At 38.6% G+C, this 72089-nt stretch overlaps 2 protein-coding genes across 2 annotated transcripts; both read left to right on the top strand.

Moving 5' to 3' along the window:
• Nucleotides 1-33449: 33449 nt before the first annotated feature.
• On the top strand, nucleotides 33450-35322 carry LOC131158047 (hydroquinone glucosyltransferase-like). Its single transcript, XM_058112604.1, has one exon. It carries the CDS (start codon nucleotides 33731-33733, stop codon nucleotides 35162-35164), a length of 1434 nt encoding a protein of 477 aa, XP_057968587.1. The 5' UTR covers nucleotides 33450-33730; the 3' UTR covers nucleotides 35165-35322.
• An 8890-nt stretch (nucleotides 35323-44212) lies between these two features.
• On the top strand, nucleotides 44213-46247 carry LOC131158046 (hydroquinone glucosyltransferase-like). The gene has a single exon (XM_058112603.1). It carries the CDS (start codon nucleotides 44393-44395, stop codon nucleotides 45983-45985), a length of 1593 nt encoding a protein of 530 aa, XP_057968586.1. The 5' UTR covers nucleotides 44213-44392; the 3' UTR covers nucleotides 45986-46247.
• The last annotated feature ends 25842 nt before the right edge of the window (nucleotides 46248-72089 follow it).

Genomic DNA, 72089 nt, shown 5'->3' with positions numbered 1-72089 from the left:
AAGAAAAATTGTCACTACCACATTTGAATCTTTCTCCTGATTTTGTGGAGAACCATCCGCAGGTGAGTAATGGAAATTCAACTACCACCTGAATAATTCCCACCTTGATTCCTGCTTTAGTTAGGGCATGGACCTATCAATTCTCCCTTTCCATACCCATCAAAGGAGAATGTATGCAATCATTCTTCAATCGGTATCCATCTTGATTGTGTCTCTACATAGCTCAAACTTCTCACGAGTCACTACTTTTGTTAATATGTCTGCATGGTTTTTGTCTGTGTAAATCTTCACTAGCTTTAACAGCTGTTGTTCCATCACTTCGCATATCCAATGATAGCGAATGTCGATATGCTTCATTCAGGAATGATACATTGAATTCTTGCTCAAGTCCAACGCACTCTGACTATCACAATGTACTTTGTACTCTTTCTGTGTGACACCTAGTTCTTGGATAAACCGCTTCAACCACAACATTTTTTTACCAGCTTCCGTTACAGTAATGTACTTTACCTTTGTTGTAGATAAAGCAACACACTTATGCAACTTGGATTACCATGAGACTACTCCCCCTGCAAAAGTGAAAAGAAATCCTGAGTTAGATTTCCTACTATCAAGATCACCTACCATCTCAAAATCAGTATATACTTCCAAGACTAGTTCAGCTCCCCTAAAACACAAGCATATCTTTGATGTATACTTCAAATACCTAAAAATCCACTTAACTACTTCCTAATGGTCTTTGCTTGGATTTGAAAGAAACTTGCTCACAACACCTACCGTGTGGGCAATATCCGGCCTTGTACAAACCATTGCATACATCAAACTAGCAACTGCTGACGAGTATGTGATTGCTTCCATTTCTTCCAATTATTTCCTCGAAGAAGGACACGATCTTTTACTCAAATTGAAGTGATTTTCCAATGGAGTAGTGACTAGCTTTGCATTCTTCATGTTGAACTTTTCAAGCACCCATTCAACATAATTTTCCTGTGACAACCACAATTTCTTGGCTTTCCTGTCACAAACAACTTTCATGCTCAATATCTACTGAGCTAAGCCTAGGTCCTTCATGTCAAAGAACTTGGACAGTTCTTGCTTTAGTTTTGTAATGATACCTACATCCTGTCCAACAATCAACATGTCATCAACATAAAGCGTCAATATGAGGAAATTACCATCAGGGAATTTTTGAATGTAGACGCATTGATCCGCTACAGTTCTCTTGTAACCATGACCCACGATGAAAGAGTCAAACTTTTTATACCACTGTATCGGCACTTGCTTGAGGCCATATAGACTCTTTTCTAACTTGCAAACTGTTTAAAAAATATTTTATTTATTTATTTATTGTGGCTTTTATTTCAACCGTTGGATCTTCTCTAAATCCAACGGTTGTGTGGTGTCATATATATGTTTGAAAGCCATGGGAAAAAGAGTGTATTGCTTGTCATTTTGTGCAAGGAGAGTTAGAGGGGGCATTCTCTCTACGAAGATTTTTTCTTCACTGGTTGGAAATGGTGAACGGGTGTACAAGGGATCTAAGATCGAGGAGAGTTTGATCAAATCTTGTATTTTCATCGTTTCATAGTGGATTTTTCTCCAGGTGCATACTCCGTGGAGGTAGGCAATCTTGCTAAACCACGTAAAATCTATCGTCTACATTTTTTCTATGAATGTTCTTTGTTCTATTTATTTTGTTGATCGGGAGATTAAAATTGCTGCGCGTTAACAAGTGGTATTAGAGAATCGTTTCGATTGGGTGCAGATCTGATAGATCATATCAGACCAAAAGAAATTTTTTGGATAGTTTTTCCGCGGAAGTGCTCAAGATCAGAGCGATTCGTTCATATCGAATTAAGGTACGCAAATTCAGATCAAGTGCCGAAAAATTATTCCATAATTTTTTCAATTGGAGTAGGATCATTTTTCAATTGAAGGTGTGAAAAAAAAAATCAGAAAGAAAAAAAAAATTTCGCAAATAAAGAACATGATGAATAATGCCAAAATTGGGTGACAGACCCGGATTTAGAATCGGGTTGGGTACGGAACGTAACGGGTTGACATGCGGGTCAAGAGGTTGGGTTGCGGGTCGGATGCAAGCGGAACCCGCCAGGTCAAGGCGCATGTCAACATCCGGGTTTGCTAGAACACGTGCGGGTCACACGTGCAGTGGAGCGGGGATCCGAGTCGAGCGGAACGGGTCAAGTCGAGGCGCAGATCCTCCCCATGAAGCTCTAACGTCATAAGAAAGAGAAAAAAAACTTTAAATGGCGATTACTTCAACGGCCAAGTTTAAGGTGGAGCCCTTTAATGGATAAAATAATTTCAGTTTGTGGCAGAGCACTGTGAAGGATGTGTTGGTCCAACAGGGACTTATTAAGGCACTGTATAGGAAAGACAAGAAGCTAGAGACCATGTGTAATGACCGGAAAAATAATGGTATTTAAATAATAAAAATAAAGGGGAAATGGAAACAAGAACAAAAGGAGGCAGTCAACGACGTTACATTTTGGATGGGATAATCCCAAGAAATTTTTCAGGCCTCGTCGACGAACACAGGGGTTTCGTTGACGAGGGTTCTTCAGGATCTCGTTGATGAAATTTAGTCTCGTCAATGATAAAATACCAAGAGAGGATTTTTGGAAGCATGAAATTCATCGACGAGGGTTGAGGTTCGTTGATAAAGTTTCTACAGGACTCGTCGACAAGGTGACGTGGCTCGTCGACGAATCCTGCTGTATAAATAGGGCTAAGCGTGATTTTTTAGTTCATTTTCTGCGCAGAACCTCTCTCTCTCTCTCTCTTATCCTTGGGACCCCACCCTTCTCTCTAAGATCTCAGGCCGACTTTTTGTCGATTCGACAATTTGAAGCCACCACGACACTCCTGGGAAAGTTCTCTACAAGTCTGTCGGAGCGGATCGTCGGTGGGGCTAAGTTGGAAACCATCCCAAATCCAGAATAAGGTTTTCTACTCAGTATTTGCCTATTTGACAGTTGTAGAAAGTGTAATATGATTAGAAATACTGAACTTTAGTTCTGGGAATTGCCGTTTTCAAGGTGTTGAACAGGAAACCCTACGGGTGCAGAAATGTTTGATTTAGGGGCTTTTCAGGACACAGGTAAGGGGATAAACTAAGCTCGCATTTTATGAAAAGTATGTATAATATTATAGCATTTTATTTCAAAGAAATAAATATATTTATATATGATTTATATTTGGGAAATACTTCTAAAAATGATGGTATGTTAGATATATGAAAAACCTATTTTGTGTGGCATGAGTAGGAATTACAATGAAAAACTGTTTTCTGGAAATGTGTTAATGATACAGATTTTTATAAACGAAAACCGGCGTATGGGCCGAGGTTTTGATATATTTGCCGATGTATGAGCCGAGCTATGTGTATAATTTGCCAGCATACAGGCTGAGCTACGGATATGATTTGCCGGCGTACAGGCCGTGCCATGATTATGATTTTCTGGCGTACGGGCCAAACTATGGATGTGATTTGCCAGCGTACGGGCTGAGTTTTGGATATGATGTGCCAGCGTAAGGGCCGAGCTATGGTAAAATGTAAAAGACCAGCGTATAAGCCGATGATTTTCATGATATATGTATATATGCAAAATGATATGATTGATTTGATAATTAATGATATAAAATATCCATGCATCACAGTTTCAGTATATGTTATATGATATCAGAACCTGGTTGGCTTGCTCTAGGCTAGCACTTGCACGGTACCATTGCTATACGTCCATGGTCATCATGATCATGATATTTGTGTTAAAGCTGCTGTACAGAGTGGTGTGAGATTGGATGGTCGATGTGATTTTTAAGAAGTGTGTGAGCGCCCCTGGTGTACGGACCAAGTCTAGCAAACCCATCAGACTTACAGATTGTACTTTTGACTTGGCAGTGGTCGGCCAACCATTATCAGGTCCCGCCTTCGGGCCACACAACCCAGTCATGTGGGGGTAATACATGACAATATCCAGTTAACCTACCAAGATTGTTTTCGTATTATTATTTATATGAGATGAATTATGCTATGGAAACCATTATATTCTGCCATGTTGATTATACATGTTTTCCCAAAAATGATGTATATATAGTTTTACTGGTTATGTTTTATGATTATATGTATATCACATAAATGCTCATGTTGCCACATACTAGTGTTAGTTTATTTCCCTTACTGAGAGGTGTCTCACCCCAAAATTTTATAAACATTTCAGGATCCCCTGCTAGGAGAGCGGATAAAGCCCCATTGATCTAGTACTATCGATCTGCCCTTCTAGAAGGGTAAGTGTTTTGATAAGGTCGGATGTATTTTGTGGGATGGCCTTAAGATATCTTTTGGAATGTGAGCTGTGTGTATATAAATACAGTGGTTGTAGTAACTCTGGTATTGTGATGGATGATTTTGTATTTATGTATATGATTTATGTTTTCCTACTGCTTAGGCTTTTGTACTGTACTTTTGTTATATCCCTGGAACCCATAGGTCCAAGTGGATTATGATTTGCTGGGTTTTATTGTATTGCAAAAAAAAAAAATATGAAAATTAAGCAGGTCATCACACCATGTCAAATGATCAGTGAGAGGATTTGGAAATGAAAGCGGTAAGTACCATTCGCTTAAGTTTAGCTCCAGAAATTAAATACAGTGTGTTGAATGAAACATCACCAACAGAGCTTTGGAAAAATTGGAGATTATTAATATGTTCAAGTCCTTTATTAATAGATTGTATTTAAAAAAACAGTTGTATCAGTTAAGGATGACCGAGGGCACAACAGTCAGAGACCACCTCAATTATTTCAATAAAATAATCATGCAGTTGCTGAGTATTGAGGTAAAAATTGAGGAGGAAGATAAAGCACTGATTATGTTGTATTCGCTTCCCAACTCACTTGATACTTTGAAAACCACACTACTACTAGGTAAGGAGACTCTTAGATGAGGTTACTACTGCCATTCTGGAGAGTGAGAATTTTTACAAACTAGATTATCTAGGACATGGGGAAGGGTTGGTGGCTAAGGGTGAGCCTAGCCAACAATGGGGCAGGAGTTCTAGCAAGGGTAATTGGAATCGAGGGAAATATCGATCCAAGTCCAGGGGTAAGAATGGGAACTAGAGGAGTGGTTGTTTTTATTGTGGATAAGAAGGGCATATGAAAAAGGACTATCTAAGGAGGAAAAGAGATTTAAAGGAAAAGAATAGGAAGAATATTGAGCAGGCAATTGTAGTGGAGAGCAGTTCATCAGTTTTTGATGGGGATCTTTTGGTTGTTACTACATGTTCCAGTTACTTAGTCGATACTTGGACTTTTGATTCGGCGTGCTCATATCATATGTGTCCATACAGGGACTGGTTTGACTCCTATGAACCAATCTCTAGAGGGACGATGTTGATGGGTAATGATGCTTCCTATGGTATTCTTGGTATTGGAACGGTCAGAATCACGATGTTTGATGGTGTGGTTAGATCCACCAGGGATGTGAGACATGTTCCAAATCTTAAAAAGAATCTGATTTCCTAGGGCTCTTTGGACAGTAATGGTTTCTCTTTTTTAGCTAGTGATGTTGTGCTAAAAGCGGCTAAAGGTTCACTGATAGTAATGAAGAGTCATCTGAGAAACAATTTGCACACTTTGGTGGGTAGCACAATGACAGGTGGAGCTGCAGCTAGTATCTCTTCAGATAAAAATATAGATGATACTACTTTGTGGCATATGAGGTTGGATCATATGAGTAAGCGTGGTTTGCAGGAGCTGCACAGATGGGACTTACTAGGAGGTAATTCTTGTTGTAAGCTTAAGTTCTGCAACTTTCTAATTATTTGGTAAACAACAAAGGGTGAGTTTCAGAATAGGAAAGCATACGAGCAAGGAGGTGTTGGAGTACATTCATTCAGATGTATGGGGTCCAGTACAGGTACAGTCTCACAGTGGTGCTATTTATTTTGTCTCATTTATTGATGAATTTTTCAAGAAATCCAGGGTGTATTTTTTTAAGCACAGGAGTAAGGTATTTAGTAAGTTCATGGAATGGAAAACTCAGGTAGAGAAACAAACAGGGAAACAAGTGAAGTTTCTGAGATCTGACAATGGAATGGAGTACAAAAATAGCCAATTAAATTACTTCTACAAGGAAAAGGGGATCACTAGGCACTATACAGTTCCACATGGGCCACAACAGAATGGGGTGGCTAAAAGGATGAACAGAACATTACTAGAAAGGGCAAGATGTATGAGGATTCAAGCTAATCTGCCTAAGTCATTATGGGTAGAAGCAGTGAGTATGGCATGCTACCTGGTAAACAGGTCTCCTTCTGCAACTATTGACGCAAAGATTCTTGAGGAGGCATGGATAGGTAAGCCAGTAGATTACTCTATGTTGAGAATATTTGGTTGTCCATCGTATGTGCATGTGCAGGAACATGCAAGATCCAAGTTGGACTCTAAGTCCAAACCGTGCATATTTCTATGTTTCCAAGAAGGAGTGAAGGGATACCGGTTATGGGACCTTATGACGCGGAAGGTGGTCATTAGCAAAGATGTGGTCTTCGATGAGGAACCCATGTTGAAGGAGAATGCTGATAAAAAGGTGGAGTCTGATTCAGCGGGAGTACCTATTTAGGTGGAGCTGGATAGTATTCAGAATTCAGGTATGGGTAGTACTCAAACTATTGTTGTTGATTCTGTTGCACAAGTAAGACAGGCTACAGTTCCTTAGAAAATTTCTCAGACAGGTGATAGACATAAGCCTACAAGGCTAAACATCGGCAGAGAAAGGAGGAATGTTAAGCCTCCAGTCAGGTATGGGTTTGAGGACTTAGTTGCATTTGATATGATTACTAGTAGTGATTCTAATTTTCAGGAAGTTGTTCAGAGTTCTGAAGGATATAGTTGGTGTAACAACCTGGGATTCTTACACAGGGTCTAGTCGACAAACACAGGGAATCTGTCGACGAGCGCATAAGGGGACCTCGTCGACGAAACCACGCCTTGTCAATGAGAAGATACCGAGAAGGGTTTTTGAGACAGTCTAAAATTCATCAACGAGGGAGGAAGTTCATCGACGAAATTATTGAAGGACTCATTGACGAGATGACGTGTCTCGTCAACGAATCTAGCACTATAAATAGCTGAAACTCAGATTTTTTATCAAATTCCAACGCAAAACCCTTCTCTCTCTCTCTCTCTCTCTCTCTCTCTCTCTCTCTCTCTCTCTCTCTCTCTCTCACTCCCCTACGACCCCCTCCCCTTCTCTCTTCAATCTTGGCCCCATTTCTCGTCGGATTGAAGATCCGAGGCCACCACGACGCTCCCGGCGAAATTCTCTGCAAGTCTGCCGGAGTAGATCGTGGGGAAAGTTGATTTGAAATTCATCCCAAATCCATGGCAAGGTATTTTATTCAAATTATGTCTTTCTTGTAGTTATGAGAAATGTTGTAGGTAAAGAAATATTGATATTTTGTTCTGGGGGATATTGTTTTCAGGATGTTGAGCCAGGAACCCTGCAGGTATAGGGCCAGAATTTAATAAGGGCTTTTCAGAGTTAAGGTAAGGGAAATATGCTATGCTAGCAATTTTTATTATGTATACAAAAGATTATGAATGAGTGTTTCAAGCATGTATATCAGATTATTTTTCCAGAGAATTATGAATATTATTTTTATAGTAGAAATTATAGAAATTGAGCATGAGACTACGTTTATTCAAATGTGTGGCATGAGTTATTACAATACCCTACATATATAGATTTTACAGTATTTCAGATATACAGATATTCAGATACTTCATAATATTAGAAATGAATGAGACTTACAGTATTTTCAGAGAAAAACATGATTTTTAGACCATAACACTCAGACAGATTATATAGTGATAGCATCAAGATGCTACAGCAGATATACATAGTATACAGATATTATATACAGAGCACACAGATATTATATACAAAGTATACAGATATTATATACAGAGCACACAGATATTATATACAGAGCATGCAGATAATATAGCTTAGAAATATAGTGTTATGGTTGTTTTTGAAATCATGTTAAAAGCAGCAAGATGAGTATATATTTATATATATGTATACAGTATTACACGATATTAGATCCCTATGGAAATTACAGAGAGATATAATCACAGCAGAGCAAGGTACCGTTGCTAGTTTTAGACACGTACAACCACATGACTCAGATAGCATGTGGATTCCGTCTAACCATGCTAGGAGAGATTTACAGTCTCCCCAGCATGCTGAGTTGAGGTAGCTGGTTAGACGATGATAGAGGTTTGAGATAGCCCAGAGTGATTGTAGTGTGCCAAGATCTACATAGATCATTACAGATTGGTGGATGATAGAGATTGACTTACTTGGAGGGCCGAACAGAGTAAGTCCAGCCTACGGGCCGCACAACCCTATCATGAGGGGATATATCATGATGTACAGATCCCAGGGTATAGCAGAAGTTCCTATGTATAGATATATCACATAGCAGCAATTTATATTATTATACTAGCAGTACCTTCAGATAATAAACTCAGATACACAGCCATATTTTAAAGATTACATAATTAATAAATATATTCTATACAGTTTATCAGTTTCCTCAGATTATAGTATTATTTCAATATTTTAATTATTTAACTCGCCACACACTAGTAATAGCATATTTCCACTTCCTGAGCGTTGTCTCATCCTAGTGACTTACCATTTTTCAGGAGATCCATCTAGGCGAGCAGATCAGGCTCGTGAGTAAAGATTGACTTGAGTTGCCTTGTAGGAAGGGTAGGTATTCTTTAGATAACCGTGTTATGGGATAGTTATCAGATTTTAGTGACGTCACTGGATATTTTGTATTGTAAATATATTGTAGAGCAGTATAGTTTTCTAGTATATTGTATTGTATTTAGCAGTTCCCAGTTTTATGTACCGCTGCTTAGTTATATATGACAGACAGAGTTTCCTCAACGCTCTTTGGGCCTAAGATGTTATTATCAGTATTCAGACAGATGACATTTATTATATTCAAAAAAAAAATATTGAATAAATAGCTGGTCGTTACAGTTTTGTATCAGAGCCTAGGTTGCTAGGTTCTGTAGACTCCAAAATGCAGCGGATACAATACCAGAATATAGGAAAAGAATTTGAGGTTGTGTTCCGTGGTCTGAATACAGGATAATCATGGTAGTTGCTGTGTTTTTCAAAGGGTGACAATTTCAGGAAAATTATAGTAAACTATCAACGAGTCGTGTGTTTGGGTTGCAAGATTGAATTTTTGGGGTAGGAACAAGGGAAATAGTTCACAGTAAATTTGAGGTTTTAGTTGGATGGAATAAAGTAGATCCGTATAGGATTTTAAAATAGTGTTTTGTGTATTTTCAGGGATAGATCCAGGTAGCAGTGGTACAGATGCTGGAGGTGACAAACCAGGACTTTCCAGTATGGGAGGTGGAGATACAGATGTCGTACTGCGCAGCGTCACTCAGCAGGTGGTGGCTGAGATAGCCAGGAGTGGAGGAGTGCGTGGTTGTACGATCGAGCAGTTTATGTGGATGAGACCTCCTTCTTTTGCTGGAGGACCTGACCCGATTGTGGCTGAGAATTGGGTTTAGGATGTCGAGGATATTTTAACAGTACTGGCATGTATAGACGAGTAGAAAGTGACATTTGCGACATTTAAATTGATAGGAGAGGCAAAGCGCTGGTGGAGATCAGCGCGTATGATTGAGGAGTAGAGGTCGGATCTAGTGCCAGTGTCATGGAGTTGATTCAAGGATTTGTTCTTTGAGCAATATTTCCCTGCTATCATTCGGAGCACAAAGGTAGCAGAGTTTCTACATCTGACTCAGGGTTTGATGACGGTGACACAGTATGCTGCACGATTTCTTGAGTTATACCGTTTCGCCCCTAATTTAGCACCAGGCGAAGAGAAAAAGGCTAGGAAGTTTGAAGAGGGATTGAACCAGAGTTTATTTGAGCAAGTTATCGACTTTTGAGCTCAGACATTTGCCGAGGTGGTGGACAGAGCTGCTGTTATTGAGAGTGGTATGCAGAGGAGCGCTACAGCTCAGGGTCAGAGGAAAAGGTCTATGCCTCAGAATTTGCAGGCGAGCTCTAGTTGAGGGCCATGGATAATAGATCTCAATGGAGGTGTTATGAGACAGATGATGGGCCGTGGTGGTTTTCATGGTGGACGGGCTACTCCTGTCTATCCTAGATGTGGCCGTAGACATCCAGATGAGTGCAGGATGGGTGAGGGCGATTTCTATCGGTGTGGGAGACCCGGGCACAAATCTTGGTCATGTCAGGGATTAACAGCTTGGGTACCAGCTCCCAAACCATACCGAGGTGGTTATCAAGTGCCCCATGGAAGATAGCAAAGGAATATGGAACCCGTGAGAGTGTACGCATTGACGCCGGGTGACACTGATGCAGCTGGAGATGTAGTTATAGGTACCCTTACTGCTTTCTCATTTATAGCTATTGTTTTATTTGATACAGGTGTCACCCACTCTTTTTTTTTTCTGCGGTATATGCTAAGTTAATGGGGTATGAGGCACAGTTGCTAGATATTGGGTTGGGTGTTGCCACGCCGACTGGGTCAGTGGTGAAATGTAGAAGGGTACTTAGGAGATTTCCAGTAACTATTCAGGGAAAGATATTGCCAGCTGATTTGGTGATATTAGATATGCAGGGGTTTGACATCATTTTGGGTATGGATTGGTTGGCAGATAATCATGCTAGTATTGACTGTCATTTGAAAGAAGTGATTTTCAGACCTCCAGGTGAGCTAGAATATAGATTTCTTGGTTCGCGAGTACGTTCTTCGCCACAGCTTGTGTCAGCTGTTCAGGTGAGAAAATTGATCCAAGAAGGCTGCCAGGGATTTTTTGCTTACATTAAGGAATCTTTGAAAGAAGAACTGAAACAACCTGATGTCCCTGTAGTTAGAGATTTCTCAAATGTATTCCTAGAGGAATTACCTGGTTTGCCACCAGACCGTGAAGTTGAGTTTACTATGGATCTTCTACTGGGGTCAGCACCAGTATCTAAAGCTCCTTATCGGATGGCCCCAGCTGAATTAAAAGAACTGAAGGGTCAATTGCAAGAAGTACTAGATAAAGGATTCATCAGGCCCAGTGTGTCGCCCTGGGGAGCACCAGTCTTATTTGTGAAAAATTAAGATGGGACCATGAGGATGTGTATAGATTACCAAGAAATAAATAAACTAACAATTAAGAATAAATATCCTCTTCCCAGGATCGACGATTTGTTTGATCAGCTCCAAGGGTCCCAGGTTTATTCTAAAATCGACCTGCGGTCGGGTTGCCATCAAGTGAAAGTGAGGGTAGAGGACATCTCGAAAACGACGTTTCGTACGAGATATGGGCATTACAAATTTTTGGTGATGCCATTTGGGTTGACTAATGCACCAGCGGTATTTATGGATTTAATGAGCCGAGTGTTCCATCAGTACTTAGACCAATTCGTAGTTGTATTTATTGATGATATACTGGTCTACTCGAGGAGTTTTAAGGAGCACGAGCATCATTTGAGGCTGGTATTGCAGACATTGAGAGAGAGAAAGTTATATGCGAAGTTCAAGAAACATGAATTCTGGCTGAAACAAGTTTCTTTTCTTAGTCATGTGATTTCTGAGGCGGGTGTATCTGTTGATCCGAGTAAAATAGAGGCAGTGGTTAATTGAGTGAGGCTTGGAAATGTTCAAGAGGTTCGAAGTTTTCTAGGATTGGCAGGCTATTACCGAGGCTTCGTAGAGGGATTTTTTAGTTTATCAAGTCTGTTGACATGACTTACGAGAAAAAATGTAAGGTTTGAATGGACTAATGACTATGAGCGGTGCTTCCAAGAGTTGAAGCAAAGGTTGGTTACAGCCCCAGTGTTGGCTATTCCATCAGGAGATGATGGTTTTGTAATATATAATGATGCATCCCTGAAAGGGCTTGGGTGTGTAATGATGCAGCTCGGCAGGGTTATTGCATATGCTTCTAGACAACTTAAAGAATATGAGAAGAATTACCCTATGCATGATTTGGAGTTAGCTGCAGTGGTGTACGCTTTTAAAATCTGGAGGCATTTTCTGTATAGTGGGAAATGCAAAATTTTTACGGATCATAAAAGTTTGAAATATTTCTTCACTCAGAGAGAATTGAATATAGGACAAAGAAGGTGGTTAGAGCTTATTAAAGATTATGATTGTACTATTAATTACCACCCAAAAAAAGCGAATGTAGTAGCAGATGCACTGAGTAGAAAATCAATGGGACCAGCACTAGCAGCCATGGAGATTTAGCACTCGATTTTGATGGATTTGGAGAGACTCAGCATAGAGTTGGTAGAGGATAGTCCCCAGGGTTTTGTGCCAGCTTAGTTATACAGCCTACCCTATATGATAAAATTAAAGCAACTCAGAGAGATGATGCAAAGTTGGCAGAGGTGATGGCTAGAGTGAGGGATGGTCAGGGAGAGGAGTTCAGCATATCAGATAACGGAGCCCTGCGTTTCCGTACTAGGCTATGTGGTCCCACTGATACCGAGATCAGGAGAATTATATTGGAGGAGGCTCACAGATCACTATACACAATCCATCCTAGCAGTACTAAAATGTACAGGGATCTACGAGAGTACTTTTGGTGGAGTGGAATGAAGAGAGAGATAGCCGAGTTTGTCCAGCAGTGCTTGACGTGCCAGCAAGTAAAGGCTGAGCACCAAAGACCAGCATGACAGCTGCAGCCATTGTTTATTCCAGAGTGGAAGTGGAACCACGTTTGTATGGATTTTGTTACGGGGTTACCACTAGTGCGGTAGGGATTGAATGCAATTTGGGTAGTTGTTAATCGTTTGATGAAGACTGCCCATTTTATCCCTATTAAAGTCGGCTATTCCATGGACAGACTGGCAGAGATATATGTTCAGGAGATAGTTTACGTCCATGGTGTACCAGTATCCATAGTTTTAGACCAGGATCCTCGGTTTACTTCACGATTCATGAAAAGCTTTCAGGAGGCTACGGGTACACAGTTAGCATTTAGTACAGCTTTCTATCCTCAGACAGATGGTCAGACTGAGAGGACAATTCAGACCTTAGAAGATATGCTTCGTGCGTGTGTGCTAGATTTTGGAAGTAGCTGGACTCAGTTTCTACCACTAGTTGAATTTGCCCATAATAATAGCTACTAGTCTAGTATTGGCATGGCCCATATGAGGCACTATATGGCAAGAGATGTCGTTCTCCTCTTTTCTGGGATGAGGTAGGAGAGAGGCGAGTTTTGGGTCTAGAGATCGTTTAGCAAGCTTGTGACAAGGTCCGACTAATTAAAGAAAGAATCAATACCGTCCAGAGTCAGCAAAAAAGTTATGCAGACACTGCCGAAAGTTAGAATTTAAAGTGGGTGATCGGGCTTTTTTAAAAGTAACTTCTATGAGAGGGATTATGAGATTTGGGAAGAAGGGTAAGTTGAGCCCTAGGTATATTGGTCCTTTTGAGATAATAGAGAGAATAAGGTCAGTTGCCTACAAGCTAGCTTTGCCGCCAATTTTATCCAGAATACACAACGTGTTTCATGTTGCTATGTTAAGGAAATACGTCCCAGACCCATCCTACATCATTAGCTACACAGAAATAGAGCTTAAGGATTCATTAGCTTATAAAGAAGTACCGATATAGATATTAGATAGAAAGACACAAGAATTACGTACAAAAGAAATTCAGTTAGTAAAAGTTTTGTGGAAGAATCACGCTATAGAGGAAGCTTCTTGGGAACTCGAGGAGCAGATCAGACAAAAATACCCGCAGTTGTTCCAAGAGGTATAGAGGTAATCAGGTAAAGTATAGTATCTAGATAGTGTTTCTTTTGTAGGTACATATATTAAATAGATAAAAGTAGTTATTAGTTTTATATATGTAATCTCCTAGAACATAGTATGTAACCACGGTATTCCTCCACCATAAGTGAGGGCAAGTAATAAAATAAGTAGACCATTTTCCTTTATGGGATGAAAAATGGAGATACAGATAGTAAATTTTGAGGACGAAATTTTATAAGGAGAAGAGAATATAACAACCTGGGATTCTTACACAGGGTCTCGTCGACAAACACAGGGAATTTGTCGATGAGCGCATAAGGGGACCTTATTGACGAAGCTACACCTCGTCGACAAGCAGATACTGAGAAGGGTTTTTGGAACAATCTGAAATTCGTCAACGAGGGAGGAAGTTTGTCAACGAAATTATTGAAGGACTCGTCGACGAGGTGACGTGTCTCGTCGACAAATCCAGCCCTATAAATAGCTGAAACTCATATTTTTTTATCAAATTCCAGCGCAAAACCCTTCTCTCTCTCTCTCTCTCTCTCTCTCTCTCTCTCTCTCTCTCTCTCTCTCTCTCTCTCTTTCTCTCTCTTTCTCTCTCTCTCTCTTTCTTCTATGACCCCCTCCCCTTATCTCTTCGATCTTGGCCCCATTTCTCACCGGATTGAAGATTCAAGGCCACCACGATGCTCCCAGTGAAGTTCTCTGCAAGTCTGCCGGAGTAGATCATGGGGAAAGCTGATTTGAAATTCATCCCAAATCCAAGGTAAGGTATTTTATTCAGATTATGTCTTCCTTGTAGATATGAGAAATGTTGTAGGTAAGGAAATACTGATATTTTGTTCTGGGGGATATTGTTTTCAGGATGTTGAACCAGGAACCCTGCGGGTATAGGGCCAGAATTTAATAGGGGCTTTTCAGAGTTAAAGGGAAATATGCTATGCTAGCAATTTTTATTATGTATAAAGAAGATTATGAATGAGTGTTTCAAGCATGTATATCAAATTATTTTTCCAGAGAATTATGAATATTATTTTTATAGCAGAAATTATAGAAATTGAGCATGAGATTACGTTTATTCAGATGTGTGGCATGAGTTATTACAGTACCCTGCATATATAGATTTTACAGTATTTCAGATATACAGATATTCAGATATTTCATAATATTAGAAATGAATGAGACTTACAGTATTTTTAAAGAAAAACATGATTTCTAGACCATAACACTTTGACAGATTATACAGTGATAGCATCAAGATGCTACAGCAGATATACAGAGTATACAGATATTATATATAGAGCACACAGATATTATATACAGAGCATACAGATAATATAGCTTAGAAATATAGTGTTATTTTTTGTTTTTGAAATCATGTTAAAAGCAGCAAGATGAGTATATATATATTTATGTTTACAGTGTTACACGATATCAGATCCCTGGGGAAATTACAGACAGATATAATTACAGTAGAGCACGGTACCGTTGCTAGTTTTAGACACGTGCAACCACATGACTCAAATAGCATGTGGATTCCGTCTAATTGTGCTAGGAGAGATTTACAGTCTCCCCAGCATGCTAGGTTGAGGTAGCCGGTTAGATGATGATAGAGGTTTGAGATAGCCCAGAGTGATTGCAATGGGCCAAAATCTACATAGATCATTGCAGATTGGTGGATGATACAGATTGACTTACCTAGAGGGCCGAACAGAGTAAGTCCAGCCTATGAGCCGCACAACCCTATCATGAGGGGATATATCATGATGTACAGATCCTAGGGTATAACAGAAGTTCCTATGTACAGATATATCATATAGCATCAATTTATATTATTATACTAGCAGTACCTTCAGATAGTAAATTCAGATACACAGCCATATTTTAAGATTACATGATAGATAAATATATTCTATACAGTTTATCAGTTTCCTCACATTATAATATTATTTCAGTATTTTAATTATTTAACTTAGTCGCCACACACTAGTAATAGCATTCCACTTACTAAGTGTTGTCTCATCCTAGTGACTTATCATTTTTCAAGAGATCTAGTTAGGCGAGCAGATCAGGCTCTCAAGTAAAGATTGACTTGAGCTGCCTTGTAGGAAGGGTAGGTATTTTTGAGATAACTATGTTATGGGATAGTTATCATATTTTAGTGATGTCACTAGGTATTTTGTATTATAAATATATTGCAGAGCAGTATAGTTTTCTAGTATATTGTATTGTATTTAGCAGTTCCTAGTTTTATGTACCGCTGCTTAGTTATATATGACAGACAGAGTTTCCTCAGCGTTGTTTGGGCCTGAGATGTTATTATCAGTATTCAGACAGATGACATTTATTATATTCAGAAAAAAAATGTTGAATAAATAACAGGTCGTTACAGTTGGCTTGGAGCCATGGTTGAGGAGATGGAGTATATTCATAAAAATAACACTTGGGTGTTGGTTCAGAAGCCCAAGGACAGGAAGCTGATTAGTTGTAAGTGGGTTTTCAGAAAGAAAGAACCCACTTCAGAATCAGAAGGGATAAAATATAAGGTTGGTTAGTAGCAAAAGGATACAAATATGAAGAAGGTATAGATTACAATGAAATCTTTTCTCCTGTTGTTAAGCATACTTCTATTAGATCCTCGTTAGCATTGGTTGCCATGCATGATTTAGATCTAGAACAAATGGATGTAAAGATAGCTTTCCTTCATGGTGAGTTGGAGGAAGATATTTTTATGGAGCAACCAAAGGGGTTTGTGGAATAAGGTAAAGAACACCTGGTATGTAAGTTGAATAGGTCTCTTTATTGTTTATATCAATACCCTAGACAATGGTATAAGAGGTTTGATTCTTACATGTTGAGGATTGGGTATATTAGAAGCAGTTATGACAGTTGTGTTTACTTCAGATTTCTTAAATGTGGTGTATATATGATCTTTATGCTATATGTGGATTACATGTTGATTGCCTCTAACAGTACTGATGAGTTGAATGTGTTGAAAGCCAGGTTACAAGATGAGTTTGAGATGAAGGATCTTGGTGCAGCTATAAAGATCCTTGGCATGGAAATTAGGAGGGATAGATAACAGAAAAGCTATGGTTGTCACAAGGTAAGTATATTGAGAAGGTCTTGGAAAGGTCTAATATGGATAGGGCTAAAATGGTAAGTACACCTCTAGCTGCTCATTTTCAGTTGTCTGCTAAACCATGTCCTTCTAGTGATGAGAATAAGTTGGATATAGCTAGTGTGCCTTATGCCAATGCAATAGGGAGTCTAATGTATGCTATGGTATGTAGTAGACCAAACTTGTCATATGCAATTAGTTTGGTAAGCAAATATATGGCTAATCCAGGAAGAATGCATTGGAATGCGGTGAAATAGATTTTCAGATATTTGCGCGGCACTTCTGATTATGGTATCTTGTTTGAAAGTATTGATGATTGTAATGTTCAGGGTTATGTGGACTCCGATTATGCAGGTGATTTGGATAAGAGGAGGTCTACTTTTGGCTTCATTTTTACCATGGCTGGTGGCTCCAGTAGTTAGAAGGCTATGTTGTAACCTTCTACAGTTTTGTCTACTATAGAAGCTGAATACATAACTTTGGCAGAGGCTAGTAAGGAGGCTTTGTGGTTAACTAGACTGATTCAAGAACTTGGTGTTATGCAGGATAGGTTACACATATTCCGTAATAATCAGAGTGCGATCCACTTGGCAAGGAATCAAGTCTATCACTCTCGCACGAAACATATTAACGTGTGGTACCATGTAGTTAGAGGTTGGGTTGAAAGTGGTAAGTTCCAGTTATTGAAGATCTACACAGATGGAAATGTTGCAGATATGCTCACGAAGCCGATTGCATTAGCTAAGTTCAAGTGTTGTCTGGACTCAGTTAATGTGGTCTCTTAATGATTATTGACAGAACATCCCAGAGCATGGGGATGGAATGTTTTTTTTGGCTATGATTAAAATCCAAGGTGGAGATTGTTAAAAAAATATGTTTTATTTATTTATTTATTTTGGCTTGTATCACAGCCGTTGCATCGTCTCTAAATCCAACGGTTGTGTGGTGTCATATATATGTTTGTAAGCCATGGGAAAAAGAGTATATTACTTGTCATTTTGTACAAGGAGAGCTAAAGGGGGCTTTCTCTCTAGGAAGATTTTTTCTTCACTGGTTGGGGATGGTGAAAGGGTGTACAAGGGATCTGGGGGAGAGTTCGATCAAATCTTGTACTGCCATCGTTTCATAGTGAATTTTTCTCCAAGTGCACACTCTGTGGACGTAGGCAATCTTTCCAAACCACGTAAAATCTCTCATCTACATTTTTTCTGTGAATGTTCTTAGTGCTATTTATTTTGTTGATAGGAAGATTAAAATCGATGCGTGTCAACACAGACCATATGCTCCTTCCCTAAAACTTCAAAACCTTCAGGTTGTTCCATATAGATTTCTTTCTGTAAATCTACATGAAGAAAGGTTGTCTTAACATCCAATTGTTCAAGCTCCAATTTCAAACTTGCTATCAAATCGAGTATCATTCGAATTGAAGTCATCTTTACCACTGGTGAGAAAATCTCGTAAAAGTCGATACGCTTCTTCTGTTGAAAACCTTTGATAACCAACCAAGCTTTATGTTCAATGATCTTTCCATTTCCATCTTTCTTGAACTTGTACACCCATTTATTTCTTAGCGCTTTCTTTCCTTTAGGAAGTCTTACCAATTTATATGTCTAGTTTTTTTGTAAAGAGTTTATCTCTTTCTGCATAGCCTGCAACCATTTACCTTTTTCTGGATGATTTTGAGTTTTATAAAAACTCTCTGGCTCTTTCTCATCAATAAGGAGAATATACTCAGACTCTGGATATTTCTTTGATGAAATCAATATGCAATTTCTCTAAGATCATCTCGGCTGAGGCTCTTCAACTGATGGAGCTACTTTTGGTTTTGTAGCTTCTAGCAGATGGGATTGATGCTCCCCCTGCTCAAGAACTACTTCTGGTTCTGTAGCTTCTAGCGGAGAGGATTGTTACATAATGAACCGAAAATTTAAAATAATTAGGAAATACAATAAATGAAATGGATTAATGGATAATAAGGGGAAAATGAAGGATTTTCAAAAGGAACAGCAAGCATCGTTGACGAATGTCCTATCCTCGTCGACGAGTGTTCATCTAAAGCTCGTCAATGAATTATGTTCCTCGTCAATGAAGGAATCCTGAGGGAGTAATTTTGAAACTCTGATTTTCATCGACGAAGGTATCTTCTCGTCGACGAACCCACGTGTCTCGTCGATGAGACCCTGCCTATAAATAGAGTTTTTTTTCATTTTTCAGCAAGAACTTGCGAACTTCCTTCTCTCTTTCTCTCTAAAATGGCCCTACCAGCCTTATCTCTTCAATTTCGGACTGGATTTGACCCGGTTTGACAATTCGAAACCACCACGAGGTTCGTAGGATCATTCTTTGTAAGGCTGTAGGAGCTTATCGTTGATTTAAGAGGTTTGGGAAACATCCCAAAATCAAGATAAGTGAGTTATTTTGGAATTTCCTTAACGAATGTTGTTATTTGGAGCCTAAGAAGTAGTAAATAAGTATTTTTCTTAAGATTTGAGTTAATTGGAATTTATTCTAATTAAACTAGGATTTTTGGATTCAGGGTCCTAGTGAACGTTGTGGGTATCGGTTCGGGAATCCTACCAGCGTAGTTTAGAAATCAAGTAAGGGGAAATTACATATTAAATTAGGTTTTTCATGAATTAAAATGGATTATGTTTATTTAAGTATATATGTTTCCATGTGGGTATAAAATGCCAGCCATGTAAAACTATGTTTTCTGAACCTAGGAATGCTTATATAACTATGTATATGTGAAAGTAAACGGATGAAAGTGAAAAGTAATTTCTGAGGAATTAAGTAAGAAATGAAATTTATTTTCAGCATACAAATCTTAAATGTGGGTTGGCTTATTCTACGAGAAATATATATGAATTTTACTGTTAAATTGTGTGGTATGAGATTCTGTGTAAATATATGTTAAATATTTGAGATGCAGGCTAAGTAAGTAAAGTATTGAGAATAAAATATGTTATGGACTATGTTGCTTGTGTATACTAAATGCAACCATGTAAATGTAAGACAGCCATGTTAACAGATTCTAACACACTTCTGTGTAGACTAACTGATGATAGCTAAAAGGAGCTGTAAACTAACTGATGATGGCTAAAAACCAGCTGTAGTATGAAGGAAAGAAAGGAAAATGTAATGTAATGGCAATGAAATGATAAAGGAATGAAATGTGAAACATGAACGATATAAATGGAAAGAGTCACTTAAAGTGAAATGTAACGCTATGTTTAAGCTATGAACAAGAATGGATGTGAATGATTGAATAATGGAAGAAATAATAATGTAATATGTTATTAGAAGTATTTATGCTATTAGAACATGTTACGATTGGGCGAGACATACTCTTCGCCTGAGGGCTTGCTGAGTAAGGCGAGGGCACTAGTAGCTTCAGATGTGACAGTAGCTGCATAACGTACTAGGGCAGAGGGAACCTACTTGTATAGGTGGGTAGATTTTTCTATCCTTAGGGCGTTTGCCGGTAAGCTATTATTGAACGGTATGAGTACGAGATCAAACTAACACTTGAGGGTTTACTGAATAAGGTGAGTGCTCTGGTATGCTTTATTAGTGACTTTAGGGTTAGCTAAATATCAGAGCAGAGGGGTGCTACTTGTATGGGTGGGTAATCACCCCTATCTTTGCATGTGTTTGATTAGGTTCAGAAAATGATTTCAGAGTTATGTTAATAATTTGCAAATGTATTTAAAATGATATCTATATACCTCATGTAAGCCACATGCTGTTTTAATATGTATATTTCTTCTCTTACTGAGATGTGTCTCACCCAAATATGAATGTTTTTTTTTCAGGACATCCTCGAGGTCGGGCTTAGGAGCTTAAGGGTTTATAGCTTTTTGAGGATTGTAAAGAGAAAATGGTATATTTTTTATATACTGAGGAGTTGTTAAAGTTTAAGTTTAAGTTTATGTTTTATGTTTTTATGTTTTAACTCTGTTGAGAAAGGAATGATTGTGAAAATACTGAAATGTTTTGGAGATGTATGTATCCATGGAAATGCAGGTGTTGGATGGTTAATATGGAATTTAAATAGAGATAGTAAACTCTAGTAGTACGACATTATGATATTATGGTATTATGGTATTGTTTATGGAGATTATATTTATGTTTTTTCCGCTGCGTATATGTTGAATTACAGATTATCAGGTATAACGCACCAGACCTAGGTTTAAGGGTTTGGGGCGTTATAATTGCTCCCCCTGCTCAACATCCTCGGTATCTGCTTCCTGTTCTATTTTCGAAATTTCTACCTGCAAATCTTCATTGTCTGTGGGCAACTGTACTTGTTCAAGAACAACAATGAAATTCTGAGCACCGGAACTGGAACTAGCAAGCTTTGTGGACTTACCAAAATATTTATACATATTGAAAACCAAGATGTAGTCCCAAGAGGGGGTGAATTGGATTTAAAAATTTATTTTAATTCTTTTTAATAAATCTTGATTTCTTGTTGATTTATTAAATACACAACAAACACTTGAACAATATTCAATCCACAATTGTATACCAACAAAGTAACCAATCAACCAAACCAATCAATTTTTCAATCAACCACAATATTCAAACTAGGATATAAGATTCAGTTTTTGTTTGTTTGCCGCCCTGTATATATGAAAGTTTGATTCAAGCTCTATGGTTAATGTAAGCCCTGTGATAATGAATTTGCTTTCTCAAAATGAAGTGCAATATAAAATCCAATACTCTTTCCAAAAGCTTAGACGTTAAATAAACTTTCAGTTTAAAGAGTCTTTAGGTGTTTCACCGATCAATGTACTCCCTTACGGTTTCTGAAAAGTATGGATCAACCAACGTACTCCCTTTCGGTTTTCACAATCCCAAAAACAAATTAAGCTTAAATTTATTTAATATCTAATCCACATAGTATATATGATTAAAGAATTTAAAACATCCACGCAGTTCGTATATGCTGAAAGTAAAGAGAGTAAGGGAAAGAGAGTGACACCGAGTTTTTACGAGGTTCAACTGATCCCCAACCTATGTCCTCGCCTTTGGAAAACCACCAAAAGATTCACTAAAACCAGTTCCTTTCCGGGCGGAACAAAACTTTACAGGAGATACCCCACACTCAAACACTCAATCACTAGGCTAGAGCAATGCCTCTCCAAGCGATATCCCACACTTGGGCAAAGATCCAAACAATCCTTGAATCGTCAAATATACAAGAACAAGATCAATAATCTGTGTACAAAGAATTACCCTCAGATAGGGTGGATTAGTACAATTTCAAATACTATATACTTCAATCAAAATATCAATATGCAATGCAATTGAAGGTCAAGAGAGATTTCACCAAGTTTTCCTTCTAGATGAGAATCAACAATTCAGAAACATGGAGAATGATTGATCAATTGCTTCCAGAAAATCTCAGCACTTCAGATGTGCAAAGATGAGAGCATGAGAGCTTTAAGAGTATGAGAGTTTTAGCTTTGAGAATTGATTTTCAATTGCTTGGTATAATTTGATTTGTAAAACCGTATATTTATAGAGTGAGTTTCCTTGTCTCCCAAGTTTCTTGGAGTGTCTCCCAAGTTTTTATAACATTTAAATTTAAAAAACAAATTTTTAGAATTTTCCCATTGAAGTTCAAAATTTAAATTCCCGTAGGGTCAGTTGGCTGGACAGGTGACTGAGTAGGTGTTTATTCAGGGTCAGCCGGCTGGACAGGAGACTGAGACCTTTCTATCTACCAAAAATTTATTCCATTAGATGGTCAGTCGGCTGACTGAACACATATCAAAATGGTCAATCAGCTAACCTGTCAGTTGGCTGACAATACCAGTTCATTATGGTCAATTGGCTGACCAGTCAGTTTGCTAAGGTGCTAACAACTTCGACCACCCTTCAATATTTTAGTCATATATTTTTCTATATAACTCTAAATTAGACGTTCTTAGTATCAACAGAAAGCTAAGATAAAATCTCATAACTTTCATGTTGAACATTTTTTAAAATAAGAGTTTTAGATAGATAAAAATACTCATCAATACAGATATCGAAAAAAATAACAGAATTTGGAAAATCCTAAGATTGTTGCTTTTCATTCCAAAAACAATTTTAAACTTTTTGAAATAACTTATGACCTTATAAAAATATTTTTCAAGTATTTTAAAAGGTATCTAGGTCCAAGAAATTTACTTAGGAGTTTCATATATTCATATTGAAATCGAATGAGGTACTTACATAAAGACTTCTTAAGACTTTAACATTTGAAGCACTCAAGTCTTCATGCTTGCTTTTGCTCCATCTTGTCTTCAAGCCTTAATATACTTTGAGCTTTCTTTTGATTTGCTTTCTTTTTTCTTCTTGTTTTTTTTCAAGCTTTGATATACTTCCAAGCTCTTTCTCATATTCTTCAAGCTTTAAAATATCATCTCGAGGTCCATGTTTTAAGTTTCATATGATCATCCTTCTTTGAAGTATAAGCTTACAATGGATCCTTGACTTCTAGTATTTATATGTTTGAACCTTGTGAGTCCTGAAATATCATTACTCAACCAAATATGTTAAGTTTCTCTTATTTGTTAGCATCAAAATAGGATGTTAAGCCTTGTAAGGCCAACACATATAATTTTCTTTAAAAATAGCATCTCTACTTTTTATCAGCTTCTTTGCTACTGGATCCCATAGCCTGTATCCAAATTCTTCATCTCCATAGTCAATAAAGTTGCATGGAGTTGACTTCACATCAAGTTTCTGTCTCTGCTCCTTGGATACATGCGCAAATGCTTTGCACCCAAACACTCTTAGATGATACTAGGAAGGTTCCTTGCCAAACCACACTTTCTTTGGAACTTCAAACTGCAACGAAATAGAAGGTGATCTGTTGATGAGGTAGCAGGTGGCACGAACTACTTCACCCCAGAATAACTTAGGCAGTTTAGTTAAACTAAGCATGATTCTGACTCTTTCCATGATGGTCTGGTTCATTCTCTCGACTACACCATTTTTTTGTGGGGTTCGTGTGTAATAACCCGAAAAAAAAATTAATAAGTTAAAATTATTAATCAATTAATTAGTTAAACATTTTAAATTAATGTATTAAATAAACAAGTAAAAAGAAATAGTATTAAAAAAAAAAAGCAATGAAAAAAAAAATTAAGACTAATTATTAATTAATTAATTATTATTGAAATAATTAATTAAATAAACAAATAAAATGAATAGTGTGGAAAAAAAATTAAAATAAAGATATGTATATTAAATTATATATGTACACACACACACACACACAAACATATATATATATATATATATATATATATATATATATAATATAAAATAATGTAAAGATAGAATTAAATGAATTGGATTTCAATTTGAAATCCAATTCAATTACAAACCTGTTCAGCCTCAGGATTTCATATGTCTCTCTCTCCCTCTCTCTCAATCTCTCTCTGCAACTCAGTAGTCTCCATCCACTCCTCCATCTTCGCCTCTCTCTCTCTCCTCATTTCTCGACGAATACTCAACCGATCGGGAAACGGAAGGTGCCATTGGGTTCCTAGCTCCGCCACCAACATTTTTACTAGGGCAGATTTGTCGTGGGAACGACTTAGACCCTATTCCTGGGAAAAGGTATATTTTCCCTAATTTCTTAATTTTGAGTTAAATTTGCTGTTGAATCGACAATCAGGCACCACCACGGGTTCCTAATCGTCGTTGTCGTCATTTTGAGGTAGGTAATTTTTCAATTGGGGTTTTCTAGGCCCTACTCCAAAGCGAGAGTGGGATTTGGAAAATTTATCAATTTGGCTAAATTTAAGGGTATATTTATTTATTTAGGAATTATAGTCCTAGAAAATATTTAAATAATATTTTATTCAGGAATAATTTATTGGAGTTAGAAATTTTTGATTCAGGGTCCGGGTGAGCGCCGCAGGTATTTTTCGGAGTCCCTATTGGCGTAGTTCAAGAAATTAGATAAGGGAAAAAATATATATTAAATCAGAATTTTTATGAATTTAATGGAAAAATAAATTGTGTTATATGTACGTGTATATGTTTTAGTATGGGTAAAATGCCAACTGTTTAAAATATATTTTTTCGAGTTTAGGGTTGTTTATTAGATATGTATATGCAAAAATGAACTGATGAAAGTGGAAAAATATTTTCAGGATAATTAAGTAAGAAATGAAAGGTATTTTCAGTATATAAACACTAAGTGTTGGTTGGCTTATTTTACAGGCAGTGTATGAATTTTATTGCTAAATTGTGTGGCGTGAGAATCTGTGCAAATTATATGTTAAATGTATAAGATGCAGGCTAAGTAAGTAAAACAATGAGAATAAAATATGATATGGACAATGTTGCCTATATATGTTAAATGCAACCATGTAAATGTAAGATAGCTGAAAGAGAGCCATGTTAGCAGATCTAGCACACTTCTGTGTAGACTAACTGATGACAGCTAAAAGGAGTTGTGTTAGCAGATTTAGCACGTTTCTACGTAGACTAACTGATGATGGCTAAAGACCAGCTGAAGTACGAAGTAATGAAATGAAATGTTATGCAATGAAATGACGATGAAATGGCAATGAAATGAAATGACAAATATAAATTATGTAAATGGGAAAGAGCCACTTAAAGTGAAACGAAATGCAAAGTTAAGTTATGAACAGGAATGAATATGCATGAATGTATAATGACAGAAAAGAATGATGTATTATGATAATAGAAGTATGTATGTACGTAGAACATGTTACGATTGGGCGAGGCGTACCTTTCGCCTGAGGGCTTGCTGAGTAAGGCGAGTGCACTAGTAGCTTCAGATGTGGCAGTAGCTACATAACGCACTAGCGCAGAGGGAACCTACTTGTATGGGCGGGTAGAATTCTCAATCCTTAGGGCCTTTACCGGTAAACTATTGTTGAACGCGTGAGTACGAGATCAATTTAACACTTGAGGGCTTACTGAGTAAAGTGAGTGCTCTGGTATGCTTAAATCGTGAACTTCGGGTTGCTAAATGTATCAGAGCAGAGTGGTGCTACTTGTATGGGCGGGTAATCACCCCTATCCTCAGGTAATCTCGTGGGTCAAATATTTGCATGTGATTGTTTAGGTTCAGAAAATGATTTCAATGTTATATGATAATTTGCAAATGAAATAAAATGATATCTATTTAACTTATGTTGGCCACACACTATTTTAATATATTATTTCTTCCCTTTCTGAGATGTATCTCACCCGAATATGAATTCATCTTTTTCATGATTTCTCAAGATCGAGCTTTGAGAGCTCGAGATTTTATAACATTTTTTGGAAGATATAAGAAAAAAGGGTATATTTTTATGTTAATTTTGTTATGTATATTTTATGTTTTATAATTTATGTTTTAAGTTTTATAAGATATGATGGTTGTGAAACATGCTGGTATTAGTGGATAATGTTTTGGAGACATGTATATAATTGAATACTGGTGGATGATTAATTTATTATGGTTCGTAGTTAGAATTAGTAAACTCTGGTATTATGTTATATGGAGATTATGGTTATATTTCCGTTGCGTATATTATGGATTATGGATTATCAGGAATTTTATCAGGTATAACGTGCCGGACCCGGGTTTAAGGGTCGGGGCGTTACATCGTGGGATCGTCTTCTCATGTCAGATACCGTGAACAGCATAGTATGCTTTGAACTCTATGGGAATGTGCTCGCCTCCATTGTCTGATCAGAGACACTTCAACTTCTTTCCTATTTCTCTTTCCACCATGGCATGAAACATCTTGAAGTTGTTAAATACCTAGTCTTTTGTTTCAAAAAATATACCCACACCTTTCGCGAAGCATCATCAATAAATGTCAAAAAATATTTGTTTCCACCTAAAGTTTCTACTTCTATAAGACCACAAACATCAGAATGTACTAAACTCAACAACTCTGATCTTCTCTTTGTAAAGGAATTAAACGAGACTCTATGTTGTTTCCCAAATGAAAAATTCTTTCTCTCCCATGTGTTCGAGTCTTTTCCATAGATTTGATGATGTCCCGTCTTTAGTTGCATTGAGGTTTTCTGTCATCGCTTTCACATAGGTCTTGTACAAGGTGATTACGCGTCAAAACTGTGTAATTGGGCACTTTAATCCGGTCTTTACGATGTATATTTTAAATTAAATGTTAAATTATGTCTGATATTTTAATAAAGTGCCATATTTATGATTCTTTAACTTTACTGCACAATTTACGAATTTTTGACAATTTTTTATCGCAGGAAAAGTCCTACGAACCAAAACCGACACCTATTCGTATTTTGTGTATAATGTTTCCGTCAAAACTCCGATCGAGACAATTCAAATTTCTAGAGAAAGAGGAAAAGATTATCTACAACTTTTGTGTTTTGATTTTTGTGAAAAAAGGGCTCCAGAAGAGTCATATTTGCGATGAACAGAGAATGAAAAAAAAATGAAAAAAAAAAAATATAACAATTCGGGTTGGGTCAAGTTGGTCTCGTGGGTTTAGGGCAAGCCAACTTTTTCCCATTTAAATACTCTTTTGTTCTTCCTTTTTCCCTGTTGGGCGCTGCCCCAGCCACATCTTCTCTTCTCCTATCCCTTCGTCTTCTTCTTCTTCTTCTTCTTCTTCTTCTTCTTTATCCACCTTGCTGTTCCCTGTCCTCTCTCTTTCTCTGTATCTTCGTTGACTGCTCTCTCCCTTAATCTCTTCTCTTTGTATCAACTTTCAGTTCTAGCCCCTGCAACTTCTTCAATCCATAGCTACAGCATTCATAGCACTCCCCCGAATAGAGCACGCACCCGAAGAGCAATAGCAGCCTATTGCCATTAGCAATCTACTGCCAGCACCCGAGCAGCAGCAGATTCCCTCCGAAAGCTTCTTCTCCGGTCACATACAGCCATACCAACCCCTGTTCCAGCCACAAGCCTCTGCCCCAAAACTAGCTGCTGCAACTCTCGGCTGCTCCTAAATTTCTCTACCAACAGACAACACCCGAGACCTCCACAAACACAGCAGCCTTGCTGCCATACCAGACAACACCCGAGAGGTCCATTGCAGCTGCTGCTCCTCCAAGCATTCTCCAGCTCCCATGGCTCTGTTTCTATATCTCTCTCTCTTCTTTGCTTTTCTCTTTATTTACTCTTGTTTTTAATTAGTTATTGTTAAATTTTAGTAAAATTTCTATTCATGTTTTGAAGTTTTGAATCCTTGTTGGATGATTAGTATTAAATTCTATTTATTTTCTTTCTCTTCTCAATTGATATTAGCATTAGATTTATTTTTATTTTTTATTTTTATTTGTTTCCGTTATTGTTTAGTTGTTACAGTTTTAATTTCTGTTCTAATTATTGATTGCGTAAAAAAGGTTGGTTCTTGAGTAAAAAGTTCATCTTTAGGTTTTCCTTCAATGCATATTTTAAATCCATGTTAAAAGTTATCATCTTTAATAAGCGCGTGTTTCAGTGTTTCCTTGAGTAGATTAGAATTTCCATTTTTGCTCTCAATTTCAGTGCATGCTAGGTTTAGAGTTTTAATTCACGTGTTATTTAATTTGTCAAAAGTAAAATTGATACAACCTTGAAAATCCCGAATCTGAACTGAGTTCAGTACATTTTTATTTTCGATTGGACGAACGTAAATTTTGAAATTAAAACGCATTCCCTGAGGAGACGATCTAACCCTTGGGCTTAATATTACACGACAAAACTCCTATACTTGGGATAGCTTCCGAGCTGCTCATTTTTCAAGTGAGTCACAAGGTACCGCAGAAGTGTCCCCAAGCGACAACCATGACTCCTTTTTCTAACATCCAATTACCATTCCCAAAATGGTTGTCGTAGCTTTTTTGATATAGGGTTGTTCCAGAAATAAGATTGAGATGAAGGTCAGGGACATGCCGAACATCCTTTAGAGTCATTGTGCAGCAAAAATTTGTCTTGATTTGAATATCTCCAACGATCTCTAAAAAACTTGTATTTCTCATCCTTACAATACCAAAGCCTCCTATTTTGTATGAAGCGAAGAAATTACCGTGGGGAGTGGCATGGTATGAAGCTGATTTTTCTGCCATCTACTCAATATCTTACCTTGCTACATGAAGGCAAGTCTTTTCATCTGCTGAGAGAAGTGATACATCCCCCATATGGGTGACTAGAGATTCACCCCCTTCCTTCTTCGGCTGGTTGCTGCTTTGACCTTGATTTCTTGGAAATTTGCGGCAATTCCTTTTAACAAGTCCTACAATGCCACAATAAAAACAAACATATTTACCTCGTTAATTTTTCTCATCACTTGTCTGAGACCATCCTCTACTTCTGCCTCTGCTCTTGCATGTACTCCTACCTCTCGCTTTTGCTTGAGGTCTTCCTCTATTTTTGGTGACAAGGGCATCTATTTGATCCATGTCTGCTTCCTTTGGTCTGGCTTCTTCACTGAGTAAAGCATTCTTGACCAATAACAAGGTAAGTTTTCCTCCAAGAGCTGAATTTCCTTGGGATACTATCAACATCTCCCAATTATATAGCAGAGAACTAAGCAATAATAAGGCTTCAACTTCATCATCAAGCTTCAACTCTACGTTGACGAGCTGGTTCACCAGGTTTTGAAACTCACTGGTGTGCTCAACTATAGAGGTTTCGCTTTTCAGTTTCATGCTTGTTAATCGTCTCATAAAGAGGCCTTTATTTCTAGCCGTCTTAGCCTGATACATATCCTCCAACTCTTTCCAGAGGTTATAGGCTTCGATCTCCTGGGACACATAATGGAATACACTATGGTCTATCCATTGTCTAATAAAACCAACAGTTTTCCTATTCATTTTATTCCAATTTTCTACAGAAATTGATTCGGGTCTCTTACATTCATTTTCCAATGAATCTGCCAGATCCTTACAATTCAAGAAATCCTCCATCCTCGGACTCCATAAAGTATAATTTGATGCCGTTAATTTAACTATTGCTCCAGATCCTGAAACCTCCATAGAATGGATTTGAGTTTTTGGTTCTTACTTGCTTAAACAATATAATTGGAGTGGAATCACACAAAATCGACTGCACGATTATGTCCGAAATGACCCAAAAACCTTAGAAAAAGTCTGACCTATCAAAAACTGACCTGAAATAGGCTGACTCAGCCCAAAAACTCGTTCTAAAGTGAGTTAACTCAGTAACGGAATATTCCCTAACTGACAAAATATTCTTTGGCCATTATGACATTGTTTGCTGAGGTGGCGCTGATGACGTGGCAGTGGGTCGTGCGATGACGTGGTAGTGGGACATGCGATGCCATGGCAGTAGGCCTAGTGATGACGTGGTAGTAGGGTCTAGTGATGATATGGCATTGGACCCAGTGATGACATGGCACTGGGCCTTGGTGGTGATGTGGCTCCTTCTTCAATCTCCAGCCACCTGCAAATTTGAAATTGCAGTAGAACAATTCTCAAAAATAGAGGATGATTTTGAATTTTTAAGGGACCGGTGTGACTTTGTTCAGAGTCCATTTTTAACATCGTTTTCACCATTGTGACTGTATCATCATGAACTCCACGATGATATGACCGAATCGAGGTTACGGAAAAACTTGTCGAACACCTTCTAACCTGGCTTTGATACCACTTGTTGGGAAACCTAAACAAAACAGAGATGAAAACACACACAAAGGACACCGAGATATACGTGGTTCGGCTAATATCGGCCTACGTCCATGAAAGAGATAGCTAAGTATGTTTTTTCTGAAAAATATAGAGGAGGATGAAAAGATAAAATTCTCACTCAAAACTCTCTCAACTCTCACATCTTTCTCTGCCTCACTTCCCTCAACTCTGTTATTTTCTTATGATCTTTACATTCACAACACACACCTATTTATACAAAGAAGAGGATTAAACACTCAAGAAAAACTGTCACAATCACATTTGAATTTTTCTCCTGATTTTGTGGAGAACCACCCGCAGGTGAGTAATGGAAATTCAACTGCCACCTAAATAATTTCTACCTTAATTCCTGCTTTAATTAGGGTATGGACCTATCACTCTCTGCAATAATATCCTTTCTCTCACATTCACTTCTAAAATCCAAAGCTCACCAAGCTCTCAACGTGCCACTTTCCAGCTTCTCACCTTCTCATAACCTCTTAATCTCTTGGGTTTTTCCTCCTTACTTTTCAGTATTCAACACTTTTCTCCAAAAATTTTCTCCCTTTCTCTCATAATTCTTTCTCAAAATTTTCATCTTTTCTCACAATTTTTTTTCCTTGACTCTTTTGTCTCCAATTCTCTCCCTTAATTTTCTCCTCCCCTTAAATCTTTTCTTCCCCAATTCTCTCTGTCAATTTTCTTCTCCAATTGTTCTTTCTCTAATTTGCTTCCCCTTCACTTTTTTGAAAATCTCTATTTGTAAACCAAGAGAAGCATTTCCAATTAAATTTTATTGTACAAATCAAACTTAATGGATCAATGAAATATAAAGTCTAATTGATCAATTAGTTTGAATTAGTCCATCAAATTCTGTTGTTTATGGTGTGGCTCTTATACTTGGAGTTTATAAACAAAGAGAAAAAAACATATGGATGTGTTATTGGTGCAGGGCAACAGCAAAGACTTGTCGACGAGTGGATTCACTAGTTGACGAGTGGCCTTCTCTGGCTCATCGACGAGTGCCCTGTTCTCGTTGATGAGTGATCGCTGGGCTGCGAGAAAATATTTGAATTTTGAATGTAAACGGTGTGACGGTTGGGGATTTGGAGGGAAGCCTCCGAGGGCTTGTTATATATGTTCTTCTGCACATATTTTGACATATAAGAGAGTAAGAGAGGGGTGAGAGAAGGGAAGAAGATGATTGAGTGTGTATCTTTGATTTTCGTAGTAAAATCTATTACTGATTGCTCCCGTGGATGTAGGCTTTGCCGAACCTCGTAATTCTTGGTGTCGTTGCTCTTATCTTTACTTTTTTTATATTACTATGGTTGTGGAATAATTCTATATTTCACAATTGAGATTGTTGCATATAGTATTATTTGATTTTTTACAATGTTTATTTTGTTGTGCATTGTTGGAAGAGGCATTATTTTTACAACAAATTCAAAACTAATCAGTTGATTTTATTCTGATTTATTAACTGAAACTTTCTTGTGTGTATGCAGGTGCAAACATGAAGGTGCTGGCCCACTAGATTTTTCCTTTCATTTTTTCTATTTTTTTTCTTATTTCCCATGTATTCAAATTTTTTTTATTTTCCATGTATTCATTTTTTTTTATTTCCATTTGAAACTATACAAAATGAATATAAGTTAAAGTGAATGGTCCATTTTTGCTATATAGAGCCCTGACAAAATGGAGTGTCTATATTTACTTTACAATTCATTTATTCATAAGAAATGGTTAGTAATATCTCTAGGTTATATAATGGGATTTTATAATTTGCTATACCAAGTGTTGACATAAAATCTATTAAATACTTTTTTAAACAATCTTTGAAGTGAAGCTTGACATACAGTTTGAAGAATCAAAGGAAATATTCACATTGACATTCCATTACATACGCCAAAAGATTTCAACCTTAGAGAATCTATCTTTTTCCCATACTTGATTGTGTTCAAGCCACTCAGACAAGTTAGACATTGTGAATAATGGAAAATGCAGATGAGAACTAAAAATTATAATTAAGTTATGCATAATATCGTCATGTGCAATCTAATAAATAATTTCTTTGAGTTGGTAAGTCTAATCAAAATTGAATAGCCTTCATTCATTGTTTCTAACCAACTTTTTAAAAAAAGTTTATTTATTTGAAAGTCAAAAATCAATTGATAAAGTTATTTGACTTCAAAAAATAAAAGTCCGTCAAGTCCCGAACATGATATCTTATCTCAAACATGATCTCGCCCCTAAAACTTATTGGCTTTCAAGAGTCAAACAAACACAACCTTACCTTTTTTGTGAAATTATAATTTTAACATAAAGAAATTACTGAAGAGGCTCTGATATTATATTAAATAACCAATTTACGCTCAAACTTAAATTAATACGTCACATGTTAATTAATATACTTGTTACGAACCTTGGAGATAGAATTCGCAAAAAAATAAAGTTACAATTTTTTTACTACCATTGGCATATATATGGGGAATTTATAATTTTGCCAATTTTTTTAATATGGAGAATTTCTCTTCTCCTTCGTTTGAAATATATTTCTTTTATTTGACTTTCTTTTAATAATTTCCATACACCCCGATACGTGGAGAGTTATTTAGGATATCAATTTTATTTTATTTTTAAATTACAAAAATTGACAAGGTGTTTTTCTTTTTTCAAATATTTGTACATGGAAATTAGAAAATGATAATTCACATTTTTTACTATTTTCTAATTTCCAGATACAAATATTTAAACATAAGAAAAACAATAAGAGTGCATTTTATAATCTTTAGAAAACAGTTTTTACAAATTTGAAAAAAGACAGAATATACAGACTCCTTGATTGCAATAATAAAATTATATTCATAATTTTATTTATAAAATCCCAAAAATAAGATTGGGTTGTTACAACAAATAAAAATAAATGTAGAGATTGGACCACCCTCCTAACTGAACTTTTGCCAAAATTATATGAATGAAATTCATATTATTTTTTTAAATAAAAATAAAATAATCTGCTACCACAAATAAAATGTGAAGTGTGAAAAACATGGAGTGCCATTTTCACAAATATCCCTCTCACCCTCCTACTTAAACTCTTCACACAAACTCTTCCCGACTCAACCCATCATGGAATATACCCACCCCAATGACCCGACTCCTCACTTGGCCATGATACCCACGCCCGGGATGGGTCACATCATCCCGCTCGCCGAGTTCGCCAACCAGCTCGTTCTCCGCTACCGCTTCACCGCCACGCTCATCATCCTCAGTGACGGCTCCCCCATGACAGCCCAAAAATCGCTTCTCCGATCCTTACCCGACGCCATCACCTCCCATTTCCTTTCTCCGGTCAACTTCGACGACCTTCCTCCCGACGTCAAAATCGAAACGCGAATCTCACTCAGCTTGACTCGCTCCCTCTCTGGCATTCGCGACACGGTCAAGTCCCTAAGTCGGGCGACTCGGCTTGTGGGCCTCGTCACAGACCTCCTTGGTACGGACGTCTTCGACGTAGCCAAGGAATTTAGTGTTCTATCTTACATTTTCTTCCCTTCGACCGCCATGGCTTTGTCGTTCTTCTTCCACCTGCCCGAGCTCGACGCCACCTGCTCCTGCGAGTTCAGAGACCTTCCCGACTTGATTCAATTACCCGGATGCATACCGGTTCACTGGAGGGACTTATTCGACCCGGTTCAAGATAGGAAGGACGAGGCCTATAGGTGGGTTCTGCACCATGCCAAAAGATACGCCCGTGCTGATGGGATAATAGTCAACAGCTTTTTAGACCTAGAATCGGGCGCTTTTAAGGCGTTAAAAGAAGAGGCACGAGGCCGACCGCCGATTTACCCGATTGGACCGCTTACACAATCCGGATCGGCAATTGAATCGGGTTTCGGGGACGGGCTTGGGTGTCTGAGGTGGCTGGATGAACAGCCACATGGCTCAGTGCTATTTGTCTCCTTCGGAAGCGGTGGGACCCTGTCTCCGGAGCAGCTCAACGAGCTGGCAATGGGCTTGGAAATGAGTAGACAGAGATTCATTTGGGTCGTGAGAAGCCCACACGAGAAGGCCGTGAACGCCACTTACTTCGGTGCCCAAAACGAGGAGGACCCGTCGGATTTCTTGCCGGAGGGGTTATTGGCCAGGACTCAGAAAGTGGGCCTGGTGGTGCCGTCGTGGGCTCCGCAGGTTCGGGTCCTGGCCCACGGGTCGACGGGCGGGTTCTTGAGCCACTGCGGGTGGAACTCGACCCTGGAGAGCATAGTGCACGGGGTGCCGATGGTGGCGTGGCCGCTCTACGCGGAGCAGAGGATGAACGCCGCCATGCTGCTGGAATTGGGGGCGGCGGCGATGATGGAAGCCGACGAGCAAGGGGTGGTGCGGCGGGGGGATATCGCGAAGTGTGTGAGGGGGATAATTGAAGGGGAAGAAGGGCGGGTGCTGAGGAAAAAGATGGGGGAACTCAAGGATGCTGCCCAATTGGCTTTGAGCAGAGATGGGTCCTCCATAAAGGCACTTGATGAGGTAGCACGGATGTGGAAAAATCGAATAATTACGTGAATGTTATGAATGGGCTCCCCAGGAATATGTCATATATTTTGCACTAATTAATGTTTCTATGAACTTGTCTCTTACATCTGCACCAATTGTACCTTTATATGAGTCAATCCCATATATTTGTACTCACTCCGCATTAATTAACTTATGAAAGTTATAAATACCTCCTCTCACATGGCAAATGTAGTAAGAAAAGAAAACTAGAAAAGGAAGAAAAGAAAGAAAGAAATATGAGAGATATAAAAGAAATAGAGCAAGATATTTTGTATAAGGTTAAATCCATATCATATTGTAATTGTATAAATTCGAACCCGAAAATTAAATAAGAAAGAAAGGAAATTTTCAACAAGGAACAGCAGGCTTTGTCGACGAAGGCTCTTCTGTGCTTCGTCGCCGAAATTCAGAATCTCGTCGACGAAGAGATCCAAAATGTCCGGAAAATATCAGGCTTAGGGTTCGTCGATGAGGTCCTTCCTTCGTTGACGAACGGTCTTGTGTGGTTCGTCGACGAAGGCGTCATTTCGTCAACGAATTTGATCGGGTCAAGGGGCTATAAATAAGATTTTTATTTGCTTTTTCATTAAGAAATCTAAATCTCTCTCTCTCTCTATAGAACCCACACCCACACTCTCTCTCTCTTCCATCCTTCGCCGTTTGTCGACCATTTCGACGATCGGAGGATACCAAGAGGATCAGGGGACAAACCTCTACGAATCTAGGGAGTAGATTCTAGACACTACAAAAAATAAGTTTATTAGTGAATGATCAAAACCGTCACTTATACTTATAAATTCGTCACTAATATTAGTTGTTATATCTATCGTTACTACTAATTATTAGTGACGAATTTTGAAACCGTCACAAATAATAAAGTATTAGTGACGGATTATAACCGAAATGGAGTTGACTTCATATCAAGTTTCTGTCTTTGCTCCTTTGATACATGTGCAAATGCTTTGCACCCAAACACTCTTAGATGATAGTAGGAAGGTTCCTTGCCAAACCACACTCTCTCTGGAATTTCAAACTGCAATAGAATAGAAGGTGATCTGTTAATGAGGTAGTAGGCGGCACGGACTGCTTCACCCCAGAATAACTTAGGCAATTTAGCTAAACTAAGCATGATTCTGACTCTTTCTATGATGGTTCGATTCATTCTCTCGACTACACCATTTTGTTGTGGGGTTCGTGGAACCGTTTTCTTATGTCAGATACCGCGAACAACACAGTATGCTTTGAACTCTCTGGGAATGTACTCGCCTCCATTGTCTGATCAAAGACACTTCAACTTCTTTCCTGTTTCTCTTTCCACCATGGCATGAAACATCTTGAAGTTGTTAAATATCTGGTCTTTTGATTTCAAAAAATATACCCACACCTTTCGTTAAGCATCATCAATAAATGTTAAAAAATATTTGTTACCACCTAAAGTTTCTACTTCCATGAGACCACAAACATCATAATGTACTAAACTTAACAACTCTAATCTTCTCTTTGTAGAGGAATTAAACGAGACTCTATGTCGTTTCCCAAATAAAAAATAATCACAAGGGTTTAATAGTGTACCTTTAGACACATTGATGAGTGCCTTCCTTGCCAATGTGAACAATTCTTTCTCTCACATGTGTTCGAGTCTCTTGTGCCACAGATTTAATGAAGTCCCGTCTTCATTTGCATTGAGGTTGTCTGTCATCACTTTCACATGGGTCTTGTACAGGGTACCGCAAAAGTGTCCCTGAGCGACAACCATGACTCCCTTTTATAACTTCCAATTACCATTCCCGAAATGGTTGTTGTAGCCCTGTTGATCAAGGGCTATTCTGAAAATAAGATTGAGATGAAGGTCAGGGACGTGCCAAACATCCTTTAGAGTCATTGTGCAGCAAAAATTTGTCTTGATTTGAATATCTCCAATACCCACGATCTCCAAAAAACTAGTATTTATCATCCTCACAGTACCAAAGCCTCCCATTTTGCATGAAGCGAAGAAATTACCGTGGGGAGTGGCGTGGTATGGAGCTGATGTGTCTGCCATCTACTCAATATCTTACCTTGCTATGTGAAGGCAAGTCTCTTCATCAGCTGAGAGAAGTGATACATCCCCCGTATGGGTGACTAGAGATTCACCCCCTTCCTTCTTCGGTTGGCTACTGCTTTGACCTTGATCTCTTGGAAATTTGCGGCAATTCCTTTTAACATGTCCTGCAATGCCACAATAAAAACAAACACATTTACCTTGTTAAATTTTTTCATCACTTGTTTGTGACCATCCTCTACTTCTGCCTCTGCTCCTGTGTAACGTCCTGCTTAATTTAACATACAATAAAACATAATAAATAAAGTAGTCAACTCAAACCCGTGGGTAGCGGGGACACCTGTTATACACAGCGGAACCTAAGCAGCAGTAAATGTAAATCACATTCATCAACCAATAATTATATAATACTATAGTCTACTATAATCCCATAATACTGTGTTTATATACAATCTCCAAAAACGCCAAAATAAACCTAGGATCTTACACAAAAACCTCCTGATTTTATATCAAAACTTACTCTTCTAGCAGGGAAGCTCAACTCACTCAGCGGCAGCCTTAACCTGTCGGTCTCTCTAGGTTTCCTGAAAATCATTTAATGTTCGGGGGTGAGACACTTCTCAGTAAGGGAAAATAAACTAAATACAGTTGTGTGGCAACATGAATACTTAATGATAATATAGATATACAATACAATCTTCATACCAGAAAACATTATCATTTAATAACTGAAAAAGCATATACTTTCATATTTCTAATACATCATACTAATCATAACTGTTTAGTATAACTAATAATACTAAAAACATACTCAGGATGAATAGTTAGCTGATGTCATATATTACCCATCATGACGGGTTGTGCAGCCCAAAGGCGGGACCCGACAATGGTTGGCCGACCATTGCCAAGTCAAAAATGTCTGTAAGTATGATGGGCCCGCCACACCCTGGTCTGGATTGCCAGGTGGACGTCTACACTCTACACTGAAAGCCACATCGACTATCCATCTTCCACCCTTTCGTGAAGTGGTTAGCACCAATCTGATCATAGATATCTGTTCTATAAGTTACGGTACTGTGCTCCTAAACTGAACTAAACTAACATTTGGATTCTGATAACATATAATACATAATAATATAGCGTTTAATATAAATGGATTGATAGCATTTTCTATAATTTCATAAATACAGCCTCGTGCCAACATTTCATAAATACGGCCTCGTGCCGAACATTTCATAAATACGACCTCGTGTCGAAATCATACATAAAACACGGCCTCGCCCCGGCTATCAATCATGGTCCTGCGCCGAATATCTCATACATATCATTCTGAATAATAAATCAATTATCATGTATTTCAACATCATTTTGTACTGTAATATTTCATATTCCTGAAAACATGTTTCATTCATAACATAGTCATATCATAATACTTCTCACGTAAAGTAAGATTCATGTCACACATTTTCTGTACAAAACCATACTTTATATTCTAAAATCATAATTTCTGGCATCTCATACATATATATATACATTTCAACATAATAGCAGTATTTTCCCAAATGTGCATTTCCTTCGTAATATACAGATATAATACATATTTTACTGAAAATTAATTTACTGATGAATAATAATAATTTGCATGGAAAATAACTACTTTAGTTTATTCCCTTACCTGACAATGAAAAGAAACCCCCTAAAATTTCTGGTCCTACCCTCACAGGGTTCTCCGTTCAACTCTCTGAAAACAATAACTCGCAGAACTGAACTTCGGTATTTTCATATGAAGATCATTTCCTACAACTACAGTAAGATCAAATTTGACAAAAAAAGTCTTACCTCAACTCAGAGATGAATTTCAACTCGCTTCCACCAACGATCCGCTCAGGCAGATTTGGAGAGAACTTTCCCAAGAGCGTCGTGGTGGCCTCAGATCGTCGATTCGGCAAGCGACGGAGCCAAAATCGAAGAGAGAGGAGAGAGAAACCGAAGGAAGAGAGAGTGTGTGATTTTTCTTAATTTACTGTGTTTAAATCCGGGCATTTGCTATTTATAGGGTCGAATTCGTCGACGAGACACGTCACCTCGTCGACGAGTCCTGCAGAAAATTCATGACGAACCTGCACCTTCGTCGATGAATTTTAGACTTCCCCAAAATCCTCTCTCGGTATCTTCTCATTGATGAAACTTTTCTTCGTCAATGAGGCCCTCTTATACCCTCGTCGACGAATCCCCTGTGTTTGTCGACGAGGACCTGATAAGTTTCCTCGGTTATTACTCCCAAAGTGTCATGTCGTCGATGAACGCGAAGCGTTCTTCAACGAAGTCTATTGTCTCCTTCTGTTTCTGTTTCCATTTCCCTTCCTCTTTATTATTTAAATACCATTATTATTCGGGTCGTTACATCCTGCCTCTACTCCTACCTCTCGCTTTTGCTTGAGTTCTTCCTCTGTTTTCGGTGACAAGGGCATCTGTTTGATCCATGTCTGCTTCCTTTGGTCTGGCTTCTTCACTGAGGAAAGCATCCTTGACCAATGACATGGTAAGTTTGCCTCCAAGAGCTGAATTTCCTAGGGATACTACCAACGTCTCCCAATTGTATGGCAGAGAACTAAGCGGTAATAAGGCTTGAACTTCATCATCAAGCTTCAACTCAACATTGACAAGCTAGTTCATTAGGTTTTGAAACTCACTAGTGTGCTCAACTATAGAGGTTTCGCTTTTCAGTTTCATACTTGTTAATCATCTCATAAAGAGGCCTTTATATCTAGTCGTCTTAGCCTGATACATATCCTCCAACTTTTTCTAGAGGGTATATGTAGCAACCCTTAATAAAATAAGACATAATAAATAAAATGGTCAACTCGAACCAGTGGGTAGGGGGGATATCTGTCAAACACAGCGGAAAACCTAGCAGCAGTAAACATAAAATCTCAACATCCAATCATAAAACATAATACCAGAGTTTACTACATCATCAATATACTATTTATATGTACAATCTCCAAAAAGTCAAAAACAACACTAGGACCATACAATAAAAATCTCCTAGTCCTAGTTCAATGCTTACCCTTCTAGTAAGGAAGCTCCACTCACTCAACAGCGGCCTTGACCCGTCGGTTTCTCTAGGTTTCCTGAAAAAAAAAATATTAATGTTGGGGGTGAGACACTTCTCAGTAAGGGAAAATAAACTAAATACAGCTGTGTGGCAACATGAATATTTAAGGTACATATACATATACAGTACATTTCATAATTCTATAAACATCCATCATATCGTACTAGATAAGCATGTATTTTCACATCTGTTAATAAATCATAACATACATAAAAACATCTGTTATAACTGTAGTACTGTAAACAAACTCAGGATGAATAGCTAGCAGGTGTCATGTATTACACCCCATGATGGATTGTGTAGTCCGAAGGCGGGACCCGACAATGGCTGGCCAACCACTGCCGAATCAAATATGTCTGTAAGTACGATGGGCCCGTCACACCCAGGTCCGGACTGCCAGGTGGATGTCCACACTCTACTGAAAGTCACATTGACTATCCATATCCCATCCCCTCCTGGAATGGTTAGCACTAATCTGAGCGTAGATATATGATCTACGTATAGCTATGATACCGAGCCCCTGAACTGAACTAAACTAACATCCTAGTTGTGATAACATATAATACATGATCATATATATAACATAATTACGACCTCATACCGAAAATATAGTACTTAGGGCCTCGTTCCGAAATCATACATAAATACGGCCTCGCACCGATATCATAAATACGGCCTCGTGCCGATAACATAAATACGGCCTCGTGTCAATAACATAAATACATGGCCTCGCGCCAAAATCGTTTCAGGTATATACATTCTGAAAATAATTCATTTATCATACATTCGTCAAAATGATCATAACATAACATATCTTTCCATAATACCTAAAATCATATTTTGTTCATAAAATCTTTCATATCATAATATGTCAACATAAAATAATATTCATGCCACACGTGCATTGTATAAAATCATACTTCTTATTATTAAAATCGTAATTCTCTGGCATCTCATGCATACATATATGTTTCATCATAATAGCAGTATTTCCCAAATGTACATTTCATCTATAATACACAAGTATAACATTTGCTTTTCTGAAAATAAATTTACTCATAATTAATAATAAATTGCGTGGAAAATGACTGCTTTAGTTTATTCTCTTACCTGACTACTGAGAAAGCCCCTAAAATATCTTAACCTGACCCTCGTAGGATTTCCTAGTCAATACCCTGAAACTGAAAATTTCCAGTATTAAAGTTCAGTATTTTCGTACGTACAACATTTTCTATAATTACCACAAGACCAAATTTGGCTTAAAAAGCCTTACCTCAATTCAGGGATGATTTCCAACTTTATTTTCCCAACGATCCGATCCGGCAAACTTGTAAAGAACTTTTCCAGGAGCGTCGTGGTAGCCTCAAATCTTCGATCCGGTGTAAAACTAGCCCAAAATCGAAGAGAGTGAGTGAGAGAGCCGAAGGGGAGAGAGAGGAGAGAGAGTGGAGCGTTAAAAATGAATAAAAATTGGATATATATATATATATATATATATATATATATATATATAGACATGGGATTTCGTCAACGAGCCCATCCTTCGTCGACGAATTCTTATTAATTTCTTCGATGAAATTTAGTTTTCATCGATGAAATTCAGTCAGCACCAAAACCCCTCTCGGTATTTCTTCGTCGACGAAGCCCTGTGTTCGTCAACGAAATTCTTAAAGCCTTCGTCGACGAAACTCTGTGTTCGTCGACGAATCCAGGCAATCTTTTAAAATTATTTTTATCCCCCAAATGCAATGTCGTCGATGAACGCATAGCGTTCGTTGACGAAGTCCACGGCCTCCTTCTGTTTCTGTTTCTGTTTCTGTTTCTATTTCTCTCCCTTTTAATTATTCAAATTCCATTTTTATTCGGGTTGTCACAGTATAGGCTTCGATCTCCTAGGAAACATAATGGAATACACTATAGTCTATCCATTATCTAATAAAACCAATAGTTTTCCTATTCATTTTATTCCAATTTTCTACAAAAATTGATTTGAGTCTCTTACATTCATTTTCCAATGGATCTGTCAGATCCTTACAATTCAAGAAATCCTCCATCCTTGGACTCCATAAAGTATAATTTGATGTCGTCAATTTAACCATTGCTCTAGATCCTAAAACCTCCATAGAATGGACTTGAGTTTTTGGTTCTTACTTTCTCAAACAATATAATTGGAGCACAATCACACAAAATCGAATGCACGATTATGTCTAGAAAAACCCAAAACCTTAAAAATAAGTCTGACCTTATCAAAAGCTGATCTGTTATGGGCTGACTCAGCCCAAAAACTTGTTCTAGAGTGAATTGACTCAGTAACGAAATATTCCCTAGCCGTTATGACATTATTTGCTGAGGTGGCACTAATGACGTGGTAGTGGGACATGCGATGTCGTGGCAGTAGGCCTAGTGATGACGTGGCAGTGGGGTCTAGTGATGATATGGCATTGGACCTAGTGATGACGTGGCACTAGGCCTTGGTGGTGATGTGGCAAAGATGATGTGGCTGCTTCTTCAACCTCTAGCCACCTGCAAATTTGAAATTGTAGTAGAACAATTCTGAAAAATAGAGGATGATTTTGAATTTTTCGGCAACCTATGTGACTTCTTTCGGAGCCCATTTTTAACGTCAATTTCACCGCTGTGATAGTCTCATCGCGAACTACATGATAATACGACCGAATCAAGGTAATGGAAAAACTTGTCGAACACCTTCCAACCTAGCTCTAATACCACTTGTTGGGAAACCTGAACAAAACAGAGATGAAAAACACACGAAAGGACACCGAGATATACGTGATTCGACTAATATCTGCCTATGTCCACAGGAGTGATAGCTAAGTATGTATTTTACAATTTCATTTATTCATAAGAAATAGTTAGTAATATCTCTAGATTATATAATGAGATTTTATAATTAGCTATACCAAGTGTTGACATAAAATCTGTTAAATACTTTTTTAAACAATCCGGGAAGTGAAGCTCGATATACAGTTTGAAGAACGAAAGGAAATATTCACATTGACATTCCATTACATACGCAAAAAGATTCCAACCTTAGAGAATCTATCTTTTTCCCAGACTTGATTGTGTAAAGCCGCTCAGACAAGTTAGACATTGTGAATAAACAAAAATTCATATGAAAACTAAAAATTATAATTAAGTTATGCATAATATCATCATGTGCCATCTAATTAATAATTCCTTTGAGTTGGTAAGTCTAATCAAAATTGAATAGCCTACATTCATTGTTTCTAACCAACTTTTGAAAAAAGTTCATTTATTTGAAGCTCAAAAATCAATTGATAAAGTTACTTGACTTCAAAAAATAAAAGTCCGTTAAGTCCCAAACATGGTATCTTATCTCAAACATGATCTCGCCCCTAAAACTTTATTGGCTTTAACAAACACAACCTTCGTGAAATTATAATTTTAACATTAAGAAATTATTGAAGAGGCTCTGATATTATATTAAATAACCAATTTACACTAAAATTTAAATTAATACGTCACATGTTAATTAATATACTTGTTACGAACCTTGGATCTAGAATTCACAAAAAAAAAAAAAAAAGTTACAATTCTTTTACCACCATTGGTATATATATGGGGAATTTATAATTTTGTTAATTTTTCTAATATGGAGAATTTCTCTTCTCCTTCTTCTTCTTAGTGTGAAATATATTTCTTTTATTTGACTTTTTTTAATATTTTCCATACACCCCGATACGTGGAGAGTTATTTAGGATATCATTTTTTTTATTTTTTAATAAAAATTACAAAAATTGACAAGGTGTTTTTCATTTTTCAAATATTTGTACATGAAAATAGAAAAATGATAATTCGCATCTTTTTACTATTTTCTAATTTTCAGATACAAATATTTAAACATAAGAAAAACAATAAGAGTGCATTTTATAATCTTTAGAAAACAGTTTTTACAAATTTGAAAAATGACGGAATATACAGACTCCTTGATTGCAATTTCATAATTTTATTTATAAAATCCCAAAAATAAGATTGGGTTGTTAAGTACCAAGTACCAAACACATAATACCTAACTCATAACTTTTGCCAAAATTATATGAATGAAATTCATATTATTTTTTTAAATAAAAATAAGATAATCTGCTACCACAAATACAATGCGAAGTGTGAAAAACATGGAGTGCCTTTTTCACAAATATCCCTCCCACGGTCCTACTTAAACTCTTCACACAAACTCTTCCCAACTCAACCCATCATGGAATATACCCACCCCAATGACCCGACTCCTCACTTGGCCATGATACCCACGCCCGGGATGGGTCACATCATCCCGCTCACTGAGTTCGCCAAGCAGCTCGTTCTCCGCCACCGCTTCACCGTCACGCTCATCATCCTCAGTGACGGCTCCCCCATGACAGCCCAAAAATCGCTTCTCCGGTCCTTACCCCAAGCCATCACCTCCCATTTCCTCCCGCCGGTCAACTTCGACGACCTTCCTCCCGACGTCAAAATCGAAACGAGAATATCACTCAGCTTGACTCGCTCCCTCTCCGGCATTCGCGACACGGTCAAGTCCCTAAGTCGGGCGACTCGACTTGTGGGCCTCGTCACAGACCTCTTTGGTACGGACGCCTTCGACGTGGCCAAGGAATTTAGTGTTCTATCTTACATTTTCTTCCCTACTACTGCCATGGTTTTGTCGTTCTTCTTCCACGTGCCCGAGCTCGACGCCACCTGCTCCTGCGAGTTCAGAGACCTTCCCGACTTGATTCAATTACCCGGATGCATACCGGTTCACGGGAGGGATTTAATCGACCCGGTTCAAGATAGGAAGGACGAGGCCTATCAGTGGGTTCTTCACCATGCCAAAAGATACGCTCGTGCTGATGGGATAATAGTCAACAGCTTTTTAGACCTAGAATCGGGCACTTTTAAGGCGTTAAAAGAAGAGGCACAAGGCCGACCGCCGATTTACCCGATTGGACCGCTTACACAATCCGGATCGGCAATTGAATCGGGTTTCGGGGACGGGCTTGGATGTCTGAGGTGGCTGGATGAACAGCCACATGGCTCAGTGCTATTTGTCTCCTTCGGAAGCGGTGGGACCCTGTCTCCGGAGCAGCTCAACGAGCTGGCAATGGGCTTGGAAATGAGTAGACAGAGATTCATTTGGGTCGTGAGAAACCCACACGAGAAGGCCGCGAACGCCACTTACTTCGGTGCCCAAAACGAGGAGGACCCGTCGGATTTCTTGCCGGAGGGGTTATTGGGCAGGACTCGGAAAGTGGGCTTGGTGGTGCCGTCGTGGGCTCCGCAGGTTCGGATCCTCGCCCACGGATCGACGGGCGGGTTCTTGAGCCACTGCGGGTGGAACTCGACCCTGGAGAGCATAGTGCACGGGGTGCCGATGGTGGCGTGGCCGCTCTACGCGGAGCAGAGGATGAACGCCGCCATGCTGCGGGGATTGGGGGCGGCGGCGATGGTGGAAGCCGACGAGCAAGGGGTGGTGCGGCGGGGGGATATCGCGAAGTGTGTGAGGGGGATAATTGAAGGGGAAGAAGGGCGGGTGCTGAGGAAGAAGATGGGGGAACTCAAGGATGCTGCCCAATTGGCTTTGAGCAGAGATGGATCCTCCATAAAGGCACTTGATGAGGTAGCACGGATGTGGAAAGATCAAATAATTACGTGAATGTTATGAATGGATGAGTGAGGATGTGATACATCCATATCTTATCCACCTCTTCCAATGTGTCTTATATTTTGCACTAAGAACTTGTCCCTTATATTTGTTCTGTGTGGATGTGATACATCCATATCTTATCCACCTCTTCGAATGTGTCTTATATTTTTTACTAATTAATGTTTCTAAACTTGTCCCTTATATTTGTTCTAATTATATTTTCATATGAGCTTACTCATATATTTGTACTAATAAAGTCAGTATTAGCTAACTTGTGAAAGTTATAAATACCTTCTCTCACATAGCGAGTGTAGTAAGAAAAGAATACTAGAAAAAGAAAAAAAAAAAGTAGAAAGAAAAATAAGAGATATAAAAAAATAGGATGAGATATTTTGTATAAAGTCATATCCATATCATATTGTAATTGTAGAGACCCGAACCCAAAAATAAAATAAGAAAGAAAGGAAAATTCCAACAAAGAACAATAGGCTTCGTCAACGAAGCCAATGTTCTCGTCGACGAAAGCTCTTCTGTGTTTCGTCCTCGAAATTCAGAGTCTCGTCGACAAAGAGATCTAGAACGTTCGGACAAAATCAGGCTTAGGGTTCATCTCAGCACCTTTCACCTGATGACATATCAAACCCTAATCCACATACTGGACTATCTCCCTCTTCATGTTGCTCCACCCGAAAGACTTTCGAAGATCCCTGTACATTTTAGTACTACCCGAATGTACAATATACAAGGATCGATGTGCTTCCTCTAGAATAACCCTCTTGATCTCAAGGTCGACAGGAACGTATAATCTGGTACAAAACCTCAAGGCTCCATCATTTGAGATGTTGAACTCTATCTAGTGACCATCCTAGACTTTCTCCATAAGCTCTACTAATTCTGCATCATTCCTCTGAACTGCTTTAATTCTCTCATGTAGAATTGGCTGCAAAATCAGGTTAGCAATAAATTCCTGGTGATCACCCCCTACCAGCTCCACACCGAGCCTCTCTAGATCCATCTGGATCGGATGCTGAATCTCCACTGCAGCTACAAATGAATCCATTGATTTCTGGTTTAAAGCATCAACGATCACATTAGCCTTTCCTGGGTGGTAGCTGATAGTGCAGTCGTAATCTTTGATCAGTTACAGTCATCTTCTCTGCCTTATATTTAACTCTTTCTGCATTAAAAAGTATTTTAAACTCTTATGGTCAGTGAAAATCTCAAACCTACCCCCATAAAGATAGTGTCTCCAAATCTTCAACGCATAAACCACTGTTGCTAACTCCAAATCATGGGTAGGGTAGTTCTTCTCATATTCTTTCAACTGTCGTGAGGCATAAGCTATCACTTTCCCCCGCTGCATCAACATGCATCCAAGCCCTTTATGAGATGCATCACTATAAATTACGAATCCCTTTTCTCTTGAAGGAATCGTTAACATAGGCGTAGTGATGAGCCGCTACTTCAACTCTTGGAAGCTCTGTTCACATTCGTCAGACCACTCAAACTTTACTCCCTTCCTGGTCAATCTGGTCAATGAGTCTGATAGTTTAGAGAAGCTCTCAACAAACTTGCGGTAGTACCCAACCAATCTCAGGAAACTCTTAATCTCCTGCACACTCTTCGGTCGTACCCAGTCTACAACCGCCTCAATCTTACATAGATCAACAGAAATACCACCCCTAGCTATAACGTGTCCAAGGTAACCTACTCTAGTCAGAACTCGCACTTCTTAAGCTTTGCATACAGCTTCCTTTCTCTCAGCAATTGAAGCACTATCCTTAGATGTTCCTCATGCTCCTCTGGGCTCTTTGAATACACCAATATATCATCAATTAATACTACCACAAACTGGTTCAAATACTGGTGAAAGACCCTATTCATCAAATTCATAAAAAATGTAGAAGCATTTGTCAAACCAAACGGTATAACCAGAAATTCATAGTGGTCATACCGTATTCTAAATGTCGTCTTCAGAACATCTTTCGCCCTTACTTTCACCTGATGGTACCCAAAGCATAAGTCTATCTTTGAAAAATGTGTCACCTGTAACTGATCAAACAAATCATTGATATCAGGAAGCGGGTATTTATTCTTGATAGTTACTTTATTGATTTTCCTGTAGTCAATGCACAACCTCATCGACCCATTCTTCTTCCTCACAAATAAAATCGGCGCTCCCCCGGACGACACACTGGCTGGATAAACCTATTATCTAACAATTCCTGCAACTGTTCCTTCAATTCTTTCAGCTCTGCCGATGCCATTATGTACGCTGCCTTCGAAATCAGCGCTATCCCCAGAACCAAATCAATAACAAACTCTACCTCATGATCAGGAGGTAGTCCCGACAAATCCTTAGGGAATACATCAGGAAAATCCCTCACTACTGGGATATCCTCTATCATCAACTCTCCATCGAATACCGCCTTTACACAGGCTAAATATCCCTAAAAGCCTTCTAATAGCAATCTATTCACCTGAATGGCGGTTAGTAATTGAAGTGGGGCGCGTACACATGATCCCACGAATCTGTACTCCTATCCCTCTAGAGGTCTGAACACTACTTTCTCTAATGGCAGTCAATGCTGGCATAGTGGGTAGCTAGCTGGTCCATCCCCAATATTACCTCAAACCCATGCATATCTAAAACCACCAGATTAGTTGACAAAGACCTCCCCTAAATACCCACTAGACAATCCTTGAGTACCTTTCTGCATATCCCTATAGCCCCAGTCAGCGTAGAAAAAGATAGACTAATATCTAACTACTGAGGTTCAAACCCACACAACTTAACATATTCTCGGGTGATAAAAGAATGAGTCGCCCTTGAATCAAACAAGGAAGTGTCTTTAAATGACAGTATTAAAATAGTACCTGTCACCGCATCTCCTACCGCGTCAGCATCTCCCAGTGTCAATGCATAAACTCGCGTCGAAACAGTATTCCTCTGTTGTCCACCTTGAGGTGCTTGATAGCCTCCTCTATATGGTCAACGAGCAACCGCTATCGCTGGCGGTTCCTGACAGTTTCTCGCTATATGCCAGGCTGATAGCATCGATAACAGACAACCTCCCTCACTCGGCACTCTCCCAGGTGTCTCCTATAGCATCTAGGACAAGGAAGGGGCATCTTTCTACCCTATACTACTCGTTCTCCTCCTCCCTATCGTCGTACCCCTCTGCTATCATATCTCCTCTACGGCCCTTGACTGGACCCTACTTGAAAATCAGTGGGCACGGGCCTCTTTCCTTAGCTCTGTGTCTTTGCGCCTCTCTATAGGCCGCTCTCAATCACTTCAGTTCTATCTACTATCTCTAAGAAGGTCTGAGCCAAGAAGCCTACCACCTGCTCATATAAATTTTTTCTTAAGCCCTCCTCAAACTTCCTCGCCTTCCTCTCCTCATCTGGCACCAGATACGGGGCGAATCGGGACAGTTCAATGAATTTTGTTGTACACTACTGCACTGTCAAAGGCCCCTGTTTCAAATACAGAAACTCTGATGTCCTCGCACTCTTAACAGTAGCAGGAAAGTACCACTCAAAGAAAATATCTCTGAAGTGACTCCACGTCATCGCTACAGGATCAGGCCTCTGCTCCTCCAGTAGTCTCACCGACCTCTACCAGCGTTTTACTTCCCTAGTCAATTTAAATGTAGCAAATAACACCCTCTACTCGTCTATACACAAGAGGACTGCCAATATGTCATCTATGTCCTAGACCCAGTTCTCTGCCACTAATGGGTCCGCACCTCCAGCAAAAGATGGGGATCATATACACGTGAATTGCTCGATCGTGCAGCTCCGCTCCCCTGAGCTCCTAGCCATCTCAGCCATCACCTGTTGGGTGACGCTATGCAATATTGCGTCAGGGTTTCTGTCATCCATACTGGATGGTCCTACTCCATCACCTCTCGCACTCATGTTATTATTCCCTGGATCCATGCTGCAAAGGGAACAACTAGTCTCAACATACAATCACTATCACACAACCAATACACTACCATAACTCATAAATTACAATTTTACGACCATTTATCTCCACATCCTCAATTTCCATTTAAGATTCAGTCTTACCACTCAAAACAAAGACTTAGTGATAGTATCCATGGTTTTTCTGAAATCGCCACCCTAGGAAAAACATAAAAACAATCCCGGTACTCCTATCTCTAGACCGTAAGATAGAATCCTAAATTCTCACCTCATCCTTTAACAATCACTAACTCACATTTCAATCTACCCACTTGTACTCTGGTATTGTATTCTGCTGTTTACTAAAGTCTGCAGAACCTAACAACCTAGGCTCTGATACCAAACTATGAAGCCCCGATTTTTCATACCATTATTTTTATAAACAATATTAAACAATCAAATATTGGTCACGTCAACACCTCTAATACCACTCACAAGACTCGACCCGTATTGGGCACCGGGTAAACAGGTATTTCATTTATATTAACCTAACAGAGGAAGTCATAAAATACAAACTATCCAGAATACAATACCCAGAGTATCATTATACATAAAAATATACATTTCTGTCATACCCAAAACAACACAACCCTAGGGAAATACACCTCCCTAGTCCAACACTCACCCTGTATATCAGGGTATCCACTCCACACTATCTCGGAGCCCTATCACCTGGTCTATCTCTGTTCTCTTAAAAGTTTAGATAATTTGGGTGAGACACATCTTAGTAAAACGGAATAAGTTATTTATAGTGTATGGCAGTATGAGTTTCATTATATCATAATATATAAACATATCAATGATTGTATCTTCTGAGAAAATATATCATTCCATATATACAATCATATAGATATACAACACAAGCTTTCAAAAGATTTTAATTTTGTTTCCAAAATCATTTGTACACAACTCATGTTTACCAGCGAAGTTCTCGAGAATAGGAAAACTTACCCGCCCATACAAGAAACTTCTCTTTGCCCTGATATCGTTTGTATTCATACCCGAATAACTCGGGTTGGGTCACAACTGATACTTATCAGGGCACTCCTTACTCAGTGAGCCCTCAAAATTATCTTATTAATTATTCGTATTCACATCAATTAAAAAATATGTATATAAGACACTCCCTGTGACAAACACGCCATTTACTTCCCCTATGGCAAGGGTTGTGCGGCCCGAAGGTTGGACTAATGTCCTGGGGATCCACTCAGACAATAGTCATATGTACTCTCTACTAATATACTCCGCGGGTATATGCAACTCCAGCTACTAGTCTGATTGCCCTTACCCAAGGGGAAACATTCACCTCACATAGGCAAATCGGACAAGGCAACCCTACACCTCTCAGCACATGTGTAGGCGCACACGACCACATAACAAATCCCTAACACTGGTACCTTGCTCACAATACACTGGTCCCCAGGGTTTCTAAAGCATCTTATGCAATTTAGATAATAGAAATCACCATTTAAAACATCAATTCACATATATTTCCTGTTGTTCCAAAAACCTGGCCCCCGGCCACAAAATACAACCCAACGTATATTTATAAAGCATATTATGCAATTTAGATAATAGAAATCATCATTTAAAACATCAATTCACATATATTTCCTGTTGTTCCAAAAACCTAGCCCTCGGCCACAAAATACAACCCAACGTATAGTCATTAATTAAAACTCATCCCTCGGCAGTCAAATAATAATCTTGGCCCTTGGTCAATCAAACAATACCTGGCCACTGGCCGTTATTTCAAACTCCTACATTTCATAAACATTTCCAGTATTTTCGCAAGCATTTTCAGTATTTCTCAAACAATTCAGTATTTTATAATTTCCAACCCATTCAGATCATCTGCCACACCATTTCAGATATGGTGCATCTAAGCATGAAAAGTCTATAGCTCCATGTGACTCCAACTCAAAATGCCATTTAGGAGAACAGTAGTGCTTTATTGCTTTAACCGACGATGAGGTAAATTCGTCTCCTTCTGCTTTATCAAATAATCCATGTAATGATTCATGTGATAAATCTTGTGATGCTTCTGATTCTAAATCATGTGATAGTTCTAATAGTGAAAGCATGCCAACTCATTAAGGAACTCAAATTAGAATACATTAAAACTCATAAGTCTCTTGTTAAAGCATTTAAACGCTATACTGTTTTGAAAAACAAGAATGAGACATCATTAAAAGAACTTGAATTAAAATTCTTGTTGAAAAGGAAAATGATTTGAAAATCAAAAGGTTAGTAAAAAAGAATAAAACGTTGGAAAAAGAGCTGAATGTCTTAAAATCTCAAATCTTTAGTGATAATAAAGAGGATTGTCTTATTTCAAAACTCGAGTGTAAAGCAAACACAATGTCTAAAGAATTCATAAAACTATAAGGTGTTTGCAAGGGTTTAAAAGATCTAAAAATTCAAGACCTAAAAAGAAAAATTGAGGACCAAGCCAAAATCATTCATACGTTTACTAGGGGTAAAGAAAACTTAGACAAGCTTCTAGGCTCATAAAAGATGACCTTAGACAAAGAAGGCATAGGTTATAATGGGATTGAAAATAAGAAAAGAAAGAACCTATACATGGGGTTCTTTGTAAGAGCATCAAAACATTATGCTAGTACCTCCTCCGGTCCATATATTCACACCACATGCGTATTGTGTAAAAAGAAGGGGCACATAAAATTTGATTGCCCATTTAAAAAGAAAGGTGTAAAATGCAAACAGGTTTGGAGAGTCAAAGAACCACCTAATCCTAACCCATCAAGAATCAAAGACAAAAAAATTGGGTGGGGTGTTAAGAAAGCAAACCCCTTAAAATTCAAGGAAGAATTTACTCAAACAGGAATTACATGATCATATAATTCTTCCTTAGCATTTAGGATTAGCTATAGAGGGTAGTGTTGACTAAAGGCTTAGGAAGTGGTTCGGGCTGAAAATATAAAAACATAGTATATGTCCACTATTCAAAATTTTACATACTAAGTATCTTAAAAAATTAAGTCAATACGGAAATTCAAGCAAAATAACCAATATGAACCTAATGCATATATTCATTAGTTGAAATATGAAATTATTGGCTACTTGAATAAAAATCCACTTCCAAATGGACATGGCATGTTTGCCTTGTATTTAAATTTCAAATTGCTTAACTCACGCTTAAAAATGAATATCTAAACTTAAGCATACCTTTTGTCAATGGCACTAGCTTGTGTTTTGGGGAATCCATCTCACACTATATATCATTTAATCCTAAACCCATCCTTGAACTTAAAAGCCTCATAAAATTCTTAGTTATCTCTCCAGGTTTATGCACTATTGATCATAACTTCTTATCCATCAGGTGCTTATTAATAGATAACCTTCTCGTAATCAAAATTAGTCATCAATTAAGGTGTAACGACCTGACTTTTCATGCCATTTTTTTCCACATATATACACTATAAAATTCCATTGCTCTGATACCTTCTAATAAAACCAAACCATCATCACAGACCAGATAAGAACCGTGGAATTTAGAACTCAATAAATTACCTATGCAGCGGAAAGCAGGATACATATAACCACATTAATATATACAATACTAGAGTTTCAGAATTTATCCCAAAATATGCTTACATAACCATTCCCAAAATGCCCTCACCTGGACCTAGGGACTACTCAAAAATAACTTCCCAAAAACACTCACCCTACAAATAGGGCAGTACTGTAGTCCCCTCTATCTGCGAGCCTGATCTGTTCGCCTAGTTGGATCATATGAAAAATGTTAAATCATTGGGATGAGACAACACTCAGTAAGACGAAATATGCTATTACTAGTGTGTGACAAATGAGTTTATATAATTGTCAAATCTTATTTTAGAAGTACTGTAAATAACTGAGTCTGAGAAAACAAGTATAAATAATGTATAGTTTAGCTCATACCTATGTTATTTAACATGAACTGTTTTTCAGAATTTTCTATTCATAATACTTCTAATATTCATAGGTATGTCTACGGTTTCTGTAAAATTAGATATATATATATATATATATATATATATAATAACTAAGAAAATTTCCCTTGATGGATACCTGAAAGTCATGATTTAACCCCTCATGACAGGGTTGTGCGGTCCGTATACAGGACCTATCATTGGCTGGCCGACCAAGATAAGTCAACTGAACTCTAAAATTCAGATCGGCCTCCTCAACCCTAACTAACGGGGAGTCTATTCACAACATAAGCACGATCGACTGCTGAAAATCCACATACTATCTGAGTTATGTGGTTGCACTCTAAATTGAATATAGCTACAGTACCGTGCTCTGAAATTGATCTGGTCCATGAGGGTCTGATATATATATATATATATATATATATATATATGTAACTGATATTTCTATATTACTATTTTTTTTACTATGATTTTGAAATAACCATAACACTGTAAAACTAATCTGAATAATCTGAAAATCTGAAAACTGACTGAATATTTAACATATGTATATCTGAATATCTGTCTGAATATCTGAGTATCTGGGTGTTATGGTTCTAAAATCATGATATTCAGAACATACTGAAAATATATGTTTCTGCACATATACTGTAAATCATGATATCTTGGAAATACTATAAATCATGTTTCTGAATATACTATAAAATTTCTATCTATATGTATGCTGAAAATTCATCATTCTATACTGTAAACATGGTATTTGTAAACTGTACAAATTCTGTACTAATCTGTTATGAGCTCATGCCACACAATTAAATAATTAAATTCACATACTCTGAAATATGTATTTTTTGGTATACTAATATTTTATTATATGAATAATAATCTAATAAAACATATAAAAACTAAAATTTCTTAACATAGCATATTTTCTTTACCTCGAAATTAAGCTCGCCTACTAACATTCTAAATTACACCTCTCGCATTTATAATTCCATAACTCTGAAAATATTATTCATATATATATCTTGTCAATCAACTAAATACCCAGAATATTCTTCATTTTTCTATCTTCTGAATTATAAACTATTCATTATTTACCTGAGCTTCAGAAAAGGTATCCACTAAGGTCCTCAACCCACTCCTACAGGATCCCAAAATACCCTAACCCTGAGAATATAATACCCTGATTTTACTTCACAAAACTCCAGTATATTCTCATATAATACAAAATCTAAGCTCAAATAAACTGGGTAATACTGAAAATACTCAAATAATCCACTTACCCTGGTTTTGCGATGGTTCCCAAACTTCTCAAATCAACATTTCACTCCGGCTATGTTCTAGAGAATCTCCCCAAGATCACCGTGGTAGCTTCTGATCATTGAACTAGGGAGAGATGGAGCCGAAAACCTAGAGAGAAGTAAGAAAAACCCATTTCTAGAGAGAGAGAGAAAGAGATTCTTTCATTGAAAGTCCGTTTTGGGCTTTATATAGAGTGTTGTCCACGTAGCCTTGTCGACGAGCCACGTCTCCTCGTCGACGATTCCAAGTAATAGTCTCGTCGACAAACGCCTACTCCTCGCCGAGATTCAGGCCCTAAAAATGGCCCTCTTGGTAACTTCTTGTCGACGAGACAAATGTCCCCATCGACGAGTCCAAGAAGGACGCTAGTCGATGAGCGCCCTGTGTTCATCGACAAGACCCTGCAGAAATCCTTTAAAATTTTATTTTATTTTATTATTTAATTACCAAAATTCTTCGGGTCTCTACATTCTCCCCTCCTTAAAAAATTTCATCCTCAAAATTTGCTATCTAAATTGAACACCATTCTTTGCATAAAACGGGCAACTTATTTTATTACTAATCCTCACTTATGGCGGAGGAATACTATGGTTACATAAGCAGTATTGGGAGATTACAAATATACTCATAAAAGAAAATTCACCCAAAATAAAAAACACTACCTATCCTATATTCTAAATTACACTTACACATCCATCACTCTGTACTAAACAAAATAAAACCGTTATTATTTGAATATACAAATCACTATTGTACCCCACTAAACAGGTGTGAGTATTTCTATCTGATTTCTTCTTCAAGCTCCCATGAAGCTTCTTCCATGGCATGATTTCTCTACACGACTTTTACTAGCTGAATTTTCAAATTACGCAATTCTTGTTCCTTCTTGTCTAAGATCTATACTGGAGTTTCCTCATAAGCTTGAGCATCACTAAATTCCAATTCTGCATAACTGATGACATGGGAAGGATTTGTGACGTATTTCCTTAATATAGAAATATGAAATACGTTATGTATTCTGAACAGAGCTGGTGGTAAAGCTAGTTGATAGGCAACTAATCCAACCTTCTCAAGTATTTCAAATAGGCCAATAAACTTAGGACTCAACTTACCCTTCTTCCCAAACCTCATGAATCCCTTCAATGGTGCTATTTTCAAAAACAAATGGTCACCCACTTTAAATTTCAATTCCCAGTGGCGAGTATCTACATAGCTTTTCTGCCGATTTTGAATTGCACTAATTCTATCTCGAATAAGTTAAACTTTATCATACGCCTACTGCACTATTTTTGGTCCCAAAACTCACCTCTCACCTAACTCATCCCAGTATAGAGTAGAAAGACACCTCCTATCATAAAGCGCCTCATAAGGTGTCATGCCGATGCTAGCCTAGCCTAATAGTTGTTGTTGTAAGCAAATTCAACCAGTGGCAAATACTGGGTTCAGCTACCCCCAAAATCTAATACACATGCTCACAGCATATCCTTAAATACCTGAATTGTCCTCTCTATCTGACCATCTGTCTGAGGATGAAAGGCGGTGTTGAATGCTAATGAGACCCCAAAGCCTCCTGCAAGCTCTTCCAAAATCATGATCTAAATTATGGGTCACGGTCTGAGACTATAGATACTAGCACTCCATAGGGTTGAACAATCTCCTGAATGTAGATCTCTGCCAATCAATTCATGGGGTAGCTAACTTTAATAGGTAAAATGTAACGACCTGTTACTTATTAACATTTTTTTTTCTTTCATATACACAAATATTCTCTGTCTGTAATACTACTGATAATTTCTCAAGCTCAAAGGAGCACTGGAGAAACTCTATACACCATGCATATCTAAATAGCGGTATACAAAAACTAGGAACTACTATATACAATACCAGATAACTACCCTGTTCTGAAATATATTTACAATACAAAAATACCCAATGACGTCACTATAATCTGAAAACTATCCCAAACCACTGGTATCTCATAAACACCTACCGTTCCAGCAAGGGCAACTCAAAATAACCTCTACCCGCGAGCCTGATCTGCTCGCCTATCTGGTTCTCTTGAAAAATAGAAAGTCAATGGGATGAGTCGGCACTCAGTAAGAGGAGATATGCTATTACTAATGTGTGGCGGTTGAGTTATACATTTGAAATACTAAAATAATACTGATATTGTAATCTGAATAAGCTAATAAACTGTAAAGAATATATGAATTATAATTTAAAATATAGTTGTGTATCTGAGTTTGCTATCTGAAGGTACTGCTAATATAGTAATATAAACTACTGATGTATGATATATTTGTACATAGGAACTTCTACTATACCCTAGGATCTGTATATCATGATATATCCCCTCATGATAGGGTTGTGCGGCTCGTAGGCTGGACTTACTCTGGTTGGCCTACTAGGCAAGTCAATCTCTATCATCTGCCAATATATATCAATCTAGCACACTACAATCACTCCGAGCCATCTCTAACCTCTATCATCGACTAACCGGCTGCCTCAACCCAACATGCTAGGGAGACTGCAATCTCTCCTCGCATGGTTACGCGAAAATCCACATACTATCTAATTCATGTGGTTGCACGTGTCTGAAATAGCAACGGTACCGTGCTCTCCTGTATAACTTTGTCTGTAATATCCACAGGGATCTGATATCGTGTAATATTGTATACATATATAAATATATAATCATTTTACTGCTTTTAACATGATTTCAAAAGCAACCATAACACTATAAATTTGAGCTGTAATATCTGAAATTTCTATCTGAATTATCTGTAATATCTATTTAAAATATTTGAAATATCTATTTGTAATAGCTGTGATATCTATCTGTAATATATGTAATTTCTTTCTATAATATCTGTAATATTTATCTGTAATATATGTAGTATCTGTCTGTAATTTCTGTAATATCTATCTGTAATATATGTATATCTGTCTGAGTGTTATGGTTTAGAAATCATTTTATTCTGAGAAATACTGTAAGTCTCATTCATTTCTAATAATCAGTACAACTGAATATCTGTAATACTGGAAAATCTACATACTATACTCTAATAAACTCATGCCACACATTTGGGTAATCAAAATCTCATGCTCAATTTATGTAATTTTGCTGTAAAAATAATATTCATGCTATTCTAGAAAAATAATCTGATTTGCATGCTTATAAATACTTATTCATAATCTTTTGTTATACATATTAAAAATTTCTAGCATAGTATATTTCCTTTACCTGAACTCTGGAAAACCCCTACTGTACTCTAGCCCTATACCCGTAGGGTTCCTTGCTCAACATCTAGAAAACAACACCCCCACAACAAAATATCAGTATTTCATTGTATACTACATTTCCTATAACTGTGGGAAAGGTAAAAACTGGATAAAATACCTTACCCTAAGATTGCGATGAATTCCAAACCAACTTCTCCAACGATCAACTCCGGCAAGCTTGCAGAGAACTTCACTAGGAGCGTCGTGGTGGCCTCAGATCTTTAATCCGGTAAGAAATGGAGCCGGGATCGAAGAGAGAAGGGGAGGGAAACATAGAGAGAGAGAGAGAGAGAGAGAGAGAGAGAGAAGGTTTCTGCGCTGAAATTTTTTTAAAAAAAATCCGAGTTTTAGCTATTTATAGAGTCGGATTCGTCGACGAGACACGACACCTCATCGACGAGTCATGTAGAAAGTTCGTTGATGAACCTGCACCCCCGTCAACGAATTTCAAACTTCCAAAAATCATCTCTCGGTATCTTCTCATCGACAAGATGGGTCTTCGTCGATGAGATCCTGAAGGACCCTCGTCGACGAAACCCCTATGTTCATCGATGAGGCCTGAAAGAATTTCTTGGGTTATTACACTCTCCCCTCCTTATAAAACTTCATCCTCGAAATTTACTATTTGTATTACCTTCTATCATCTCATAAAGGCAAATGGTCTACTTATTTTATTACTTGCCCTCACTTATGGCGGAGGAATACCGTGGTTACATTCTAAATTCTGGGGAATTACACATATAAAACTAATAACTACTCTTATCTAATCAATACTTGTACCTGCAAAAGAAACACTATCTAACTATTATACTTTACCTTATTACATCTAACCCTCTTGGAACAACTGCGGGTATTTCTGTCTCATCTGCTCCTCGAACTCCCAAGAAGCTTCCTCTATAGAATGATTCTTCCACAAAACTTTTACTAGATGGATTTCTTTGGTGCGCAATTCTTGTATCTTTTTATCTAAGATCTGTACAAGTACTTCTTCATAAGCTAATGAATTCTTAAGCTCTATTTCTGCTTAGTTGATTATGTGGGACGAGTCTGGGACGTATTTCCTCAACATAGCAACATGAAACATGTCGTGCATTCTAGATAACGTTGGCGGCAAAGCTAGCTTGCAAGCAACTCACCTTATTCTTTCTAGTATTTCAAAAGGGCCAATATATCTAGGGCTCAACTTGCCCTTCTTCCCAAACCTCATAACCCCTCTCAGAGGAGCTACCTTCAAGAATACTCGGTCTCCCACGTTAACCTCTAATTCTCGATAGCGAGTGTCTGTGTAGCTTTTCTGCCAACTCTGTGCAATACTGATTCTTTCTTTAATTAGTCGGACCTTATCATACGCCTGTTGTACAATCTCTGGACCCAAAACTCGCCTCTCGCTTACCTTATCCCATAAAAGAGGAGAACGAAACCTTCTACCATATAATGCCTCGTATGGTGTCATGCCGATACTAGTCTGATAGCTGTTATTGTAAGCAAATTGAACTAGCGGCAAAAACTGAGTCCAGTTACCCCCAAAATCTAGCATGCATGCTCGAAGCATATCTTCTAATGTCTGAATTTTTATCTCAATCTGGCCATTTCTGGGGATGGAAAGCACTTTTACAAGCTAATTGCGTACTTATAGCCTCCTAAAAATTTTTCCAAAATCGTGAAGTGAACCGAGGATCTCGGTCCGAGACTATGGATACTGGTACCCCATGGACGTGAACTATCCCCTGAACATATATTTTTTCCAGTTTGTCCATGGAATAACCGACTTTAATAGGGATGAAATGGGCGATCTTCGTCAGACGATCTACAACCACCCAAATTGTATTCAATCCCTGCCATACCGGTGGTAATCCCGTAACAAAATCCATCGAAACGTGATCCCATTTCCACTCTGGAATGAACAATGGCTGAAACTATCCTACTGGTCTCTGGAGCTCAGCCTTAACCTACTGGCATGTCAAGCACTGCTGTACAAACTCGGCTATCTCCCTCTTCATTCTACTCCATCAAAAATACTCTCGCAGATCCCTATACATTTTAATACTGCCTAGATGTACGGTGTATAGGGACTTGTGAGCCTCCTCCAATATAGTTCTCCTAATCTCGCTATCTACAGGAACACATAGCCTAGTACAGAATTGCAGGGCTCCGTCATCTGATATGCTGAACTCTTCTCCCTAACCATCCCGCACTCTAGCCATTACCTCTGCCAATTCTGTGTCATCACGCTGAGTTGCCTTAATTTTCTCATTTTAGTGTAGGTTGTACAATTAGACTGGCAACAAATGCCTGAGGACTATCCTCTACTAATTCTATGCTAATTCTCTCCAAATCCATCAGGATCGGATGCTGAACCTCCATAGCTGCCAATGCTGGTCCTACTGATTTCCTGCTCAGAGCATCTGCTACCACATTTGCTTTCCCTGGTTGGTAACTAATAGTTTAGTCATAATCTTTAATAAGTTCTAGCCACCTTCTTTGCCTCATATTCAATTCTTTCTAGGTAAATAAATATTTCAAGCTCTTATGATCCGTGAAGATTTTGTACTTTCCACAGTACAGATAATGCCTCAAAATCTTGAGAGCGTACACCACTGCAACTAACTCCAAATCATGCATAGGATAATTTTTCTCATATTCTTTAAGCTGTCTACAAGCATATGCAATGACCATGTCGTGCTGTATCAGTACACACCGAAGTCCCTTTAGGGACGCATCACTGTATATCACAAACCCGTCCTCCCTTGATGGAATAGCCAACACTGGGGCAGTTACTTACCTCTGTTTCAACTCCTGAAAGCTATGCTCACAGTTATCAGTCCATTCAAACCTCACATTTTTCTGCATAAGACACATCAACGGACCTGACAAACTAGAGAAGCCATCCACAAAGCACTGATAATAACCTGCTAAACCCAAAAAACTCCTAACCTCTTGAACATTTCCTTGCCTTACCCAATTCACTACTGTGTAACGACCTGCTCCTTTTTCACATATTTTTCTTTTATATAAATAAATTATCATCACATCATACATTCCATCTCAGCAGGTCACAATCCACCTGGGCCCGTGGGCACCAGGGATATAACAAAACATATAGCAGAAGCCTACGCAGCAAAAAGTATAAAATCATATACATCTCATCATAATGTGCATAACACATACCACAGTCACTACAATTACTATCTCACAGTATATACATCTTAAAAATGAAATCTAGGGACAATCCCCACAAAACCTAACTGTCCCTACCAAAAACTTACCCTTCCAAAGAGGGCAACAACTGATCTAGATCAGCGGGGCTTTTCCCGCTCTCCTATTAGGGGCTCCTGAAAAATGTATAAGATTTTCGGGTGAGACACCTCTCAGTAAGGGAAATAAACTAATACCAGTGTGTGGCAACATGAGTATTCTGTGTTCTATATATACCATACATAACATATTCAATACTGTTTATCAAATCTGGGAAAACATATGCATATCAAAACATGGCAGAACATACTGCATTTTCATAAACATTTCTCATCTCATATCATAATAATAACATAAAAACAATCCTGGTAGGTTAGCTGGCTGTTGTCGTGTATTACCCCCACATGACTGGGTTGTGTGGCCCGAAGGCGGGACCTGACAATGGTTGGCATACCACTGCCAAGTCAAATAGTAGTCTGTAGGTCCGATGGGTCTACCCAAACTGGTCCGTACACCAGGGGCGATAACAGCACACTTCTTGAAAATAACCACATCGACCATCCAATCTCACACCACTCCGTACAGCGGCGTTAACACAGATATCATGATCACGAGGACCATGGACACATAACAATGGTACCGTGTAAGTGCTAGCCTAGACCAAGCCAACCAGGTTCTGATATCATATACATATACTAAAATCATGATACATGGATATCTCATATCAATAATTATCAAATCAATCATATCCTTTTTCACATATACATATTTCATGAAAATCATCGACCTGTACTCCGGAATTACACATTTTATCATAGCTCGGCCCGTACGCCAGCAAATCACATAGCACAGCCCGTACGTTGGCAAATCACATAGCTCGGCCCGTACGCCGGCAAATCATGTAGCACAGCCCGTACGCTGGCAAATCTCATCCACATAGCACGGCCCATACGCCGGCAAACATATCCACATAGCACGGCCCGTACGCCGGCAAATCACATAGCACAGCCCGTACGCCGACAAATCACATAGCACAGCCCGTACGCTAGCAAATCACATAGCACGGCCCGTACGCCGGCAAATCTCATCCACATAGCACGGCCCATACGTCAGCAAATCACATATACATATAAAAATATCTCGGCCCGTACGCCGGTTTTCCATCATAGAAATCCATATCGGCATTTCACAACATTTTTATACTCATGCCACACTAAACAAATTTTCTACGTATTCAACATATCATCATTTAAACAGTATTTTTCAAATATAAATCATATATATATTTATATTTATTTTTCCTGAAACCAGATGCTACATATATATACATACATTTTCTCAAAATAAAACTAGCTTAGTTTATCCCCTTACCTAATTCCTGAAAAGCCCTTAAGAAAATCTTCCCCGTACCCACAAGGTTCTCAACTCAACATCCTGAAAATGAAAACTCGCAGAATTAAAGTTTAGTATTTTCGTACGTACAACATTTTCTATAACTACCACTAAGTCAAATTCGACTTAAAAAGTCTTACCTCAACTTAGGGATGATTCCCAACGTTCCCAATCAATACCCTGGAACTGAAAATTTCCAATATTAAAGTTCAGTATTTTTACGCATATATCACTTTCTTCAACTGTCAAAAATCCAAATATTGAATATAAAGCCTTACCTTGGATTTGGGATGAAATCCAACTTCGTTTCCCCAAAGATCCGCTCCGGCAGACTTGTAGAGAACTTCGCCAGGAGTGTCGTGGTGGCTTTGGTTGTCGATCCGACGTAAAACTAGCCCGGAATCGAAAAGAGAGAGAGAGTCGTAGGAGAGAGAGAGAGAGAGGAGAGAGAGAGAGAGAGAGCACTTCCAAAAAAAAAATCTAAGCAAGCTTCTTGAAGAAGCTTGCACACCATTTTGTTTATATATATTAATATCATAATAATCATTAATTAAAGTAAAGTGTAAAAACCCCAAAAAGAGATATAAAATATTAGTGGATTGATTTCAAAAAAAAAATAAAATAAAAATAAAAATAAATAATTAAAAATAATTATTAATTAATTAATTAATTAAACGAATTTAAAAAAAATAAAAATAATAATTAATTAATTAATCGAATTTAAAAGAAAAAGAAAAAGAAAAAAAATTAATTAATTAAAATTAATTTTTATTTTTTTAATAAAATATATTATTATTATTATTAATTAAATATATTTATTATTATTATTATTATTATTATTATTATTATTATTATTATTATTATTATTATTATTATTATTATTATATACCTTCCTGAAGGATCTGAATCCTTTAGGAAGGATGTTTTAAATTGAAAGGCCGCCCCCCCCCCCCCAGATATCTTCTTCTTCTTCTTCTTTATTTATTTATTTATTTATTTTACCTGCAACCTGCAATCCCTCTCTCTCTCCTCACGTTCTCTCTCCCTCTCTCCTTGATTTCGTGACGGATTTTCCCCCAATCGAAAATCCGAAGATACCACTGGACTTCATTCGCTGCTGCTGTCATTTCTACCGAAGCGGATCGGTGATAGGAGCGGCGTAAGCGTATTCCCTGGGGTAAGTCATTTTTCCCTTTTTCTTTAATTTCTTGCAAAATATAAGCCCAATTGACGAACGGACACCACCACGAGAATCTAGGGATGATTCTCTACAAGTCTAGTGGGACGGAATTCTCGTGGGGGTGTCGGGCCAAAACCCCAAATTTGGGGTGCGGCGATTATTAAGGGGCTTATTTTTAATTAATTAGTATTAATTTAGAAATACTAAAATATTAAGCATCTGAGACTGAAGTAGGATTTCTGAAATTTAGGGCTCGGGTGAGCGCCGCGGGTATAATTTTGGGACCTGCATGCAAAATTTAGAAAATTAAGTAGGGATATTAAATAATAGTTTAAATATTAATTTGAGGTATTTGGAGCCTAAGGAAGGCTAGATGAGTATTATTTTGGAGAAATAGATTAATTAATCAGGGAAAAATGTAAATTGTAGGAATTAAATTTCGGGCGCCAAGGGCATGAAATTTTGGGTCTTAAGGAATTTCTTAATAGTCAGGTAAGGGAATAAACTAAAGCAGTAATTTTCCATACAAATTATTATTGATTATGAGTAAATTTATTTTCAGAAAAACATATGTTATATTGTGTATTTCGAATGAAATGTACGATTGGGAAAATACTGCTATGATGATTAAAATGTATATGTATGTATGAGATGTAAGGAATTCACGATTTTAGAATATGAAGTATGACTTTTAACAGCATATGTGTGGCATGAATATTATTTTATGTGAAATGTATTATGATGTGAAAGATTTTACGAACCAAGCATTTATGGAAATATGAGTTATGTTGTGATAAATGATGTATTTTCAGTATATATATACCTGAAACAATTTTGGCGCGAGGCCATATATTTATGTTATCGGCACGAGGCCGTATTTATGTTATTGGCGCAAGACCATGTATTTATGTTATCGGCACGAGGCCGAATCTATGCTATCGGCACGAGGCCGTATTTATATTATTGGCGCGAGGCCATATTTACTATGATTTTGGCGCGAGGCCATATGTATGATTTCGGCGCGAGGCCGTATCTATGTTTTCGGCACGAGGCCGTAATGATGTTATGTATGATCATGTATTATATGTTTTCATAATCAGGATGTTAGTTTAGTTCAGACCAGGAGCTCGGTACCGTAGCTATGGGTTCATTTTGGCACGAGGCCTTATTAGTGCTACCGTCCCACGAGGGGATGGGAGATGGATAGTCGATGTGGCTTTCAGTAGAGTGTGGACGTCCACCTGGCAGTCCGGACCAGGGTGTGGCGGGCTCATCGTACTTACAGACATATTTGATTCTGCAGTGGTCGGCCAGCCATTGTCGGGTCCCGCCTTCGGGCTGCACAACCCGTCATGGGGGGTAATACATGACACTAGCTAGCTATTCATCCTGTGTTTATTTTCAGTACTACAGTTATAACAAATGATTTTATGTATGATATGAATTATTAACAAATGTGAAAATATATGTTTACCCAGTACGATATGATGATGTTTATGGAATTATGAAATGTACTATATACGTATAAATGCATTAAATATTCATGTTGCCACACAGCTGTATTTAGTTTATTTTCCCTTACTGAGAAGTGTCTCACCCCCAATATTATTACATTTTTCAGGAGTCCCTGAGAGACCGGTGGGTCAAGGCCGCCGTTAAGATTAGTGAGATTACCCCGTGAGGAGGGTAAGATTTTGTACTAGGGTTAGAATTATTTTGTGTTTGACCCTAGAGATATTTTGATGTATATGAGGATGTATAGTAGTACAGTATCATAAGGTTATAGAAAGCTCTGGTATTATGTTTTATGATTGGATGTTTGAGATTTTATGTTTACTGCTGCTAGGTTTTCCGCTGTGTTTGACAGGTGTCCCCGCTACCCACGGGTTCGGGTTGACCATTTTATTTATTATGTGATATTTTATGTTAAGAAATTGAGGGACGTTACATAAAGCTTCTTGAAGAAGCTTTCACACTTATATATATATATACCTTTAACCTATATATTAAATGTATATCATAATAACTTACTTATATATATATACACACACACACACACACACACACACACATATATATATATATACATGCTTTAATATTTATGTATATATATATATATATATATATTTGTTCCTTATCATACTATTCATTTTACTTGTTAATTTAATTATTTTATTTTATTTTATTATTTTATTATTTTTATTTTTTTCCCAGTTACTACATTCCTCCCCCCTTAAAAGAATTTCGTCCTCGAAATTTACTGTTTCCGTAACTCGCCATCTTTTAATTAGGAAAAAGGGTCTACTCATTTTATTACCTACCCTCACTTATGGCGGAGGAATACCGTGGTTACATTTCGAGTCTTGGAAGATTACATATACAAAAGAAAACCATTCTCCCAAAACTAAAGTACTACACTATTCAACCATTACATGTGCCTGCAACTGAAAACTACTTAACTATTTACATTTATTCACTCAGACTTCTTGAAATAAATGCGGATACCTCTACTTCATCTGCTCCTCGAACTCCCAAGAAGCCTCTTCTACTGCATGATTCCTCCACAAGACTTTTACTTGAGGAATCGTCCTGTTACATAGCTCTTGCACTTTCCTATCCAGAATTTGTACTGGTACCTCCTCATTTCCCAGTGAATCGCTAAGCTCCAACTCATCATAATTGATGACATAAGAAGGGTCTGGGACGTATTTCCTCAACATAGCAACATGAAATACGTTGTGAATCCTGGACAATACAGGTGGCAAAGCTAGCATGTAGGCTACTGATCCCACTTTATCTAGAATCTCAAATTGACCGATAAACCTAGGACTAAGTTTACCCTTCCTCCCAAATCGCATAACCCCTTTCATCGAAGCTATCTTCAAAAATACGTGATCACCTACGTCAAACTCTAAATTCCTGCGGTGATGGTCGGCATAACTCTTCTGTCGACTCTAAGTTGCACTGATTTTGTCCCTGATAAGACGAACTTTATCACATGCCAGCTGAACCAGCTCTGGCCCCACTACTCGCCGCTCACCCACTTCATCCCAGAACAAAGAAGAACGGCATCTCCTACCGTACAAAGCCTCAAATGGTGCCATGCCAATGCTAGACTGATAACTGTTATTATACGCAAATTCTACTAATGGCATGAACTGAGTCCAACTACCCCTAAAGTCTAGTACACACGCTCTAAGCATGTCCTCTAATATCTGTATCGTCCTCTCATTCTGCCCATCTGACTGAGGATGGAATGTCGTACTAAACGATAACTGAGACCCCAGAGCCTCCTACAAACTCCTCCAAAATCGTGATGTGAATCATGGGTCTCCATCCGACACAATAGATACAGGCACCCCATGAGAACGTACTATCTCCTGAATGTAAATCTCCGCTAAACGGCTGAGGGAGTAGCTAATCTTGATGGGAATAAAGTGGGCGGTCTTCGTCAATCGATCAACAATAACCCAGATGGCATTATGACCACGTAACGCCATCGGCAGTCCTGACACGAAGTCCATCGATATGTGATCTCACTTCCACTCCGGGATGAATAATGGCTGCAACTGCCCTGCCGGTCTCTGGTGCTCAGCCTTTACCTGCTGGCACGTCAAACACTGCGCTACATACTCGGCAATCTCTCTCTTCATACCACTCCACCAGTATGACTCTCGCAAATCTCTGTACATCTTCGTACTACCGGGATGAACTGTATACAAAGATCTATGAGCCTCCTCTAGAATAGTCTTCCTGATCTCAATATCGGCAGGAACACATAATCTGGAACGGAACCGCAAAGCTCTGTCATCTGGGATACTGAACTCCTCCCCCTGCCCACTCTGTACTTTGTCTATCACCTCCACTAGCTCTGGATCTTCCTTCTGGGCAGCTTTAATTCTCTCATGCAGGGTAGGCTGTACCACTAGGCTGGCAATACATACTGGGAGATCACTCTCCACCAACTCTATGCCGAGTCTCTCCAGATCCATTATGATCGGATGCTGGATCCCCATAGCCGCCAACACTGGCTCCCTGGATTTCCTGCTCAATGCATCAGCTACCACGTTTGCTTTCCCTGGGTGATAACTGATGGTACAATCAAAATCCTTAATCAGCTCCAACCACCTTCTCTGCCTCATATTCAGTTCTTTCTGCGTAAAGAAATACTTCAAACTTTTATGGTCAGAGAAGATCTCACACTGCTCACCGTACAGGTAATGCCTCCAAATCTTCAGTGTGTGTACCACTGCAGCCAACTCAAGATCATGGGTAGGGTAGTTCTTCTCATATTCTTTCAAGTGCCTGAATGCATACGCTACTACCCTGCCATGCTGCATCAATACACAGCCAAGTCCTTTCAAGGACGCATCATTGTAAATGGTATACCCCTCACCCCCAGACGGAATGATCAACACTGGTGCTGTGACTAGTCTCTGCTTCAGCTTCTGAAAACTTTGCTCACAGCTATAATCCCACTCAAATCTGACATTCTTCCTCGTCAGTCGTGTCAAAGGCCCTGACAAAGCTAAGAATCCCTCAACAAAACGATGGTAATAGCCTGCTAGCCCTAAGAAACTCCATCTCCTGGACATTTCTCGGTCTAGCCCAATTCACTACAGCTTCAATCTTGCTAGGATCCACAGCAATACCGTCTCCAGATATAACATGCCCTAAGAACACGACCTTCTCAAACCAAAATTCACATTTACTGAACTTGGCGTACAACTTCTTTTCCCGAAATGTCTGCAAAACCTGCCTCAAGTGCGTCTCATGCTCCTCATAGTTCCTAGAATAGACCAGTACATCATCAATAAAAACAACAACAAACTGGTCTAGGTATTAGTGGAAGACTCTATTCATCAAGTCCATAAATACCGCAGGAGCATTCGTCAAACCAAATGGCATCACTAAAAACTCGTAATGCCCGTACCTGGTCCTGAAGGCCGTCTTCGAGACGTCTTCTGCTTTCACCTTCACCTGATGGTAGTCAGATCTGAGGTCAATCATCGAATACACTCGTGTACCCTGGAGTTGGTCAAACAAATCATCGATACGGGGTAGAGGATACCTATTCTTGATTGTCACTTTATTTATCTCCCTATAGTCTATGCACATCCTCGTAGTTCCGTCTTTCTTTTTGACAAATAACACTGGAGCTCCCCACGGAGATACACTGGGCCATATGAAGCCCTTATCTAGCAGATCTTGCAACTGATTCTTCAATTCTGCTAACTCCACTGGTGCCATTCGATAAGGTACTTTAGAAATTGGCGCTGTACCGGGAGGTAGATCAATAGAGAAATCCACCTCACGGTCGGGTGGCAAGCCTAGTAGCTCATCTGGAAAAACATCCACAAACTCCTTCACTACAAGCGTGCTAGCAAGTTTCGACTCATTCTCTGACATCTCTTTCACAACCGCCACAAACCCCTGACAACCACTCGGCAGTAGTCTCCTGGCCTGAATAGCTGAAACTAGCTGAGGCGGGGATTGTACATGCGACCCTACAAACTTGAATTCTGCTTCCCCCGGGGGTCTAAATATCACCTCTCGTGCACGACAATCTATGCTGGCAAAATTAGCTGCTAGCTAATCCATGCCAAATATAACGTCAAACCCATGCATTTCTAACACTATCAAATCAACAGACAATGTTTTCCTCTGAATCTCTACTGGGCAGCCGCGGAGTACCCTACCACACCTCACTACCGACCCAGTCGGTGTAGATACCAACAGTTCAACATCTAATGATTGTGTTTCAGCCTCACATAATTTAATACACCCCAAGGACACAAACGAGTGTGTAGCTCCTGAATCAAATAATGCAATAACTTTAAAAGAAAGCATAATGACCATACCTGTCACCACGTCACCTGACGCCTCAACCTCACCCGGCGTTAGAGTAAACACCCTGGCTGGAGCCGTATTCCTCTGCTGGCCCCCTCGTGGTGCCTGATAACCTCCCCGGTATAGTCTAGGAGCTGGAACTGCATCTGGTGGAGTAGGGCAGTCTCGTACCATGTGCCCCGATCTACCGCAACGATAGCACACCGGAGCTGCATCTAGCGGGATAGGACAATCTCGCACTATATGTCCCGATCTACCGCAGCGGTAGCACACTACACCACCAGCTTGACACTCTCCCCAGTGCCTCCTACCACAAGTCTGACAAACTGGAGGACCCTGCCTTGTCTGCACCTGGCGTCCTCCCGTCTCCTGTCTCCACCCTCTACCATGATTACCTCTCCTCCACTGACCCGACCTGTGACCCTACTGGTAGCTCGTAGATGCAGATCTCTTCCTCTGTCCCTGCTCATCCACATCAAGATGCTCACCAATCTCTGCCAAGGCCGCCCTGTCGACCAACTCAGCGAAGTCCTGGATCCACAGCACCACCACCTGCCTAAATATACTCCGCCTCAAGCCTCTCTCAAACTGCCTCGCCTTCTTCACCTCATCAGGAACAATGTATAGGGCAAATCGAGAGAGCTCGATAAAACGTGCTGCATACTGCTGGACGGATAACTGTCCCTACTTCAAACTTAGGAACTCTTCTACCTTAGCCTCCCTCACAGTAGCTGGAAAATATCTGTCAATGAACAGATCTTTAAACCGGTCCCATGTCATAGCTATTGGAGTCACCCTCTGCTGCTCTAATAGTCTCACCGCAGTCCACCACCTCTCAGCCTCTCCTGTCAATTTATAGGTGGCAAAGAGGATCCTCTGTTCCTCAGTACATTGCAGCACAGCCAAGATTTTCTCAATCTCCTGCATCTAGTTCTCAGCGGCTACAGGATCAACTCCACCTGAGAACGCCGGAGGATTCATCTTTGTAAATTTCTCTATAGTGCACCCATGGCCTGTAGATGGACCACTCTGCTCCCTCGAGCTCCTAGCAATCTCAGCCATAACCTGCTGAGCCACGCTACGTAATACCGCATCAGAGTCGGTCCTAGCTGCACCTGATGGTCCTGCTCCATCACTGCCACTCGCATGGGCACTATTTCCTTCTAGATCCATCCTGGAAATTAGCAGTTGCAATTCAGTAATCCTATCCTCATAATTTACCCACCTATCCTCACCACTCATCTCAACATTTCTAACTCATTGTTAATCCCCAGTCCTACATTCTAGGAACACAACCCGACAGTAGCTTACTATGGTTTTCCTGAAATCGTCACCCCAGGAAAAACACAGAAACTACCACGGAAGTCCTGCCTCTAGACTGTAGAACAAAACCTCAAATCATTTCCTAAACTCTGGTATTATTCCTGCTGCACTCTAAAGTCTACAGAACCTAGCAACCTAGGCTCTGATACCAACTGTAACGACCTGCTCCTTTTTCATATATTTTTTTTTTATATAAATCAATTATCATCACATCATACATTCCAACTCAGAAAGTCACAATCCACCAAGGCCCGTGGGCACCAGGGATATAACAAAACATACAACAGAAGCCTACACAGCAGAAAGTATAAAATCATATACATCTCATCATAATGTGCATAACACATACCAGAGTCACTACAATTACTATCTCTTAATATATACATCTCAAAAATGAAATCTAGGGACAATCCCCACAAAACCTAACTGTCCCTACCAAAAATTTACCCTTCCAAAGAGGGCAACAACTGATCTAGATCAGTGGGGCTTTTCCCGCTCTCCTATTAGGGGCTCCTGAAAAATGTATAAGATTTTCGGGTGAGACACCTCTCAGTAAGGGAAATAAACTAATACCAGTGTGTGGCAACATGAGTATTCTGTGTTCTATATATACCATACATAACATATTCAATACTGTTTATCAAATCTGGGAAAACATATGCATATCAAAACATGG

This window comes from Malania oleifera, chromosome 6 (assembly GCF_029873635.1).
Source record: "Malania oleifera isolate guangnan ecotype guangnan chromosome 6, ASM2987363v1, whole genome shotgun sequence".
Taxonomy (NCBI): Eukaryota; Viridiplantae; Streptophyta; class Magnoliopsida; order Santalales; family Ximeniaceae; genus Malania; species Malania oleifera.
This window is presented reverse-complemented; position numbering and strand designations above follow the sequence as displayed.

Bases quoted from the DNA above. Each gene is read 5' to 3' on its own strand.
- LOC131158047 (XM_058112604.1), top strand. From the start codon at position 33,731: ATGGAATATACCCACCCCAATGACCCGACTCCTCACTTGGCCATGATA.
- LOC131158046 (XM_058112603.1), top strand. From the start codon at position 44,393: ATGAATGAAATTCATATTATTTTTTTAAATAAAAATAAGATAATCTGC.